The following is a 72,089-nucleotide window of genomic DNA, read 5'->3' on the forward strand; positions in this document are numbered from 1 at the left end:
TAATGATTAAGTTATTTAAGACAAAATCAGTCAGTATTTGTAAAAATAAATGCTTAAAACCTTTTGTTGAATCTCTAAAATTTTTTAAGAATCTTCATTATTTTGTTTTAAGTAGATTATATACGTCATAATTATGAAAATTCATTAAAAAAATATACAGTTTAAACATTAGAGTTTAGTTCAACACTTAGCTTTTGTTTGAATTTCAATACTCGTGTAAGCGTTTCATTTTAAATTTTAATAAAACACGACAATGCACGTCGTTTTAATATAAATCTTCTGGTTATAATGTTTTTACTTAGTGCTTAATTAAATTGAACAATTGTGTTTAGTAATATATATTAAATTTTTACACTATATTAGATATTACACTTATTTTAAAATTTATCACTGAATTTGTTATGTTAAGGGCATAGGGGTAAATCAACTTTTTCACAATTTAGTCTTATTTTATTGAGTTGTAACTAAGCTTTTGACTAACTCATAGTATGAGTTGCTTTTTGTAGATTTTTAAAGCTCAAAATGTTTTTTAAATAAAGATAGTTGAAGTCGGAGACCACAATAGTACTAATTAATACCCCCCCCAATACCTAAAATGACTTCTAAGGGGGATTTTCCTTACTTTAAAAAAATGTCAGGCTAAATTGGTCTCAGTCAGGCTAAATGAAAAAAAATTCGCGCACGAATCCTGAGTTAAAATAACTTATACAAAGACATTTTAAGGCTTAACTTAAATTTGTAAACATTGTTAAAAAGAAACAAAAAGATATAAACTGGACAAAAGCTTGAAATAAAGCTAATATTAATAAAACTATTTAAGAAATTTGTTAAACAAATTATGATTAAGGTGTAGATACTAGTTGAAATAAGAATTTGTTCAAGGTTGTTTAGAATTGAAAGTATAAATAACTTCGAAATTATTACAAATAATGCATTTAAAATTTAATTCAGTAGATAAAATGTTTTGTTTGTGTTCATTAAGGCAATTTAAACCACCTTTTACACAATTAATTATTTTATAGGGTTTTAACTAAGCTACAAGTTGCTTTTTACATTAAAAAAAATCAAAATAATTTTTGAGATATAGCCAGTCACAGGGTTTCCACTTTACCTGGAAAAATTTTGAAAAACCTGGAATTTGACAATTTAGGCAAAAAGAACCTAGAAAAACCTGGAATTTAAGAAAATTTGGAAAAAACCTTGAATTTTGATCAAAAATCACAAAAAAAACCTAGAAAAACCTGGAATCTTTAAAAACTTTAACATATTAAGTTGTAAAATGTTGCAATTTACTCTAAAAATCTATCATATAGACAAAAATTTTTTGTCATCATCAAAAATTGTTTTTATTAAAAACACATTTACAATAACTTTTGAGTATCTTTTTAATGTTTTTATACTATTTAACACAGTTTCTTACCTTAAACTTGATTTTAAACTAAAATAGACCCAAAAATGTGTACATTTGAAAACCTGGAAAAAATTTTGAAAACACAAGTGGCAACTCTGCAGTCAAAGTCAGAGACTATAATAGGTTCTATATGGAATGTCAAACTAAACCAGCTAATAACTAGAAATCACTAAAAATCTAACTCCACCTTCGTTTTTGGAGATAAATAATTAAACTTTCAATAAATGCTCCTTGCAACATTTAGAAAATTCTGTCAAAACAGAATTAAAAAAAAAAGACAAAAAAACAAAAATAACTTATAAAAAATCTTTCCAACAGAATTTTCTAAATATTGCAAGGAACAGTTCCTGAAAGTTTGAGGTATTTATCTCAAAAAAATGAGGAAAAGATATATTTTTAATAAAATAGTCTTTTTTTGTGGTTTCAGTTTGCGCCTCCCAGAAGGAACCTATTGTTGCCTCCGACTTTGACCTGCTATATCTCAATTTTTTTTTGAATTTATGCAAATCTGTAAAAATCTATTTTTTAGTTTAGTTAAAATTCTATAAAATAAGATTTGAAACCTTAACATAATTTGTTAAAAAGTTTTTTGATAAGTTTTATTCATATTCTAAAGCTATTTTTCTGTTTTCATTAGTTTTTTGTTTCAGTTAAATATAATATTAGTTGCAAATTAAAGTTAGCTTTAATGTCTTCATTTCAATGTCTTTATAATTTTGAGATTATTAATATTAATATCTTATTAATATCTTAAATGTAAAACATGGAAGAAATTTTTAAGTAGAACAATAAGATTAAAAACAAATTAAAAGGTGATTGAATAAGATTACCGAACTAAAAAACATTTATCAATGAAATTAAGTATATATAAGTTACTGAAAAAATTTAATATAATTAGTTAAAAATTGTCGACAAAAAATGAATTATAATTTAAAATTTTCTTTTTTTTTGCTTTTTTTTCTGTGCCTTTCATAAGGTTCCTTTTTAACTCACTAACTTAGAATCCTTATATCTCAGTTACTTTTAGTTATGTTAAGTGTAAAAAAGAGAAATCTTTAAAATAAGCCTCTACAAATAAATATGAATTAAAAAAACAAAATAAATACTTTCTTACAGCTTAAATAATGTTCTGAGTTGTTTAAGGATCAAGATAAAATAAATATCTAGTTGTGTTTTCAATTTTTGAAAAACTTATTTTAAATTAATTTTAACATCAAAAAATAGTTTAAGTTTATTTGTAACTGATTTATTTAAAACTATTATTATTAAAGTCAGTTAGTTTTACAAGGTATGTCAAAAGAACCTTGAGAATCTTGAAAAAAACTCTTGTTTACTGCTTAACTTGTCTCAAACTGTTTGCTTTGTTGCATCTTTGCATAAATTCAATTTAAATCCATCTATTTGATTTCAATATGCTTTGCCTACACCATCCTCTTCTTTGGTAACTTTATTTTTAATGTGTTGAGTTTTTTACTCTGTTTTGCTTCATATGGGATTTAATATTATTTTTTTTGTATCTTGTATTGATATTTTCAAAAAATGTCTTATTTTTGGTTCAATTAAAGGTGATTCAACCAATATTAAGCCTAATTAAGAATTTAATTTGTACTAACAAATAAAAATTTCACAGTTTATTAGCAGCAAACAGATAATTAAAAGATCAAATATCAGCTTTTAAGACAAGTAATTTAAGTAATATTTTGTTGTAAAGACAAATCACATTTGTTACAAAGTATCGGGTAGCTTGAGAAACTTGCAAATACTTTGCATAAACATGCAGATCATATTTGCTGAGTCATCAAAAAAAAAAGTTATTTATAATGTTATATTTAATTTAATTATTTAAATTAAACTTTATTTTTTGATTATTTGTTTGAGTAAGGTGGGTTAGGGATAATGATGTACCGGACCCACAATTTTGGGTCTGGCCGGACTCAGATCCAAATTTTTTTTTTCAAATTAGGATCCGGCCGGAACCAATTTCGGATCTTTTTTCATATCAAGATTTGGCCGGATCCAAATATCAGATAAAAATGGCAATATCTGGACCCGGATCCGGACCTTAAAACTAACCAGAATTTTTATAAAAAACTAAACTAGCCTGAGGCAGCCTAAATTTTTCAAAAATTCCTAAAAAATTTCAAACTAGCAGGGTTGCCACTGTTAAGTCAAAAAAAAACTAGCTAGAGTGAGTATAAACTAGCCTGAGTCAGAATGAGAAAAACTGAAAAACTGAAAAAAAACAAACTTTAATCTAATAGTCAGTAGAACAGCTAGCCATAAGGTTGACAATTTGGTAGTAAAGTTTTTAATTTTACAACTTAGGTAAAGAGTTGCATTTCCGAAATGTTTATTTCATAGTTTAAATGTAAACAAATGTAAATTAGTCACGTGTACAAAATGAGCCAATCATGGTAGATTTTTAATTTTAACTGACAAAAATGACTCTTTTTAATTTACACAGGGTTTGTTTTTAAAAAAACATTTTTCTTTATGCTCTTTTTTACTAACTAGATCTGAATTGGCCGGATCTCTGTTAGGATCTGGACGGAACCAGTCCAAACCTTTTTTTAAAATCAAGATCCGGCCGGATCCGGATACCAGACAAAAATGGCAATATCCGGCCGAATCCGGACCCGGATAGTGAGTTTGGTTCATCACTAGTTAGGGATAAGGGTAAAAATTTAAAAAAATTCTAAGCCTTAAAAATTTTTTACTTACTCATTATATATGCAAATTATTTGCAAGTTTTTCAAGCTACAGAAAAAAAGTAGTGGAAATCTGAAGCTACCCCAAAGTATGTCATAATAAATTGATTTATAATCTTTGTAACGAGTAATCTTTTTGAAGTTGATTAGTTATATTTATTTTGAAATTCATTTCAAATTTATATTTTGTTAGTAATAATAATAGTATAAGTAGTAATTCTGTAAAAAGGTTATTGGTTTATTAAAGAGAATATTTTAAAAACAAATATTCTCTTTAAGTAATAAAGCAATTGTTTTTAAAACTTCCTAGTCTAATCTTTATCAAGTACAACTCTAATTAAAGAATAACATTTTCAGCATTTGTAAATAAATATTATGAAAAATGTTTTTTTTTAAACTTGAGTTTTTTTTATCAGTTTTTTTGATTTCCACTACTTTTCAGCAGAATTCCCTTAAAATATTTAGGTCTAAACTTGAGAAGCATAAGGTTAACAATATTTGTTGTGATCCTTATAAAAAACTTTAAAAAAATTGAGTTCTATAAATTTGTATCTTAAATGTTTTAATAACTGCTTTTTTAATTTTTTTTTGATATAGTTTTTATATTTTATAACCAGTGATTTACAATTCACACTTGAAGCTTTCATTTATGAATTACTTGAGTTTAAAAAAAGAAGACTTTCCACCATTACCTTTTTTGATCAAAATTAACTTGGTTTTCTAGTTGTATAAATGCTTGCAAAATCATTAGCTATGAAAAACTCAGTAATTATGCCTCAAATAAATAAATAATTTCTAAATAAATTAGAGGATTGCAAGTTCTATACCCATTTTGATTAAGGCCATAGGGGGGGGGGGGTAGGCCATGTTTTTTACAAGTTGATCTTATTTTATAGAGTTTTTACTAAGCTTCAAGTTGCTTTTTACCGTTTTTAAAAATTCGAATTAGTTTTTGAGATATGACCGGCCAAAGTCGGGCCGCATAACAGGTTCCTTATGGGGAAGGAAAAACTAAAACGGCGAAAAAAGACTAATGCATTCAAAATCTATCTCCTCCTTCATTTTTTAAGCAATCTTCTTCAAACTTTCACAGTCTATTCTTTATACAATAACAAAAACACGTTATTTGTGACTTTAAAAAATTTCAAGTAAAAATACCTTTTTTTTGAAAAAAAAAAAAATTTTTGATAAAAAATCACTTTTTTATTTTTATTTTTGTCATAAAATTTTTGTTTTTTAAAATTATTAAAATTCACAAATAACGTTTTTTTCTCATAATGTAAGGAACATTTCCTGAAAATTTGAAGAAGATTGCTTGAAAAATGAAGGAGAAGATAGATTTTAAAGCCCGTTTTTAAAAACTCGAGAAAAACGGCTTTAAAGTTACCCTTTATATACCTTTTATTATGACAACCCTTTATATAACTGGTCATAAAAAAAAAGTTACTTAATATTTTTTAAATCTAAAAAAAGCATCTGAAAGATTTTGAAATTTACTATAATATAAGTCTATATGTTATTTTTGGTCAAAAAATGGCTTCTACCCCCCCTATGGCCTTAACAAATACTTATTAAGTTGCTTGAAAATTTTTTGTCTTCAACTATACAAAATAGACAAGTTTTTGATAAATCAATTACGATTTTATTTTAAATCTGTTGTTAAGTTGAGCTGTTTTATGGTTTTTAAACTTGTTTTCTGCACATAATTTATGAGTCTAACTTTTAGGTTGTTACACATTTAGTCCATGATTTAATTAGTCTAGTTTATATCTCTTGCAAAAAACTACTTAATTAGTATGCACAAATCAGCAAGTTATAATAAAGCAAGAAGTAGTTTGATAAGTAGTTTAAGGCTTTTTAGTCTATACATAACAAAACGCTTATAAATTCAATTTATCATTTATAAACTTATTAAACTTGTTATGAGTATTTAACTAATATAAATATCAATAGTTCATTTTTTTAGAACAGATTTGCAACCTAACAGGCTAGTTTTTTAGATTTTCAGAAAAAAACTAACCAAAATTGTCAAATTTAAGTTTAGTAAAGGGCATAGGATGGTCAGGTAAATCATTTTTTACATCTTAATCTAAATTTGTAGAGTTTCAAGTTAGCTAAAGTTTCATTTTACAGCTTTTAAGTATTCAAAATAATCTTTTGAGATATAGTTGGTAAAAGTAAAGGTACAATAGGTTCCTTATTAAGTCAAAAAATAAATATTACAAAAATGTATCTCCTACTTTTTGGAAGCATTTTATTTTGAACTCTCAGGAAATGTTCTGGTTAGTATTACAAACAACTTGTAGAAAGCAGATTTTTAAAAAGTATACATTAAAAAAAAAAGTGTTTAGTTATTTTTTTTAAAATTGTTTTTACAAAATGTGTTTTCTACAAGTTATTTATAATTTATTTATAGTATATTAGTGAAGTTTTAGACCAATTGCTCAAAAACTGAAGAAAGTAGAATTTTAGTGAATTAGTCTTTTTTTGCTCTTTTAGTTAGGGCCTTTCATAAAATATCTATTGAACCTTGAAATTCTGATTGTTTATATCTCAAAAGTTACCATAAGTTTTAACTTCAGTAAAAAATTATTAGTAGTTATATGAAAATGAGACAAAATGTTTAAACCTCCCCTTTCCTATGCCATTGAATTTTTTCTTGTGAAAAATCAGTAGTTTTGTTTTGAACATGGTTTTGTATCTAGATCTAGTATTTGATGTTATGATTTTGTTTTTCATCTCACACGTAATTTCGTTTACCTTCAGTTCTACCTACAATTAGTGTTAAATTCAGTTCTTAGTATAACTATTTTGCAATATTTTTATAGTTTGTTAGAACTCTTTTATTTTTAATTTAGTTATTGTTTAAACTTTTAAAACTTAAATGTATCATCATGTAGATATCAGAATTTCTCTAATATACACTTAGTGATCCATGATAGAGAATAAGACTATTTTTGTTTACAAATTAACTTTAAAAATTTACACATTTTGTATTTGGCGAAATATAGTTTTATAAATTAATTAGCCAGGTTTGTAAAAGCTGTTCAACTCAAACTAAGTTATGTACAAATCTGGTTGAGTTAAGAATATACTGTCCTGCATAAAGTATAAATAAGTTAAGTTCTTATTAAATATGGGCATTGTGGTCAAACTATTTCTGTATAATTATTTTAAAAGTTTTACCTTCGAATTACAACAGCTTGTCTTTTATTGTTGAAAAAGTGACATCCTTGAACAGTTAGGAAAGTTAATTGTATTTCCCTTCCGTTTTTGCTTAGTCCGTTTAATATTTATAAATGCAGTTGTTAATATGGTAATATATATATTGTTTATAGTATATTACGAATATTCGAATTTAAAAATTATTAAACTATTTAAAAGCCCTTCAAGTTGGCTCTGTGGAAGGTGATTTAGTTTATCTAATCATAACATTTTTTATATATTTTAAATATGTATATTTTAAGTATGCTAGTATTGATATTTTAGTATAAGATAAAAATCTTTAGAGTTTTAAATCGAAATTAATTTAAGGAGATAGCATAAAAATTTAAAAACAATTTAATATACACCTAAGTTGAATAAAAAAAGGGTTCATCATTCTGAATTAAGCTAGCTGGCAATTCTTTTTAGCCAAGTTGTATTAGCTTTTAAATAATTAGCTATAACAAACTTTTTTTTGTTCATTTTTTGTATAAAATATATTTTTAATAATTTTTTCCAACAGAGTTTTCTAAATATATCAAGGAACACTTCCTGAAATTTTAAGGTAGTTATCTCAAAAAACTTAGGAGAAGATAGATTTTTAGTGAAATAGTCTATTTTTTGCCGTTTTAGTTTGCGCCTCCCATAAGGATCCTATTGCTGCCTCCCGACTTTAACCAGCTATATCTCAAAAATTGTTTTGAATTTTTATAATCTGTAAATAGCATCTTTTAGCTTAGTAAAAACGATATAAAACAAGATCAAATTTCAAAAAAAAAAGTGTGATTTACCCCCTCCCCCACCCCTATGCCCTTAATTATTGTTAGAATTTAAAAAAAATTTTACAAAAAATTTTGATAATTAGTTTTATAAAGTAATGTGCAATTAAAAACAATATTTCATTTATCTAAAAATTATTTACTATTTAAATTGTTTTAATTAACATTATGTTTTAGTTACTTGATGTCAGCTACAAAGGATAGCACTAGCTTTGGTTTTGAGTGGTAAAATATACGATTAAGCATTTTAAAAGCATTCAGATGTCTTATTATGTAAAAACTGCTTCTGCCTTTTAGTTTAACACTGACTAGCAAGTGATTTTTATTATGACATTATAGATATCAAAACCTTTATAAAATAAAAGAAAAATTGACAGCAATTTTTATTCATTAAAGCAGGTTTAAACTATATGATAAAGAAATAACAAAAAAAAATTAATTGTTAAACTGCTAGTGAAAGATAAAGATGAAAAGTAGGTTTTGTCATGTTCTATAACATTAAAAATCTGCACTTATTATAACAATATTTTTGAAAGGTAATTATAAAAAGTTAAATAACATTGAAATCTGTCAACAAAAGTAGGTAAAATAAATTTATGTTTAAACTATGTTCAAATGAAATCTGGTTCCTAGGAAATATTTTTTTATTTTTAAATTTACCCTAGATTTTTTTATGCTTACCTCAGAACTTTTTATGTTGAATTTTTATTAAGAGCCCAGTAGTTATTACCAATAAATTTAAATATTTGGTTTTTGATTCAGTGATTAAAATGTTAGTTATTACCAAGTTTTAGTCAGGGAAAAAATAAAGTTTTATACTGGAATATTTTCATAATTAAGTTAAGGTTTTAAATTTGGTAAAATTTGTCAAAGCGGTGCATCTGTTATGAAATATTCCACAAACTGTGCTTGATGTTAAAAAAAAAAGGATTTTGAACTATATTATAAAGTTAATTTTAAGTAAGTCTTAGAATAAAATAATTTGTATGAAAAAGTTGGTAAAATGATAAAAAATCAAATAATTTTAAACTATTGAATTATAATAAAAATTAATAAAAAAATTACCTGAAATTTAAATTTAAATCAAGTTGGTTGTGCTTTTAGATTATTATAAGCTTTTTTTGTTTGTTACAAAAAATTTATATTATTTTCAACAACTTATGTAATAAAAAAACCAAGACAGATAGAAAAAAAGTTAATGTTTGTTTGTTAAATTATTAAAAATGATTTATAGATTTTATCTTTAAATAAAAGTGTTCACACAAGTTAAATTTTAAAATGAATATTTTATTAATGCTTATAATTTTCAATGAAATATAGTTATGTTATAAAAATTAAAAACATGTTTCTTTATGGTATATTCAAAAAAAAATAATTTATTGTTTTTATCTTTGTCAGGTATCAGTTACTTTTTATGAGAAGCAGGTTTAAATTACTCATGTTTTTTTGCTGGCCTTGTTAAAAAGGAAAACCCTTCAAGGGCCATAAAATTTTTGAACTGACCACTTTTACCAAATCAGTTATACAGTTTATGTACCATTTACCAACTATTATACTCATAGTCATTTAATTGCATTTTTATTTTGGCTGAGCACATCAAACAGCAGGTTAATTCTAAATTTTGTTTTAAAACAGCTCCTAGAACTTTTTACGTTTTGTTTGAAAAAAAGTCCCTGTTATTTTGTTTATTCACTATAATCAATTGAGTATTCTAAAAAATAATTGTCTTATGTATATGTAATTGTGTATGTTATAGCTGGTCAATTTATCCACAAAATTCACTATAATTTTGTTTTGAAATACCTAAATTCGCAACTTATTTAAAAATAAAAGTTAATTTTTAAAGGATTTTGTGGTAATACTTTTATGTTGAATGGATTAAATAGTACAAAGTTTAGATTAGTATTTTTTTATTTGAGATATATTTTTTCAAATTAAAAAAAATTATTTAAAGCTACTTATTTAATTGCAATGTAGTTGAATCATTTTATTTAGTTTAGTTAATGGAGAAACTTATGTATATTAAATAGTAACTCCAAGTTTAACTTCTCTACCTTTACATTTTTTATGTTGTTAACTTAAGTTTAAACTGTATATTTTTTATAGTACATTTTTGATATATTTAGTAAAAAACTAAATTTTGGTCAAGTTTTTTAATGGTAAAAGATGACTAGTTGTACAAAAATTTGTTACTTGTAATGTTTAACAGAATAAGAAAATATTTTTTGTAAAGTTTTGTAGTTTCTGAAATAAATCTAGATTATCTTATCAACAGATTTGTATCTTAAATTTTACTAAATTCAAAACAATCAATTATCTTAAACAAGTGCTTAATATTTATGCAGTTTCTGTATTTAATATTTTATGTAATATACTTTTAAACTATAAAATATTTTTATATTATATATATTAAAAATATTAAAGCTGTATACTCGGCGACAAAGAGTTCAACTTCTGTAATAATTCCATATTATTTTTAATATATTAAACATATTTTCCATATATTTAATCTATAAATAATTCCAGCAGAAGTAAATAGGTAATATGACAGACACCCAAAGCGTTTGTGAAAGTTTGAACTCTTCACCAGTGAAGGATGTCCCCAAGAGAACCAAAAAGACAGTGGACTTGTACGTCAGGGGTTTCCCCTCTGATGTGACTGAAGAAGACATAAAGTCTTTGTTTTCAAAGCAGGGGGAAGTGACAAGGGTCAGCCTGCTGCCAGTTAAGAACCCCAGCTGGCCGCGAGCCGGTTTTGTCAACTTTGTCAAGCAGGAAGACGCTCAGAGCGCGTTGGACAAGCTCAACCAGTACCAGTACAACGAGGATTTCAAGTTGACCGTTTCTTTTGCCACTGGTAAAGGTGATAAGAAGAAAAGTACAGACGGAAAGTTTAGTTCCAAGTCTAGAGACCACAAGAGAAGCTCAACGGAGAGCTACCATAACAAAAACCGCAGCAGAAGGTCATCCGAGTTAAAATCTGGTTTGTCTGGAGTTGTAGTTAACACTGATAGTGGTAGAATGAAATCAGCTGAGTTGAACGAAACAAGCCTATTTGATGGTAGTTCTAAGGCAAAAAATACTTGGAACAAGTCACATTTTGACAAACTAGATAATTCGCTTCCTCATTCATTTGTTTCTGTCAATGAAGTGGTTGAAGCAGTTGTGGTCAAGTTTAATCTTAAATCACAAAATTTTATTGGAAGGTTTAATACAAAAGACTTCTCCAGTAAAATTTCAGATATGGAAAAGAACTATTCTGTAATGTACTCAGACACTGAAAAGTACTTTTTGAAATATGTTAATGTTGGTGATTTGTGCATGTCTCTGAGTTTTCATCAGGGCAAACCTTCTTGGCGAAGAGCAGTTATTGAGAGTAAAGTGAAGGAAAATGTATTCAACGTGTTTTATTTTGATTATGGTGTAGTTGAAAAATGTCCATTGTCCAGGCTCTGTAAAATAGACAGCAAGTTGAAGAAAGAGCCTTGTCTAGGATTCAAGTGCACTTTGAGTTTGTTTTCTGGGCAGTCATCAATAGAATGGAATGATGACGTAATCGCGTTTGTCCAAGATTGGTTGATATCAAATAACAATGAAGTGAAAATTAAAGTTGTCAGTGGAAATAGCTTCAACCTACAGGTTGACATGCTGGCAAACGACGGGTTTTCATTGGAAAAAGTTCTGAAGTTGAAATTCGGAAAAGCAGAGCAGCAAAGCTCCAGTGTTGACGCTTTCAAGTACGAGTATTCCAAAATGCCAGCGGAAGATTTCGAATGCGTCCTCAGTCACGTGATTGATCCTTCTCACCTGTTCATGCAGGAAATCGGCCTCACTTTCATGAAGCACTGGGAACAAACGACCAAGCTGCAGAAGGCCTATTCCAGTGAAAACCTGGAAAAAATCCCCAAGCTTGAAACTTTGTCTGTTGGAACCGCCTGCGTCGCCAGATCGCCCGTTGATGACAAGATGATGAGAGCTGAGGTGGTTGCAGCCACAGGCGAGCAGGCGAAAGTGCGTTTCGTTGATTGCGGAAACGAGGCAACGTTGGCTGCGAATTCTCTCTACAAGCTTCACCCAAACTTCCGCCAGCTGCCAGCCCAAGCTTTCAGGGTCGCATTGAGCGGCTGCCACGAACCTGCTGGCGGATGGAGCGAGGAAGCGGTCGATTATATGAACGGTTTGGTCGCAAACAAGTTCATGGCCACGCGCACAGATAGTAGTAGCTTGTTGGTTGAGCTTTCGGACGAAGACGACAATCTGTTGAATGAAATAATGATGTCTCGTAATTGGGCAGTGAAAACCCCCTCTTGCAAAAAACAAACTTCTAAATACATACCTTCAACTGAAAAGCCGGAATCTCCTGTTAAACTTGCCGAGAAAGAGGAAATATTGCCTTTTGTGCTGACCACAAAATCGAAAGTTTGCAGCTTGACCTCAACAAAAGCAGAAAATGTCAAGCTGGCTGGCAGCCTGGCAGAAGTTCAGCTTCCTTCAGGCGACCTGAGCGTCTGCATCTGCCACGTGGAAAACCCAAGCGAGATCTACGTTCAGCTGATAGCTCCCGACCTGCAGCGCTTGTCGGAGCAGCAGGACCAGATGAGCGCCGAATTTGACGAAATGATCAAAAACAAAGTGGTCGAGTTGGCCAGCCCGCTGCAGGTTGGCTCAGTGTGCGCCACCAAGTTCAGCGAGGACGAGCAGTGGTACAGGGCGGTGATAGTTGCGATACAGGAAGACGTCAGGATACAGTTTGTGGACAACGGCAACTACGACCAGGTCGCTTCCAACGAGTTGTACGACCTGCCCGACAAGTACCAAGCCCTTCCCAGGCAAGCCATAAGATGCTCCCTTGCAAAATGCTACTCTGAAGAGTGGTCGTTGCAGGCGAACGCTGTGGTGGAAAGGTTCCAGTCGATGCCTCTCACGGCCAAAGTTGTTAATACAAAGAACACAGACATTGGGAGGGTTCTCGAGATCGACATAGAAGTGGAAGGCGACTGCACGCTGAGCGAGCTACTCGTCAAAAACGGGCTGGCGACTGATTCCAAACCAGTTAAAGTTGAACCGAAACCCGATGTGGTTGTTCCAGTCAAGGAAGACTTGGACATGTCAAACAGCCTCGCAAACGACGCGGTCACATTTCACACCGTCAAAAACCAACAGCTGCCCGAAGGCGAGTTCAAGGTTCTGATCACCCACGTGGAAAACCCCCACTCTGTTTTCTGCCAGGTCGCCACCAAGGAGCTCATGTACCTGGAAACGCAGCAGAAGGAGATCGCCAGCAAGTTTCAGGACAGAAAGCAGCTGCAAATGAAAAGCTTCGAGCAAGACATCAGCCAGGTTTCGCCGGGAGTTTATTGCGTGGCGCTGTTCAAAGACGACCTGATGTGGTACCGGGCCAAGGTTCTAAAGTCCTCTCAAACTAGGAAGGTGGCGAAAGTGTTGTTCGTGGATTACGGCAACACAGAGGTGGTGCCCTTCAGCGACATCTACGCGCTGCCCGAGGAGTTTTCACAGTACCCCGCACAGGCCGTTGAAGCGAAAATATTCGGCTGCGGTCCGATTTCGAGCCAGTGGTCGCCAAAAGCCACGGAGATTGTGAGCGAGTACAAGGACAGCTTGCTGCAGGCGGTCAAGGAAAAAGACGGCAGCGTTAAGATAACGGTGGAAGGCTCGAAGCACATCGGACAGTTGCTGGTTGAGTCGGGCGAAGCTTGCTTGGAACCGATCAGCACGTTGAGAAAGGACGTAGACGACATGAGCAGGACGTTTTCCGACTTCAGCCTGAACAGAGGGGCGGACTGCGAGACTATGGTTCTGAGCAGCAGGCGATCGAGCGACAGTTCCGTGAAGGCGCAGCGCAAGCCGATGACTAACAAAGCGGTCAGAACGAAGCCCGTCGAGCCGGTGAAGTTTGAAAAGGCGCAAGTTGATCTCAACGTCAAAGTGCGGGTGACAGTGAGCCGGGCGAACGGGAAATTAGTGTGCCACCTCGTCAAACAGGAAGGCGAGATGGCAGACATGATCGAAGAGATCAACGCGGAGCTGAAAGCGGGAAGGGAGGAACTCGACGACTACCAGCTGATGTCGGGCTGCGCGGCTCTGCACCTTAAGTCTAACAAGTGGCAGAGGGCGGTGATCCTGAAGGAGATGGAGCAGCAATTGAGGGTTTGTTTCGTCGACCTGGGAACCTTTGACTGCGTCGACAAAACGAACGCGTGTTGGATCCCGAGAAAGTTCTGCGAGCTGCCACCTTTCGCTGTAAGCTGTCAGATCGCCGACGTGAGGCCTCTGATTGGATGCGAGGAGTCTTTCGAGGAAATTGTCGCAGGGTTCGGTTTGAAGGCGATGGATGGGGTTTTTGTGGGGAAAGTACCTAACAAAAGCATTTACATAGTGAAGCTGCCTCTTGTGGCCAACAAGGTCATTGCGAGTAAAGTCGGTGAGTATTTTATTGATGTCTGAAGTTGTTTAAACTTAAACTTTACCTTCGTTAATGACGTCTCAGTAAATGTAAATTACTTGTTTGCATTTTAACTTCGTTTCAGTTTGATTGACGTCTGAAGTATTTTAATTTCATATTCAACTTCATTTTTGAAAGTTAATAAATCAATTATGTTGTAGCTTTTAACCTGGTTGCGAAATAAAATTTGAATTTGAAATTTTTAAGCAGAGTGTTTTTAAAATAGTTTTTTAGCATTCACATGTTCGTTAACCTTTTTAACAGTTTAGGTGGTTTTTTCGTTTCATTTAATTTTAATAAAGCATCACAAAATGAAAAGAGCAGATTGTATTTGTATTCTAATTAACTTAAACATAGAGTGTCTAGATTTTCTAACAAACAGTTTATAAATTTTGTAAAATCATATAAATTAGTATGTTGTTAATGTTTACAGTTATATAAGTTTAATGGAGGTGTCTAACAGGGTTGCCACTTTACCTGGAACAACCTGAAATTTGAGATATTTTGAAAAAAACCTGGAATTTTGATGAATAAACCTGGAATTTTAAATAGTTCTAACATTTTCAGTAGCAAAATTTCGATTTGACACAAAAAATCTATCATATAAATAATTTTTTTTTGTCATCATCAATTTTTTTTTTATTAAAAAACACATTTAAAGTTACTTTACAGTATCTTTTCAATGTTTTTTTTTATACTATTAAACACAGTTTCTTATATAGAAATTAGCTTTAAACTAAAAATAGACCCAAATATGTGTACTTTTAAAAACCTGGAAGAAATTTGAAAAACCTGGAAAAAGTTTAAAAAAACGAGTGGCAACCTTGTATAAAGTCAAACAAGGGATTAATTAAAAACAAGTGTACTATGATTAGTAGCTAATTTTTTGTTAATAATAAAAGTAGATACCCTGAATATTTTTTTGCTTATTTAAAAAAAATTAACTTCATAAGTATATCAATATTGTTTTAGTTGTAGATTTAAATTATTCAGCACATTTTAATACTTAAGAAAATTCATGTGGTACAAAATGCTAGGTGACATTAAAAACTTTGATATCCTTGAAAGTTAATCAATAAAAATGTTTTGTTTTTAATCAATACTCAGAAATTAAATTTTGAAGGGACCCTTGACTTAAGTTCTTCAAAATTACAGTTTTTTTCAGACTTAAAATTTCATTGCTTAACAAAATTTAAATGATAAAAATTAGAACATTTATCTCAATAAGAAAAGGCTTAGTTAATTCCGTAAATATTAAATGTTTTCATACTTAGTTTTTAATTCAAAGTTTGAAGAAGTGTTTTTACGTGATATTTTATTTTCATTTAAGTAGGTAAGCCTACTTTTATAAGAAACAGTTTATATAGTATAATTTAAAGCTAAACAAAAAAAAAATTGTAATTACCGGGGTCGTCGCTTGTGGTGAAACATTGAATTTTTATCTAAGATTTATTAAAATTATCTTTTTCAAAATAAACCTTTGGTTACAAACGTTTTGTTTTAATTGTAGTGTTTTATTTAAGTAAGTTAAAAAGAAGTGTTAAATATAATGATTTTTTAATACTTGTTTTTCCGCACCCCTTAGCAAAAATACCACGCGTCGCCACTGGTAAATACTTATTACTTTTTGTATCAATCTGTTGTAGATGTATTGACTGAAAAAGAGTTTAAAAAATACTTTCGTCGTTAATTTAACATTCGTTTCTCTCTACTTGATGATTTTTCAGCCGATAAAACTTAACAATTTTTTTTTTTTTAGAAAATAACAAAACCTAAATTTTCAATTAAAGGTATTTTGCGTTTTAATATTTTAAATACCATAACCACATTTTCAATTTATATAAAGTTTTTATTACTCTTAGGATTAAAAGTTATTTAAGTCTTTACCTACGTATTTTACGAGTAGTATTCAGATAAATTTTAAACCTTGATTTCTTAATTTAATCAATGAAATTTAAATCTTACTTACAGGCAAAGTTATTTTCACTGTTATGCTTAATGTTTTAGTTAATTAGTAGTAGTTCACTTATTCAGAATATGTAATAATTAAGAAAACTCATGTGATAAAACATGTAAGGTCATATTTCAAATTTTACTGCACTAAAAATTAATTTATATAAACATTTCGTTTCCGAATAATATTATTTATGTTTTGACGGACCTTTAGAATTTAGTTTATACAAAATATAATGTTTTTTTTTCAGATATTTTAAGTTTGTTGTATAACAAAATAATATGATAAATATGAGAATGTTTATCGCAAAGCAAATATTTAGTTTATTATTCCAAAAAAAATATTTGTTGTACAAAAAAATGTTTTAACATTTTTAGAAGTATTTTGTATGTGACATGTTGCTTTCAGATGAATAATTATAGTCTGTTATTTGAACAAAGTATATATCAGTTGTTTACCGTTTGTGTATCAATTTTTTAAAGGGTTTTAATTGAAAATTAGAAGAGTGTCTCATTTGTTTAGCAGATTTTTATTGATTATTTGAAAGTATACAAAAAATAAAATTTCTTTATTATAAAAATAAGCTAAAATTACGTTTTGATACAAACCAATAAAATACAAACTAGGAAACACGTACCACCAAATATTTCAGTTAATCTTCGAAAATTTATAAGTAGTTTAGAAAACTGCTGTTCATTAAATATTATTATATTAGCAGTATTTAAGAAATATATGTAAAAAAAACTTTACACGTGAATATAAAAATTTAATATAAGATTATTCAAACAAATATAGTTTGAAGCTGTTAAAAAGAATGAAATCAAAATATAAACTGAAGAAACAAATTTTATTTAGACTAAATATGTTTGTATAAAATCTAAGTTTACAAACAAGTTTACACTTTTTTGGTTGAAAAACTCTGGTATATAAACAGTTTTAGATGATAAAATAAAACAGAAACAGTTTTAACATACTTTCTAAGGAAATAATCATTTTTTTTTACTTTAGTTTATCTTCTTGTAAGATAATCAGTAGGCACTGAAACTTCTTGAGTGTTTTTAACTTCTTCATTTGCAAGAGTATTTACAAATATTTCAGTTGTTGCTTCAGTTAAAAATTCAGCAGCTATTGTTCTATTTCTGTAGTTTTCAACATCAAAACTATTATAAATAGTTAAGCTCAATAAAGAAGAAACAAAACCACCACCGATAATTTTGATATAGTAGACTGAAATATCAACAGGCTTCATTGAAACTGCATGTCATATTGCAGTATGATGTAAAAACCAATTAAGTAAACCATTAGTGAAAGTAGGTAGCCTAAATGGTACTGTCTGTGCATAACTGAAATGAAAGTGATTTTTTGATCATGTCAAATCGTTCAGTGTAATTTGAAGTAAACAGTCCTGTCATGTCCAAAAGGGGCAGTGATATAAAATACATTTTCTGTAATGTATCTAAAACATAATAAAGCTGTAAAAAGTTAAAAAGGTTAATGCTGAGTGAATTCCAACAGATTAATAAAAACACTTTTAAAATGACGTTTATCTTTTTAAAACGTATTATGTTTTATATAGCATAAAAAAGTGACATAAATGGATTAATTATACAGTTAAAGTATTTAGTTTACCTGTGTTTATTATTTAAACAACTTAATAACCTGTGCATAAAATATAAAACTTTATTTTTTTCCTACACTAGTAATTATATTTTAACACTTAATTTTGTATATTGGTACGTTAAGACTTGGTTATGATCTGGATTGGATTTCTAGTTAATACTAATATTAGAAAAGTTTTAGAGCCTTTCGTCAAAATAGTTATATTAAAAAAACACCTTACGTTTTACTATTATCTTTTAGTCATCAGTTTTTTGAGCTGTCAGTAATTGTTAAAATTTTTTCAGCTTCGTGCTCTGAAGTTAGTAAGAAAAAAAATACAGACACAAAAACTAAAATTAAGTGAACAAAAGAGCTCAATTGTTTAAAATTGATTCTTCAAATGTCGAAAACATCTGTATTAGTAAAAAGGTTAACAGTAAACGATCAAAACACAGTTTTATTAAGTTTAGGTGTTCTAGAATTTTACATAGAAAACCTTGCCTCGTAGTATGTTTTACCAATTATGCCCGTTTAATTAGAAAAAATCAAAATTACAGAGTCTTATTGCAAAACTTATAATCAAGAACAATCTTTATTTCTTTTATCCACGATTATCGTCAATTTCATGTAACTTGCCCGTAAAACTAATGGAATACGTATATTGTTGCAATAAAAAAACAAGATAAAAACGTTTTTAAAGATTGAAAATGTTTTCTTAGACGTTAATTTTTTGAAAGTCTAAAAAGTTTTAATCTATTCAAAAAATTACTATTCAAGTTCCTTAACGTATAAAATTGTTTTTCTATTTTAAGTAACTGTTTTCGTTACTTTTAGGACTACAAGTTAGTTCAACACTAGCTTGATATTCCTATACGCAATTTACTTGATATAAAAAAAATAGCAGCATTCCAGTAAATATTGCTTATTGTAATTTTATTGTAAATGATGAGCACAAATTGTTACTCGCTTATTTTACTTGTTTTAAAATAAAAATTGTGAAAAAGATTAAAATAGAAAATAGGCATTGATAGAACTTACTATATTTTGTTGTAGTTAAATCATTTAACAAGCTATTGAAATAAACAGTTTTATAAAGTGTTACGTTCGAACTTTGATCTGTACAGATTTATGCACAATCTTGAACGCAATGGTTACGTCACAAAACTCGTCATTGATTTTACGGCGGACTTGCACAGCAGCCGTCTTTTAAGAAAGATCTCGGTAAAGGGCTTACTCGGTCGATTACCAAAAAGTGAAAATGTTCGAACCTTCAATATTTGCCCAAAGCATGTGGGAGGGTTTCCGATGAGTATTCCGATCTAGTCAAGGTAATTTTATTTATTTTTTGAAGATGAACAAGTTATCAAGGTGATTTCGAGCAAGCTGACTGAAGGCTCAATGTTGCTGAAAGATTGGCAACTTTGTTCTTCGAAGCTGACAAATTTAGTCTTACACATTGAGAGTTTAAACACTTGGAACATACAGTGATGAAAAGTAAAGATGATAGAATTTTGTTTTTTTGATATGCAATTAGATTTGTTTGATTTTGTTTGGCGTGTACTTATTGTAAATTTATTCTTATATTATATTTAAACTATAGTGCTGTGAAAATGTTGTTTTTCTTTAGTGTTGAAAAAAAAAACACAAACTTACTCATGTACGTTTTATATCAGCTAATAGTACTGTTTATAAACAAACATATTTGAAGAAACGTTAATAACTAGATGTTAGTTGCTGAAAAATCAAGTCGCATCTTTTATAGTAATATTAGAAAGTGTTTTTTAGGCGTAACAAGATCTTTAGTATACAATATTAAAAAAGAAAAACTAAGTTAATAAGTTTGTGTTAGTATAATTTCGGTTTTAACAAATAATCCAAAGTACATACACCCTTTCCTCTTAATAAACTATGTAAGTACTTATAAGTGATAATAGTATGTAGGTAGATCAATATAATATAAAATAAATGTAATTATTCTACTATACTGGAATTTACAATTGACTAGGTTTCGAATTAAAACCTTTTCGGAACTTTTTTTATAGTGTTTTTTATAATGTGCTTCCTGTGTATACGAAGCTTATCTATTAAATTATTTAGCATTTTAGCCAACAACAGGGATTATCTTACTAGTTATTATCTGATGAGTATAAGTCTTTATTAAACTGATTGCTTGTTAAGTACAATCATCTCTCTATAAGTATATAATTTGCACTTTTTAAGAGGTGTTGTTCAATTAAACGTAAACCTTTACAACGTTATTTATTTAGCTACAAAGTTATTCTTTAAAATAAACTATTCCCAAAGCTATTTTTAGGGTAGGTCTTTTTATGGATAGTATTTTATGGGCACTATTTTATGTGTAGAATTGCTGCAATCAATTCTGCCTTTAATTTGATGTGATGTCATTAACATTATGTGTAGTATTTAAATTTTGCTGCAATTAAGTTGCTGCAATTAAATGAAAAATAAAATACTGTCCAGGCCTTTTATAAATATTATGGATAGATTTTGTAGTTTTAAATTTAGAAACAAACAAATAAAAAATAACTTGAATACACATAAACCAATAGTTTGATTTATTTGTACATCTATTTAAATTATATTTTCTAAACTAACAGAAGTATAGGCTAGACTTATTAAAAGATTAAGGATAGTTTTTTTCATTTAAGATTTAATAAAGAAAAATAACTTGAATACACTTAAACCAATTGTTAATAACACATAACACATAATGTTAATAACATCACATCAAATAATAGGCAGAATTGATTGCAGCAATTCTACACATAAAATAGTGCCCATAAAATAGTACACATAAAAAGTCCTACCGCTATTTTTATACGTTTTGCATATATTTTTAAAACGTCATATCACGTGCAGGCTTCGTGCTAAATGCCACTTTTGTGCATTAATTATTCATACACATTTTTGCCACCAACTAACTAAACCAGGGGTCGGCAATCTGCAGCTCGCGGGCCAAATGCGGTTTTCAAAAAAAAAAATCTTAAGCCCGCATGCACCTTGAAACTAAAAAACGCATTAAAAAAATGTGTTAAAACTTTACAAACAGGCTATGAATTTATTAAAATGTTGACTTTTTTATTGCTTGATTTTTTTACATTTTCGGTTTAGTTATTGTTTCCATATAACTTACTATAGCCAGTTTAAAACAACTGCAGCCCGCAAAATATTTTTTCTTAAGAGTGCGGCCCGCGACTTATAAAAGACTGCCGACCCCTGGATCGAAAAGTATACAAATTTTTATGAAATTTATCTATGTCTAAATTGTTTAAAAAAAAGGTTGTTAAGCTACGTATCAAGTGTCACAATTGTTTATCAGCAAAACTTATTAATGAAATGGAAAATTTTATTTAAATTTATGTAAAATAAAAAAGTGTAGTTTTATTATTTGTTTGTTGTTTGTATTGACTTTGTAAATAAATAAAAATAAAAACATGGTACACAGAAGCTTTAGAAGAGAATTGAAAAATATTACGGAAGATCAGAACTCAGGTTTGTTGATAACTAGTATAATTAAAATTCATTAAATTATAACTAACTTGTTAAGTACAAAACTGAAATGATTTAAATATACAACAAGCATTTATTTTGTATTTCAAGATCTTTGAAACACTTAAAAAAATATTTTTGCATCTGTTTTTGTGAAAAAGTATCTATTTCGCGCCTTCAAAGGTAAAAAGTCTCCGAGCAGTTCCGTCAGAAGTTTGCCTTCAAACAGCAGCTACAAAAAAACTCCGACAAGTAAGTTCCTTGAAAAAAACCCGACAAACGTTAGCTCGCGAGAAAGCATCAAAGCGCCGTCGGAAAGCGCACCTTCGGAAAGGTCGCAGGAAACACCGGAGGTAGCGTACAGGGGGAGGGAGAGTGAACCGAGCAAATGGAGGAAAGTGAAGAAGCACGTTCACATTGCGCACAACCACCACAGTCTGTTTGAATTTTACGCTTTCACATGTGTTAAAATATGCACATAACAATCATAACTACTTTTATCAATAACTTCATTTAAACACAATCGCCACAGTTTGTAAAGTTGCTGCTGGCAAGTTTTCGTGCTTGTTGGAGTTTTATTAAAGTATATTTGTTCTTTTATATAGTTAAGTAAAGTTGAATATTGACAAATGTTCGCTAGACCAAGATCATTAGAATAAGCAAAAACGACAAACTTGATACTTTGAATTAATTCAATAAGTTCTATTAATGGTTTAAAAATACATAAAAAAATGTTATGCCGGTTTATTAAAAAAACAAGTAATCAATAAACAACTTGGGTTTAGTTTTATACTAAATAGAAAATTTCAGGAGAACATGAAATAAATCTGGAAAACCCGACGACGTGGCTCGAAAAGCAAATCATGAAAAAAAATCCCCCAAAAAGCAACCACCGGCCCCTTCCGCAGCCAGGTTAATATTATCAATTATATTTAGTGTAGCTGTACTAGTGGTTAGTTCTATACTAAAAATCTTTTTATGCAAAACTGCAATAAAGTTAATGGCATGAAATAAACGTAACCATATAATATCTATTATCGTATGTAATTTTTAATTTTGGAAAATTATTTTTTTTTACCCGGTTTTTGACTGTATTGGTAAATCAAAATAAAGTTGTAAGCAAGATATTGTAAATGAACATTTTTAAAATTGAACTTATAGTATAGCGACCAGTCAGTTAAAAGAAGAAAAAAACCCTTAGCTGTTATTTGCATTTAGGAATATCTACATTATAATTATTTTTCATACCTCGTTATATTTTCTATTTTACTACCAAAGCATACATCAGCAAGACATGCTTTCTTAATGTTATTTGTCATTTCTGTTTAACAGAAATTTAAAACAGTTCACTAAACATAACCTAAAACTTTTTATTTAGGCTTTTTCAAAGTCTAATTTAAACAAGTAAGTTATTTAGTTTTGTTTTAATTTTAAGACTTATGGAGTTTTAAATCTCATCATAAAAAAGAAAAGAAAATTTTCAAAGCAGTTTTTTCAAGCAGAATAATTCATTTAAATTACTTAAAGTACTTATTACTCTTAAGTTTTGAAAATATATCTCTTATTTAACGATCTTTAACTAAGCTAGTAGACAAAAAAGTTTGAATGCTTCTAGTTTTTTCTATCAGTAAGTACACAATAAATACGTTTTTATTGAACACTTTTTTTTCTCAAAAAGACAAACGAAGGTTAATTTATTTGATAGACTAAATTTATTTCTTTTACTAAAATAAGTTTAAAGACAGTAACTGTTAACAAAATATTAATCACTCATCACTCTTTTGTTTTTATAGATTGCATTGATCTTTTTATATATTTTTTTTCAGTTTAGAATGATTGTAAATAGTTATCGAAGTTGAGTTTATCTTAAACTGAAAAATTCAAGGTAATTTTTGTTGCAAATTCTAAAATAAACGAATAAATTAAGTGATTTAACGTCTAGTAATGGACAAGTAGTTAAAAGGTATCTGTGGTGTGCGACTTGATAACCGAAAGGTTTTTTCGTGCACCAGGTCCTAAATTTAAATACTTTAAGCAGATTTTTTGTCGTTCAATAAACTAAATATATTGTTTATTAAACGAAAAAAAAAAGCTCAAAAATTTTGACCAAGGACCTGGTGTACGATAAAACTTTTCGGTTATCGAGTCATTACACTAGGATACAGTTTAATGTCATGTCCAGGACAAGTAACTATAAGTAAATTTAAAAGAACTAGTGTATAGATTAGGAGGTATGAAAACTTTATTTACCGAGTAAACTGTGAGCTATAGCTAGATAGACAAAAGGCCACAAAAACAAGTAAATTTCTTTTATACTGACAAAAAGAGAAATACTTTTACCTCGTCTATCCCGATTTTGTGCACGATAAGGAGTACATATATAAACTATATTACTACTACAAGAAGTATACTCTAATATATTTAAGGTTTCTTATATTAGTTCTTTTTAACTTCAAAGCAGATTAAAGTAGACGCTTGTTTAACATTTCATTTAATATTTGAAACTGCTAAAATTGGCGTATCTACTAACAAATAAAATCAATTAAATAAAAAGTTTTCTAAACCACCAAAATAATCAGAACCTCACCGATACCCCGTTCGAGCGATGCGCGAGTTCAAGAAACAGTGGGACCACGGCACTAAAGCCATTCCTAAAAGGTACGCCGACAAGTTCGTTTATCCGAACATGAGACCCAACAACTATTATCCGCACACTCAGCAGTACAAAGTGTATCAGGTAGACCGGCCCATCAGAAGATACAAAGATGTAAGTTTTTTAATTGTATTGTTTGTGAAAAAATAACAACAGTAACTATTTTGTTGCCTCATAAATTAGTTCTAATACTCCATTGAAACAATATTCATTTGTGTGTTTTTGATGAGTAATTAGATTAGGACTTTTTGGAATATTTTTTTCTAAATAATATATTTTAATGTTTTCAGCCTATTGAGTGGAACAAGTGGTAGAGGAAAGTATCCAAAGTTCAAATTAAAGATAAAAGTTGAAGAACAAATCATGTCATGTTATTAAGAAAAAATAAACTGAAAAAATTGTTATGAAACTATACTATACAACTTAAAAACAGTTTTTAAAAAATACGATTTTACAAAGGCTTTATGAAAAAAGCACTTGTAATTAAAGAATAAAGTAAAAAGAGAACGAAACTACGTGTAAAAATCTAAGCAGTTTAAGATTGTCTTCTTTTTTTATAATTAAACAGCCACTTACTAAGCAAAACTAAGCTTTTTAGGATTTTCTTTTTTATTAACTAAACAGCCCACTCACTAAGAAAAACTAATTCACTAGTATGATTAAATATTAATTATTATTATGTTAGTGTTTTAAAAAAAACCTTCATTAAAAGGCTTATATTAAGTCTAAGTAACAATTTACAAGTATAACTAATATTATACATAATAATATAAGTTGTTTAAAAAAAGTTTACAGTATATAGTTCTTATCAACAGCAAAACATAGTTTCGAAACACTAAAATGTATTCTGTACTTAATTGATAGTTTGTTTATTTTTTAATTAACACAACATAACAAAAACAACTGTAAGCACTGATTTTGAAATGCAGTTATCAAAATTCGTGTAAATGCACAAACCGCTTTACCAGTTGTTTGTACTTTAAGCTGAAAAGTTTAACATGAGTTTAAGCTGAAGGTAAAATGCTTGTTTAATTTAAGATATTTTAAAACAAACTCAAAATGTAAAATAACTACTTCTTAATGATTTTTTTGATAATACGCAAAAAAAAAGGATATAATGTAATGAATTCAGTTCGTTATCAATAAAGTATTAACGTAATTACAACATTTAAACATTAGCCTCAGTTCTTTAAATAAAGACAAATTTGGCAAAAGGTTCAATTGAAACCCCTAAATAAACTTTTTTACTTATCAACCACTTAAAAAAAAAAAAAAATAGCACGAGTTTTTTCATTAAAGCTTTAGCTAATTTTTATGTTTAAGCTATTTTGCTGATGAATTAATATGTTTCTTAGTATTGGTGTGAGTCTCAGAATACTCGCTAATAATTAGTGCCCTTAAAGTAACACTTTATAAAAAGTGTATAATGAAAATTAAGATGTTAACAACACTGTAAACTAAAACTTTTAGTTTGATTGAAAATGCAATTATTATTTAAGAACATTAGTATATAAAAATTGAATAGCGTAGAACTTTTTAAATAGTAGTTTAAAATACTTGTTTTGAAAAATATGTTTAAATCTAAACAATTAAAAAAAAAGAAACTTTGAATTGGTTTTTAACTTAAATGTATACTTTAAAAAACAACTACTTTAGAGACACATCAACTTTTTATTATATCAAGAAATAAGTCATAAAAAAAAAATCAATAGTTACATTTTTTTACGTTATTACGAATCTAGCAAATAAGTATTATCTTGTAAGTGTCGTTTAGCTTATCAATAGAGCTGGATATTATTTACTTCAACAAATATGTATAGTTTTTATTATTTTATATGCCTAAAAAATTTATTAAATAGTATAGAGTACATATTTCTAAAACAAACATATGAAAAAATATTTTTCGCCACTTACTATATTTAGTAATAATAAAAATAAGAGTAATAAAAATATTGAAACAATCAAAAAGTATGAACACTTTGAAATCAACTAAAACAGAAAACGATGATTCCTAACATTTTTTTCAATCTAAATTACTATAAAAGTCTATATTTTAGAACGTAGCTAAACTTTAATTAGAAAAAAAAGTAATAATTTTAAGCTTTTTCAAGACAACTGGTTATATTTTCTTTAACAAACTTACGAAATGAGCATGAAAATTTTTTAAAACTTTGAAGAAAATCATATTTAAATTTTTAACCTATAACACTTTGGAAAAATGTTGATCAGAACTACCGGAAAGAATTATTTTTAATTCCTTCTGTAATTTTCTCCTAGTTTAGCCTTGGGTGTTGCCAAACTTGAAACTTTCGATAAAAATGATATAAAACACAAAACAAATGATAATAATTTAATAAGCAGACTAATGCAATTTAATTTTTGGCAAGTATGTTAAAAACTTATTTTCATAACAAATAAACAGCTTATTTTTTAAATTACACATACCCATGATAAAATAACAAAACAGTGAAAAAATAAAGATACTGAAAGGACATAAAATAAAACAAACACTTAATCTCTGATCAAACTATTTATGACATCATAGTATAAATTGAATGCACCTAACAAAAGTTTAGTCATTGCAGACAGAAGACAAATCTAACTAACGTTTTACTCGGATAAAAGCTGAAAAAAATAGCATTAAAGCGAGGTCTTGTTAAACAAATAATCAACTCAGCAGACCAAAAAGTATTTTGACACAACTCGAAAAAAATGTACTCACATAGTTGATCCATATGTATACCGGTGTAATTAATAAAAAGTTGTCACGTACTAAGTTACGCCTACACTAGCAAAACTAAAACAATGCTGTTTTTATATAACATACATGTTAAAAGATTTAATTATAAGTAAAAAACGTTGAAAAAATCTTTAGTTAAGCATTCATATAATAAAAAATATATAAAATAAAATAATATCTCTGATCAAACTACTTATGACATGACAGTATAAATGGAATGCACCTAACAAAAGTTTTGAAATTTTAAAAGAATACAAATCTCATTAATTTAAGTAAATAATCAATTCAGCAGAGTGAAAAGTATTTTGACACAACTCGAAAAAAAATGTACTCACATAGTTGATCCGTATGTATACCGGTGTAACTAATAAAAGTTGTCTGTACTAAGTTACACCTACACTAGCAAACCTAAAAAATGCTGTTTTAATATAAATATAAATTGGTGAAAATTAAAAAAAAAAATTAAAAGCTTTAAAAATAAGGTAAAAACGTTGAAAAAAAATCTTTAAATAAGCATTCTAATGCAGTTAATAAGTTTTTAAGTTTTGAATACAAAAAAAGTTGATATTTTTAATATTAATTTGTATATTAACGCAATGAAATATTCAATAAATATGATTTTAGTAGAACTTATTTAAGTATTACCTATTTTAAACTAAAAGCACAATAAATAAAAAAGGTTAAGAGAAACATAGTTTAACTTAAAATGAGCCAAATTAAAACATTTAATGTACTTTTAAATAAATAATTGAATTAGAAAACACATAAATATTATAAATTAAAAACCGTGAATGTATAAAAAAAAAACGTCCGTTTAGAATAAATAAACATTTTTTTATCTTTAGCAAAAACAAAAAGCTAATTTTGCAGTGTACTTGTAAAAACATATTTAAATTTAAAAAAATAAAAACAAATTGTCATTAATAAAAAAATTTTAAGCGGGACTTTTACCCTCCCCTATACTTTGCACGCAACTTTTACTATCATTCAATTCCTCATACGTCACACTATTGAAAGGCTGGGTTTCACCGCTAGCAAACAAAATGTACACAAAAGCTCCCGCAGTGTATATAACTGCCGCTATGACGAATATCAACTGCCACTGTTCCCTGGTGCTCTGTATGAAAAATACTATACTAAATAAATGATTTTATTAACAACGAACGTTTATAAGTGGTACAGCTTGTATTTTCAGTATTTTGGTGTTTATCATTGCAGCTGTTAGTTTCTATGTTTATTTATTATAGCTGTATATATCGTATCTTTAACTACTAATGTGCCTACAGTGTCCCGTGTCATAAACTTACACAAAATTTTCTTTTTATAACATTTAAATCTAATTCAGTTGTAAAACTTGTATATGGCTAGGTTGTTAACAAATGTGAGTTTAGTGCAATTATTATTTCATGTTCTGTATACAAGTAAATTGTTTTAAATAACCACTAACACATAATTATTGTTTAGAACTTTTCCCAATGTGGGCCATTACAGAAATTTAGGGGCCATAAGCAGCAAGGGGGTGGTAATGAGCAGTAAAGGGGTAACGGGGACATAATTTGATACTCACACTATATATTCTGGTGTTCATGATGAAGTAAACAAATGTCTTAAGCGTTTTTAATGGTAGTTTTTTGAGAAATACTGTTGGAGGGAGCCACATCTTTTTAAATTTCTTTAAAGGGGGATTATAAAAGTTGGAAAACTTTGGTTTAGAGTATAAAAAACAACATATGTAGTTGAGACTGTTATAAGCATTTTTATTATGATTACAAAACTTAAACTTTATTTAAAACTAACTCACTTTATAAAAACTTACATATATAAAGTTAAATAAACAAATTAAAAAAATATTCTAACATTTTCTTCAGTCAAAACGCCAGCAACTATTGGAGATAAAATACCAGAAACTGTTCCAAAGCTACTCGATATCCCCATCAGTATTCCTGAATATCTGACAAAAATTTTAGAGTTTTAAGAGTTTAAATGTTGTTAAAAAGTTATCAACACGATCAAATTTAATTAAGTTTTCAGGAAATTTATGGCTTAGATAGCAAAACTAATTTGGTCTATTATTTGGTTTGATAGTTTTTTATTAAACTAAAGTTTATTAATGACAGGCACGTTAAAAGCCGAATTAAGCTATGCGTGTTGTGCTCAAAAAATACAACAAAATACACTACATAGAAAACGAAGACAAACACAACAGACATATGTAAGCACTGAAAAACTAAATTGCTAGGATTTAAAACCATATTTGTCAAACTAAAAAACAAAACAAAACGTGTTTACAATGTACTTATTCGGCTACCAAGATATTTTACTAAGATATTGAATTGAAAGCTTTACTATTTAACACCACCAGTTAAAGAGTTACATGTCTATTAAGTACTGCTAAGAAAAGAAAACCTTGCAATTTGTTTTTTAATATATTGCGCTTCTTGAGCCTAATTTTGGAAAACAAAAACTAATTGACAACAACAGAGACTATTTTCAAACAAATAATCGTTTAGATTCGGGATAAGGCTGGTAGGTTTCACTGGGTAGCATAAAAAACTTGCAAATAATTTCAGGGTTGCCACTCATTTTTTCAATTTTTTTCCAGGTTTTCCAAATTTCTTCAAGGGTTTTAAAAGTACACATTTTTGGGTCTATTTTTAGTTTTAAGTTAATTTCTATTGAAGAAACTGTGTTAAATAGAATAAAAGCATTGAAAAGATACTGTAAAGTTACTTTAAATGCGTTTTTTAATAAAAAAAAATTTTGATGATGACAAAAAATCTTAATTATAATATATGATAGATTTTTTGTGTCTAATCAAAATTTTAAAACTGAAAATGTTAAAGTTATTAAAAGTTCCAGGTTTTTCCAGGTTTTTTGATCAAATATCCAGGTTTTTTTCGAAGTATCTCAAATTCTAGGTTTTTCCAGGTTATTTTAGCCTAAATTGTCAAATTCCAGGTTTTTCCAGGTAAAGTGGCAACCCTGTAGTTTGCATATATCAAACTGAGAACTATATGTTTTAGTTTATGTTTGTGTTATGTTTGAATTTATCTATTAATTTGTTTTTTGATTTATTGGTTATATGTTTGGGTAAAGTGGGTTAGGGTTTAAACTAAAAAACTATAAAACATAAACAATGTTTTAATATATGCAAATTATTTGCAGGTTTTTGAACCTGCCCCGCTTCTCTTATCCCCTGTAAGTTTTATACTTTTTTTCATAAAATTAAACCAACAGCACCAACGAACCGTGACGAAAGATCCATGTGGTTGCTATGGAAGCCACCGAAAATGCAACCGTCGAATCCGACAGCCAGGCACAGTAATGCAACTGCTAGTATTTTATTGCAACCCACGAACGAAACTAATACTAGAAAGAACCCGCAACCAAAGAATCCTGTTAAATTGAATTGATTTTGTTGTAATCATTCATAGTCACACTTCAAACATGTTTTAGAAAAAGTTAATTTATTTATACATAAACAAAAAGTTTTAGATTTTGAAAAAATATTTATCATTTTTTATACTTTTATTTAAATAAATGAATTATTTTTGATAAACAACTATTATTTCTTCATTATTTAACAACCCGCAACCTAAAAATTAAGATAAAATTTAAGAAATAATTTGTTTCAAAAAATGGTTTTTGTTGTAAGCTAAGAGTGGCTAACTTTTCGGTCGGTAGGCTAGAATTGTATTATAAAAAAATTCGCCGGACTTGATAAAAATTATAGAAAAAAAGAACATATTAAAAAATGTTATATTTAGATAATCATTAGTTTTTGTTGTAAATGTTCAATTTAAAGTTACAACAAAAGGTTAAATATATTTCATTTTATATTATCATAAAAAATAACAGATTTTGAAACCTGAAAAAAATGTTTGGCAAATTTTCTCCAGATTTCTTAAAGTACACATTTTTGGGTCTATTTTTAGTTTAAAGTTAAGTTCAGGGTAAAGACTGTGTTAAATGGTATAAAAAAACTGAAAACTACTGTATTAAATAAAAAAATGTGTTTTTTAACAAAAAAAATGTTAGATGTTTACACAAGCATTTGATCTATATGATACATTTTTTGTGTCAAATCGAAATTTAACTACTTAACATGTAAAAATTTTTAAAAATTCCAGGTTTTTTCACGTTTCGAGGTTTTTTTGGCAACCCTGTGTTTTAAAATAAGTAGTTATTTTGAAAAAAAAAAAGTTAAAGTTTATTCGTTATTTACTTAAAACTAATAAAATTTGTGGTTAAATCAAAATTTTGTTAAACTAGTGAATTGTACTGGAGTTTTTGCAAAAAAAAAAAACTGACATTTTATTTTGAAAAAAGATTTCTTAAACAAACCACATAACTTAAAACTAAATGCTCATAACTTAAACATTAATTAAATTATATTTTTTGTAAATTTTACTAAAGATAAAAACAAAAAATAGATCTTAGAAATGTTTTTATAAACATTTTAGCAAAATATATAGCTTTTAACACAGTAACTGTACTAACCAACTGAATTAAACACTTTTCTGGTGTTAGTAGTAGTGAGATAATAGTTTCCTCTTATATAATCAGCAGTGTACCCAGATATATTGACGCTAACCCACATAACTAGGTATGGCAGCGCTGCTACAAATCCGACCTGTTTGATAAAATTCATACTTATGAGAAGGCTTTGATGGTATAGCGTGTTGCAGTGAAGTAGTTTATAAAAAATGTTGTTATAGTTCACAAGTACCGTGTTTTACTATTTTAAATCTAAATCATATAAAGTGTAAAATAAAAAGTCTTTAAAACAGACAAGTTTATACAGCGTTTTAAAGTAATTCAACTTTAACAGTTTTTCAACTGTTTAAGATCATAGGGAGTTAAAGACATTATTTAAAGAAAAACTAACACTGGAATCTATATAAAACCAAAAAGTATTGACTTCAAGATTATTCTTTTAGAATAAAATAACTTTTAAGATATATTTCCGTCTGTAAAAAGTTTCTTTTGTACAAACATCTGGACCACAGTATTTCATTTTATTTCTTATGTTTTTGAGCTAGAAATATCAAATTTTTATAAATCTTTTGGAAATAATTATAATTTAAAATTATTTATACTGTTAAAAAGTATTAGATAAAATATTTTAAAAAGGGTGGTTCTAAAGGATACTGGTTGCAGTCAAAACATAAGGGCTTAAAGTATAATTTACAACAATGTCTAATTGTAACTTTGAAAAATTATACTAAAAGAGTTATAAAAACCCTTTTAAAGAGTAATTGCAATTAAATTGTAACTAAATAAGCAATACGTTTTATTAAAAATCAAGTTTAGATTACATTTTAAAATAACTGATACAACAAAGCTACATTTTGTTAAAAAATTTTTTTTTTCTAAAACTAAAAAACGTCATGGACCAGGTGTTTCTATTGGTGTACGTTGCTCATTCCTACACTAAATATTGTGTCCAATATTGAATGTAGTAGACTTTAATGCTAATTTGCGTTAATTTGTGAATACTTAACAGTTTCTGTGTAATCTAATAAAAATAAAGGAGTTTGCAAGGAAATTAAAATAATTAGTTTATTTACAACAGGCATAAATAAATTTTTAAATAAAACTACTACATGCAATAACAACACAATAACAAAATGGATTACGCTTAAAATAAAAAAAGAGCTTTTATTACAAAAAACGAGACATTTTATTGGGGTTTTCGCGGTTTTATACACAATAATAAGTCATATTCGATACTGCTGAACAGCAGACAACTTTACAGTTAAAACTTCTTTAGATAAAAAAAAAAGTTAATATAACAATTTAAAATCAACTAAAAGACTTATATTTAAAAAATAAATATAGGCGATTAATAGTTGAAAAAATTATGTTTATAAAAACAATTTTTTTGGATTTTTGTTGTAAAAGTCCAGGCAGACGCCTCATGACTTTTTTCATTCAAGCTCTTTGAAAATAAATTTTATTGTTTTATACCAACACATAAAAAATAATCGTAATCAAATTACAAACTGACTTTAGACATATCAAACTGAAGCATGTCTTTCAGATACTTGGGAAGGAACGTTATCAGCGTGAACCATCCCCAGCTGTCGCACATCTGAGCGAATGATAAGGCCCACACCGGTGCTGACGTGAGAATTTCTTTCCACGGGGTGGCGGTGTTCGTGCTTACCTGTAAATATAGTGTATAAATCAGGGTTTCCCAAAGTGGGCGATATCGCTCTCCTTGGGGGTAATAACTAGTAAAGGGGCGAAGGTGGGTAGGTGGTTTAAAACTTTGAAAATAACACTAGATATTTTTGAGTTGCAGATGAAGATCGAAAAAAAGGTCTTAGGTGTTTTTGAATGGTAGTTTTTTGAGTAGTCTTGTTGGAGGGGGCAATAGCCTTTTTTATTTCTTTAAAGGAGGCCATTTGAAAAAAAGTTTTGGAAACTCTGATATAAATGCATGAGGTTTAAAATAAGTAATTTAAATGATTGTGGTAGCCTAGCTGTTGACATGACTATTATTTACATTTTCATATTTTTGAGAGTTTTCTTTTTGAAAAATAATGTAAACAAACAAAAAGAAAATATCAAAACGTTCTATTTTCATATTGTTATAACAAACTAAAATGATTACATGATGGTATTTATTGTATTTGAACGATAATAAGCATTAAAAACTTCAAAAAACTTATTTTTAAACTGAGACCTAAAAACATTACAGTTACCAAACAGCATATTTCTTTAGAAACAAAATTAATTTAAACAAGCTTTTTACTTTTCGATGAACCAACTCACCGGCGGAACATTTGATGTTATGTATTTGAGTTCCTCCCTGCTGATAGTCGGATGGCTTTCAGGCGAGCTGAAGGCAAATTTGAACCATAAAAACGACCAGAACGCACCCGAGATTCCTGTATTTACATGCAGTTTTTGATGGTTTTGAAAAACTGAACAAGTCAAAAATACTAGTTCAGTGTTAAACTTTGAGTTTGAACTACTAAAACTCATCATATCTAAAAGTTTAACCAGTAAAATAATCGTATAATTTAAATACAGAACATTAAAATTTTTGTTCTGACATAAAAAATTCTTAAAAAAAAATAAATAACAAAATCCCTTAGTATGATATTATACATAAACTAAGGGTTTTAAAGATTGACTCATGTAGAAATGTTATATTTACAAAAATAAGTCTACACTTATTCTTACACAGTATGTTTAATTTTTCTATTATTTGATTTACTTTAGTCACTTGACACTTAGTATCACTACTGATGGGTTTAGAAACTTCTAAAAACAATAAACTACTTTCAAGTGATTTTTTCTATATAATATTAAAGCATTTATATTTCAACTACACACAAAAAATTCCAACCATTCAAACACGTAGATCACTGATGCATGGAAATTTTCGTACTAGTTGATCTACTTTAGTTACCTGATATTCAGTACATATACCAAGTAATGGATTCTAGTTGTAAATTAAAACATTATTTTAAAACAATCAAACACATAGATCACTGATGTATGGAACTTTTGTACTAGTTTATCTACTTTAGTTACTCGATATTCAGTACATATACCAAGTAATGACTTGTAGTTGTAAATTAAAACAACAATATTTTTTAAACCAACCAAAAACGTAGAACACTGAAGGCCACCCCCCAAGCAAATCAGACTCGCACAGCAAACCCGAAATAGGCTGGCTCAGTATGGTCCCAAAGTGGCTACCTGCACACGTAAGTGATACAAGGAACGATCTCTCGATGGGAGGGGCCCATCTGCCCCACAAAGCCAGAACGGCGGGAAATTTGACCCCCTGTTACAGGGAATTACCTAAATTAAGATTTTATACCAGGAGTTTTATTGAAAGATGAAAGCTAGCTTTTGGATAATTTTGTGTAATAATTTAGATTTAAAACTTATTTAAGTACTTTTGTGTTCATTACAATGTTTTTTTAAGTGGAAATCTAGAAAAGTAAGCTCTAAATGATAACATGTTGAAATTAATAGTTTAAATTAAAACAATTTTATTTAAAAATAAGTTTAAGAACAACAATTTACCAATGTGTTGTATAAGCAATTTTATCAGTACATGTTTTAAAACAGTAAAAAAAAATTCTTTAATAAAGCAACCACTATTAAAACGTTTAGTTTTTATTTATCATGATAACAAACCTCTAAGAAACCCTGGACTACTCTGAGAGCGATGAGCAGCTTATAAGAAGATCTTGCTGCAATTGGGATAAGTAGGGTCAGCAGTGATGGAATTAATACACCCAATCCAATTAGGTACTTACTGCCGTATCTGTTTAAGTCAGCATTTTTAATTACCACCAAACTTTTAACTTAATTTTTATAATATAGCATTTAGTTTTTGTTTAATTAAAATAAATTAACTCTTAAATTAAAATCAACTTGACTTCCAGTTAAAAAAATTAACTACTAAACTAAAATTAAAAAAAAATAAAAATGTTTGACTATGAATAAACATAGTACATCAAAGTATATGCATGAAACTGTTTTTTATTAATTTATAAAATTCATTAAAAAAGTTATAAACAATGTTTTAAATTTAATAAAACTTTATTGGTTAGGTCAAAAATTAATTATTAGAGTAGCTGATACGCCTTCATAACTAGAAGCTATGAAAATATTGTGTACAAAATTTTGGCAAGAAACTTAGAATTGGCACTCAATTTAAATGCAATGAAAGTTAAAAGCTCTTAAAAAAGTTATACAGAAAATATTAAAGTTTGGTTAAATGAAAACAATTAGTTCAGTTAATAAATTTCTTACTTTTAGATAAACAACTATTAAAGTAGAAATTTGAAGCACACGTACTTTGCTATTTTCAACACCTACACACATGAACACTCAAGCATATCCTGTTTGAGTTAACAGACCACAACAAAAACTGTTACTTAAACTTTTAACAAGTAAAAAAATGCTAAAAATTGAACAAAAATCTTACAAAACCTTCCAGCGAGGTAGCCACCAGGAAGTTTGGTGCAGAGGTTTCCGTAGAAGAAAGCCGACAAAACTAATCCTTGCTGGCTCTCGTCCCAATTTAACTCTCCGTCCTGAAAAATATAACCTTTTTATGGTGATTCTAATTTTTTAAAAGCTTTGTTTCATACAAAAATTAAGGAGACTAAAAATTCAAACTAAAAATGTTTCAATTCATTGGTAGAGCAAAATTAATAAAAAAAAAAAAATAAGCTTTTAACAGCTTGCAAATAAAAATGACTGAAGTTTTAAGCTTGTAAAAGGATTCAACAAACAAAAAAATATAATTTGTTGTATACACAACTTACAAATCAAACTATCAGAAGTATATAATATTGCAGTGCATCTCCTTATTTAGTTAGTCAGTTACAATACTTCAAATTAAAATTGAGCTTTATTTGAATAAGATGTATGTACTACAAATGACTATGCTAATAAGAAGAACATGTAAGAAAAAGTGTATATAATTTAACTTATTATTGTTTAAATTTATACTTTTTTCCTTGATAAAAGATAAAGTTAAATGACTAATTGTTTTAATTAATATAAAATATATAGAAATGTACACAACTTCATACTTTACTTTTATTTTATAAATGATAAAATATTTTTAACTATAATATTAACAAAAATTATGTAATACAAAAATTAAATAACAACACAAATTTTAAATTATGGTTTATACTGAAATGATAATTTGTGTGTTTAATACATATATTAATTTTTGCTTAATTGAAAAAACCTAAGTCTTAAATTAAAAAAATATCTAGTAAAAAAAACAGTGTAAAAAAACGAAGTTTTAATCTAATTACAGATTTAACAAAAAACAGTACAAAATGTATAATACAAAACGTCACTAACAAAAAAAACAATATCAATCAACCTGACTTTTAAATCATTCGCAGTACTTGTAATTAAACAGCACAAATTAAAGCAATACTACTTAAAACGAAAACAAACAGCAATCTTTGTGTCTGGCTGCAAACTCTGGTTGCAGCTCGACTGATGAGTAGCAACTGATAACGCATTAGATGCTGATTGTTGGTAAGTCGTGTTGACCATTGACAGTATCGCCACACTCAAGCTGACTCTCAACGCGTACACGTTCACAAACCCAAAGAATGCTAAATACGCGAGGCAGTACCTTGTTGACAACCACTTGCCGGCTGCAAAGTAAAAAACGGTGTTGTAAATTTGACTGGTTTACAATTTTGAATAATGACTTACATTTACACGTTACTATAAATAATGTTTCGTAGTTTAATAGACTGGTTTGGTTACAGAATTAAGAATATTAGGCATCATGGTATCAAACTGCTATAAATAGCTTTTAGGATGATTTTTAATAAGTTGTAAAACTAGTCCAAGTGTTTTGAGTTGTTGTTCGTTTTGTGATATAAGTAACTAATTTAAAGCATAAAACAAAAAAAGTTTTAAATTATTCTTTTTTATTTTATTTTAAACATTTATTAATGTTTACTTTAAAAGGGTAGTTAAATAATATTAATTTCATAAAGTTGATTTAATACTCCTTTACTAAACTGTTAGTGAATAACTATCAACAAATAATTTATTAAATATTTAACCATTCCTGTTAATTTTATTTATTTTAGCTAATAACCTTCTTTTGGTGGCTTTACAAACTCTTCTTTGTTAGTTTCCATATTTATACTTCAGTTTTTACTAAAAAAATTTAAAACAAGAGTTGTTTAATATGTTAGACAAAAAACTAACCAAACTATTCATTATGATCAGTTTATTTTAATGTCTAATGATACTTTAAGTCTGCAAACAACAATTTTCTTACTTTTAACACCAACGATAGAATTTAAAGAACAAAAGTACTTAAATGTCAAATTAACCATTATGATACCTAAACAGTATATATTCAAACAGTAGTAGAAATTTTGAATAATTCAAATTATTATATTTATACAGGTTTGCCACACTTTGAAGCAAAAAAAGCTTGCTGAGTTACAAAAAAAGTTTTTGCAATGTGAAACTAAAAAACAAAAGCTATCTACAAGAAAAAAAGTAGGTTTAAAGGCATAAAACATAGCCGGAGATTTATAAAAAACATTTGAACTAGCCTGAGTTTCATAAAAAAAAAAGTAAAATTGATCTGATTAGCCCATACTTTCTAAATAGCTTGTCACTACTAATAAAAAATTAGAATCTAGCTTTTGTTGACCTTATTGACCGAGCCTGTAAATCTATATTTATCAAACTAATATGCAAACACAGTTTAAGTGAGTAGAGGTGTTAAGATCCTTAACTCTAGAACAAGGCCCTCTAAGCTCTTTTTCATAACCGCCCCTTTTTCACAAAAAAAGGCCCTCATTTATTAAAAACTCCAGAATGTTTAATAGAAGTTTTGAATCTTCTTTAGAATATATCTAAGACCTCTTTTTTTTACTTTTAATCAAAGACCCCAGAACATCTAGTATAAGTTAAGTGTTGCGGCCATACTGTTTTTTTTCCCAAGAGTTTGTATTGTCTTATTCCATTTTCCTTACTCTTCATTTCAAACCCTAGAATAGTGGTATTTACAGTTATTGAAATATGTGAACTAGAAAAAAACCTGTGCACCCAATCTCAAAATCGTCCCTTTATTTGCTCTTCAATTAAAACCCCATTCAATAAAAATATGTGTTGCTAAAGTAATGGAGTCAGTAGCAGTACTCAAAAATTTCAATGGTGCGAATAGAGTAGAAATATTATGAGTCTACTTCCTGACCAAAATGGACTGTATAGCAGCAAAGCAAAAACCTGGGGATCTCACACAGAGATGTAACAAGTTATTTTAAGCTTTTAACAAAAAAAGTATATTAAGTTAAAAAATGTTTAAATAATGTTTTTCTTGTTTCTCTAAAGGAATTTCGGCTATCAATGGGGCAATAAGTAGGAAATGGGCAATGTATTTAAAAAAAGGGTAGTTATTTTCAAAACCTCTTATAAGTGAACCATTATAAAAATGATTTTAAAAACACTGGTATAGAGCCTTTGCTTTAAAATCAGGACTTTATTTGCAACTTTCTAGCCCAAAAAACCTGTAGCAGGTATACAGAACTGGTTTGTTCTGATAAATCAAATTTCAAATTAAGGCTAACTTTTTAAAGTCATGAAACCTTTTAGAGATGTTCTTAGTCCAAAAATTACATTCATGTGGACATATAATTTAAATCAAGTATTTAATAAACATTTAACAAATCATTAACCACAAGATGTGGTGTCAAATTTTTTGATCTTGGAATACTGAATTGTCTCAGATCAGATTTGTAAGAGGAAGGCTTCGGGCTACTTTTTTATGCAGAAACACTTATCTGTAAATAAACATTTGTAGTAAAACAACTGAAATCATATATGCATGTCAGATGCAAGATAGTTTTTTGTTTTTAACAAGTAAGACAAGATTTTAATTTAGCAGTATGACCCAAATGGAGGAAAGTGTGGAAACCAAAAGATTAGTAAAAATGTTGTTAAATTTATCCTAAACTGTTTCAATTAAATTTTTAGCAGCTATTTAAACATGTTTGCAAGTGTTAAAGACATTTTAGGTTAAAGCAATAGTATTAATAATATGTTATGATACATAGTTTAGTTTTGTACTATAACATTATCAGTAACTTTTTTTTTGTTGGTAGCTGTGTTAAGTTCTGTTTACCTTTATAGTTATTTCAAAACAACTTAAAATTTTAAATTGAAGCTTATAAATAAGCAAAATTTCAAACCTTGATTAATTGTTACATAAAATAGTTCAATCAGTATGATTTAAATCTCATATTTTCTTATGTTTTTGACCATTAGTATTACTACTATTATTGCTTACTGTCTAAGTTTGACCTTAGCATCAAAACATAAGTAATTACCAAGGATGATGTTGCATTAATATTAAGCTGAAATTATTTTATATTCAATGTCTATTTTTACAACAATTTTAGGTTAAAAACCAATGTTTAGTTTAAAAATATATTTTGCTTTTAACCAGCTATATAAATACATAGTAAGAATTAAACTTAATTATTCTAAACTAAAATATTTAATCAATTTCATTTTACAATATCGAATTAGATACAGGGTTGCCACTTTTTGGGTCAAAAAATCATCCCTTAGTGACTAGAAACTTCTCTGAGTAACCTTAAACTTCCCTGAGTTTTATTCAAATCCTTAAATTTTTTTTTTCTATTTAAAAATACAATGTTAGATCTAAGAATATTGAAGAACTAGCCGCAAGGCTTAAATTTGTAAATAAGCACTTAAAAATAAATGAAATTAACTGTTTTGAACAAAATTTTGAAACTGGATTAACTAAATCTTAATCTAGATCTAAAAAAAAAATTCCCTCAGATTTTTAAAAAATCTTAAAAATTACCTTAAATTTTTAGAAAAAATCAAAAATGACCTCAGTTTCCCTGAGTTAAAAAAAAAGAATTAAAATTCACTGAGTTTCCCTGAGATTTTCTACAACTTGAAACTTCCCTAAGTTTTTCAGAGTGTGTGGCAACACTGTATATATAAATTATTGTATTGATATAATCACTTTATACTTTATAATAAAAGTGACTAACTATTATCATTTCAACTAAATATTGGTGCAACATCATCCTAGGTAATTATCAAAATATACAAAGATAAAACTTTCAAAAAATTTTTCAAAGAGTAATGCAAGCTCGTAAAAAAGGTAATAAAATTATTTATGGGATGGCCAAATTATTATTTTTAAATTTTTATGGTTTTTAAATTCTAATCAAGGTTTTCTGAGCTTCATCAAGGTTTCTTGACCAATTTAAGCATAAATCATTCCAGTTTGAATTTATACTTACTTTAAAACATCTAGTTTAAATAAATTAAAACTACAAAGAATATATGATTCGCAAATTTGCAATTTTTTTTCACCCAATACTGAATTATTACAAACTTTATAAGGGCCTTGTTTCTCAGCATTCTAAAGCAGGAGTTGGTAGACTTTTATACATCACAGTTTATTTTTTAATTAAAAAATTGTTTTGTGGGCCACCATGTATTTGTAAATTTTTATCAAATAGTAGAAAAACAGCAAAATAAAAAAAAAATTAAACTAGAATTATATCTTAACCAAAACTAACAAAAACAAATGTTTTAAAATTTTATTCAAACCTTAAATTATTTTTGGAAATTCATTTTTAAGTATATAAAAACAGAAAATATAATTTTAATGATAAGTCACTAAACAAAGTTGCAGCAATAAGAGTAACATGTGAAAACTAAAGGACTATTAGACTTACTAAACTTAAAAATATTTTAATGTATACTTAACTGATTTAACCTCTTTTAAACTTCCTAGAAAATCTTTATCATTGCAAAGGGTAGAGTCTAAGACTGATGTTTATTCACCACTAAAAAAAACTTGCTTTTTTAGACAAATTATCATTTAGTGAGAATTTGAATTGGAAAACAAATGCTTGTGTCTTAATGCAGGGTACTTACCACAGTTAAGAAAAAATAATATTTTTTTTGCTAGACCAGGGTAACGAAAATTTAGAAACAACGTAGAGTAAAATTCAAAATAAACTTTAACTTTTTTTATGTACTAAAATTTTGATGCTTTTGGTTTTTTTCTATCTTTACTTCCTACATACTTTCTTAGTAGTAATCAAAATAGTAGTAATAGTAATCAAAATTAAATCTAAGTCTTAAGTTCTTTTTGTTAAAATATTTTACTTTCTATATAGTGGACAGCTAATTCGTTTGAAGAACTTTATTTTAACTAGTTTGTATTAATTGAAATTTAAGTATTTGTATTTTTTTTAGCTTAGTTTGTTTTAAAAATATATAAAAGTAAACTGTTATCTTTGACTTGAAAAACTAGTAATAATTTATTTACAAATAATAGTGAAGGAAACAAAATGTTATGTTGCTTAATTTTCTTTAGTGGCATCATCAGATTCGTGCACCGACTATAATAATTTAGTTACTGTAGCTGTTTGATCATGTTTTTGTTTGTTTGTATGTTAACTTAGAATATTTCTCCCAAAACTAGTCAGAAGTAGATTACCAGAATGCATCAAAAAAATTTTGGCAATATTGATAAGATTTAAATAAAGTTCAACAATACCTATTATTGCAAGTATTTTAAGAAAAACACACATTATTAAAAAGGATTTAACTACAGGATAAAGCTTTAAACTTTTTTAAATCTTATCACATATTAATTTACGTTTGTAATTACTAAACTGTACTATAAAAAGATAATTTATATGAAAAAAAAAATACATTTGCTTTTTAAAGTTCATTCGTTGTCCTAGACATATTTAATTTATTAAACAATTGAAGAAAAATAATTACAAAATGGTCATGCATTCTACTTTTATTTGTTCTTAAAATGCATACAGAGTTTTTTTTGTAATGTTGTACGTTGATAATTCTTTAAAATTTTTCAAGCCTAACAATAAGGCTAATAAATGTTTGAATTAAATCTTTGTGATAAAATTGAATATTAACCATCAATTATACGAATAGAGCTAGACCAAATAAACTTACAAGGCAGGTTAAGTAGGACTGAGTAAAAAATCCTATAACTAAATTGTTTGAAACAAACTAGACTGTTTGTTTATGAGTTTATTAAAAAAAAAACAGCCAAAATGAGCAAGATAATCATAAACTATAACATATAATTTATAGCATCAAAAAATAAAAAATAAAACACACCAGAAAGAAAAGGCAAAAAGACTACACAAACTATACAACGAATTTTTACTGCTGATATGTTTCATCATCTTTTTCTGGTTCTGTTTACTTTCCAACTGATTTTGTTCCTTTTCTTCAACCGCATGGTCACTATAGACACCAGTCCCTGCAACAACACGAGTCCCTGCACTCGGTTCAAGAACTTCACTTGCTGAATTTTGACCTTCGCTAACAGTAGTTTTATATTGTTTATCTTGCATGTTATTTGGGTCGTTTGAACTTAATATATAGGTATCATTTCCATTATTTTCCCTCGTATCTGGCCTCTCATAATTAGTTTTTATCACATAAATATCATAACAATCAACAGGTACGATTATTCTTTTAACATTTTAATTCGTTTCTGTTTTTAAAATTTCTGCAATCCACCTCTTAAAACCTGCAAATTTCTCCCGAAAGAAGTTAAGAGACCATCCATTATTACAGGATTGATCTAAGATGAAAGTGCCAGCAACTGCAAACCTGCCAACAAAAATAATTTACTCACTTTTACGTTTGACATTTTAAAACTCAACAGTCATTAAACAATACTTTTAAAGGTAAATTATTTCAGATGTTTTATTTTTAAAATTATACGAATTAATCACTATTGAAATCGATATTTATAGATGTAAATTATCAAATTTTTGCTGTTTTACTTTTAGTTTAATATATTAACTATTATGTAACAGTATATTTATGTACAATAATTCGTTTCAAAATATCACACTTAATATACTTAACTTTAAAAATTTAGCCTAAAGTATTCAAAAGCATGTTGATTGATAAAAGTTACTTTTAATTATAATATGAAAATTCTAAAATAATACAAAACACATTTTTAGATCTATGTTTTTCTTTTTAAGTTAGTAAATTAGTGAAACTGGACAGACAAACTATTTATACTAAAAGTTTAATAACAGTTATGTTGACTTTATTCAAGTTTTGACTTTAGTAAAAAAAATAACTACAATTATAAAGAATTTAATCATGTATATCAAAGCTATTAATAAATACCTGTTTGATTGTTCTCTGAATTACCTTTTAAAGAGCTGCCATAAATATTAAACCATTAAATCTATAAGTTTAGTTCAGACACTTATTTCAAATTTGAAGATTTATGCTAGAAATATAAGGATTTAATTTAAATCTAATATATTTTTCAAATTCTAGATAAAAAAAAAGCGTATGGTTGCTATAATCTATTAACCTTTCTAAATATCCAACATTTGTTATATGATTTCATAAATTAATATTTTCTTTGATTGATTTATTGTTCAACTTAAATTTTTTCTTAACATTTATATTTCAAATTTTACAAAGGGTTAAATTAAAAATGACTACATATTTAGTTATTTTGACTTTTACAATACTAAAACAGTTTCCTAGCTAATTTAATTCAAAGATAGTTTAAAACGAAAGTATAGTTAATTGAGATAATCTAAAGTTGGGAAAAAAAACTTTTTATAATACATTTTTGTAATCTAAAAGCTTTAAAATAATTTTTACTAGTAACTTTAATCTTTCACATGCCTTTTATGAAGTAAAAACGTAAAAATTGTAACAAACGTGAAAAAAAAATTAAGTACAATTATTGTTTTTAAAGCCTACATTAAAAGGAAAGGCTGTACAACGTTTTTTTTTTAGTTTGTATATGTACTTCAATACTTTTAAACTATTAAAACCAATTGACTCAAGATTATAAGAAAAATTAACTTGATGTAACATCAATTCCTTACATATACCTACGTTAGTCCCCAGTGACAAATTTTTGGTCATTGGTTGTATAAATTATTATTATTTTTAATATGAAATAGTGGAAATTTATATGACTAATTAAGTTTTTTTCTTGTAAGGTAGTTCTTTCAGTCTCTGATTTCAAAATCATCAAACAATCAAAAATGTGTACAAGTTATCGGTTTAGAATTATAATAATACTTTATTACATCATCACTGTACTATATACTACTAAAAATATTTAAGACAAATTTCTTTTATGAATTTATTGCTGTATCAAACAAATGGAATACGAAATGAACATAAACTAGAACACAATAAGTTTATAACATCAACGAAATGTACATATCACAGCAGCAGTAAACAAAACAAATAATTCACATATTATACAACACAATATCACTACTGGTTTCAAGCTTCGTCACTTTTTGTACGGGTACTGGAGTCAACATCAGAATTCGGTTGATTGCCTGTACCATCCAAATTCGGTTCATTGCCTTTAACATCTGGAACCGCTTGATTGCCTGTACCATCCAGATTCGCTTGATTGCCTACAACATCCGGATTCGCTTGATTGCCTGTACCATCCGGATTCGGTTCATTGCCTTCGACATCAGGATTAGCTTGATTGCCTGTACCATCCGAATTCGGTTGATTGCCTACAACATCCGGATTCGCTTGATTGCCTACAACATCCGGATTTGGTTCATTGCCTTCAACATCAGGATTCGCTTGATTGCCTGTGCCATCCGAATTCGGTTCATTGCCTTTAACATCCGGATTCGCTTGATTGCCTGCACCATCCGGATTCGGTTCGTTGCCCTCAACATATGTTATCGCTTTAAATTCTTCCTTCCTATCATCGCCTGTAACCCACCTTTTAAATGTTACAAATTTCTCCTTGAAGAAGTTGAGAGATCTTCCACCATCGCAGGATTGATCTAAGATGAAAGCACCAGCAAGTGCAAACCCGCCAAAAGCAAGAACTTTACTCATTTTAAGACCCATTTAACCTAAAAGAGAATTACCTACATAAATAAACAATTTCAGATGATTTATTGATAATTATAAGAACTAATAATAATATAACATTTATTAATGGATTGAATTTATTTAAGTTTTACTGTTTTACTTTAATACTGTTTCGTAACACTAGATTTATGTTTAATATTATATTTGATATAAGTGAATATATTTAAATTAATAGTTAAGAATACTGGCAAGTATTTAATAGAAATTTATAATAAAACAAATCACATGGCATTTTAATAAAAATTTTAGTTTAATCAACATTTAAATTTAGTAAATATATGGAACTTGGAAGACTAAGTACTTATACTAAAAAACTGATAATTGTTTCGTTGATTCTAATCAATTTTTGACTTGATAATTTACTTTTAATTAAGAAAATTATGAATAATGTATATCAAAGCTATTTAATAAATATCAGTTTGATTATTCTCTGAGATATCTTTTAAAGCAGAGCTGTCATAAATATTAAACCAGCAGTTCTATAAGTTTTTATCAAACTTTAAGTTTTAAGCTAGAAACATAACAGTTTAATTTTTATCTAATATATCTTTCGATTTATAGATATAAAATCCATATGATTGCTATAATAAATATACCTTTCTAATTATCCAACAATTGTTTAAAATTTCATAAATTAATAGTTTCTTTGATTGTTTTATTGAAACTTAAACCCAAAAAGTTTTTATACTTTTTAAAAATTTAATTTTACCAAGGATCAATTTAAAAATACTTAAATTTTTATCAATTTTAGACTTTTACACTAAAAAATGAGTAACGTAGCTTACATAACTCAGAAATGCTTTTAATAATTAATTATTTAAGTAATTTGATTATTTATAAATAATAATTTTAATAAAATATAGTATGAAAATAAAGTTTATTAAAATAACTTAAAGAATTAAATTACAAAGAGACTTTTTACATTATTATTTTTTATTGTCTTTGCTTGATATAATTTATATTATTTCTAAATATAATATTTTTTACTAATACCTTAAATCACTCACTTGCCTTTTAAAAAGTCCTGCAGACGAACGTAAAAACAAAAAAAAAGTATAATTGTTGTTTTCAAAGCCTTTAAATTGTACATTACAAGGCTGGCCTAAATTTTTTTTTGTATGTATTTGTATTTCAATATTTTAAAACTTTTAAAACTAATTGACTCAAAGTTATAAAAAAAAATATTTTGATAAAATATTTTAATCAGGCATCTGTAAAAAAATGTTGTGTATTTTTAAAATTTAAGGGCTCTCTTATACAATTAATTTAATTGTCAGATGAAGTTTTTTTGCACAAGAATAAACGTATTTTTATCCATTTGAAATAATCTTTTTGTGCTGACTTTATAATTATCTCAGCTTACTTTGGTTTAAATGAATGACATCGCATTGTTTCTGATAACTATTTATCTTAAAAAATTCTTTAACCATAAAATATTGAACTCATTTAATAAAACTTATCACAGTTAGCGTTTATCTTAAATATCAATTCATGATTTATAAATAAAATTTGCAATTTCTCTTATTTCAAGTTTTAAGAAGATCAATTAAGTTAGTTAAGAAGTTATCCTTAAAATAAGTGTTAAATTTGAAGAGTAGATTAGTTTTTTCGTTCCTTTTTTGTTAGTATCAAATGTTCACGTTTTTTATTCTTGACGAAGTTGTTCACTTAAAAAATCCATGCTAACAAGATAGTTTAAGTTTAAAAAATCTTCAGTTATTGTCATAGAGCATTGGTTGTTCATGACATTGAACATATTAGGTTTCATATTTTAACAGAATTTTGAATATAAATCAAATATGTCATTGTAAAGTTGTATCAATAGACTCGAGCGTAAAAAGAAACGAGTGACTTTTAATTGTACTTAGAATGTAAACATTGACCCTTCAATAACATTGCATGTCTAAAGTATAATTATTATACTTCGGAAGTATGTTGAACCAGCAATATTTTATAAACTCCTAGGCTACGTAGTTTTAGCATTAATTACCAAAGTTAATATTTCAAGCCAAATTTATCAGGTTTGATTTTAATCTTTACTTTAAATTGAGATATTTTTTGACAACAACCGTGTAGGTGATACAAAAAAAAGTCATTGTTAATTAGAAGTAAATCAGACCAATGTGTTATTAAAGGTATGTTACCAACAAGGCGAATAAATAGTTATTAGTTAGAAATATTTTAAAGACAATTTTTTGTTATGAATTTATTGCCACATCGACTAAATAAAGTACGAAATGAACACAAACTAGAACTTGAAATAAATATACTATCAACAAATTACACAAAACATAGCATCAAGAAAAAGATAACAAAAATAATTTACATCATACAACACAATATCACTGCTGATTTCATTTTTCATCACTTTAGTACGGTGTCTGGGTGAAATTAACGATCTAGAAACCAATGCATTTCAAAACCATTATTCATTTTCAGTTCATTTACGACATCATCCGGATTCGCTTGATTGCCTGCACCACCAGGATTCGGTTTATTGACTTCAACATTTGGAACCACTTGATTGCCTGCACCATCTTTAAATTCTTCCTTACTGTCATCGCCTGTAACCCACCTTCTAAATCTTACCAATCTCTCCCTGAAGAAGTTGAGAGTTCTTCCACCATCGCAGGATTGATCTAAGATGAAAGCACCAGCAAGTGCAAACCCGCCAAAAGCAAGAATTTTACTCATTTTAAGACCCATTTAACCTAATAAGTTATTACCTACATAAATAAACAATTTCAGATGATTTTTTTGATAACTGTAAGAACTATTAATTATAAAACATTTATTTATGGATTTAAATTATTTAATTTTTACTGTTTTACTTTAATACTGTTATGTAACACTAGATTTATGATTAATATTATATTTGTTATAAGTATATATATTTAATATAATATTGTTTAAAAGCATGTTGATAGTTAATTTTAAGTCTTAATTTTTCTATGAAAATTTTAAATAAAACAAATCACACAGCATTTAGGTAAAAATTCTAATTAGATCAATGTATTTATTCTAATTCCATAATTTAAGAAAATGGGAAGACTAAGTGTTTATACTAAAAAACTGATAATTGTTTCGTTGACTCTAATCAATTTTTGACTTAAAAAAACTTACCTTTAATTAAGAAAATTGTGAGTAATGTATATCAAAGCTATTAATAAATATCAGTTTGATTGTTCTCTGAGATATCTTTTATAGCAGAGCTGCCACAACTATTAAACCATCAGCTCCATAACTTCAAACACTTTTATCAAACTTGAAGACTTATGTTTAAAACATAACAATTTAATTTAATCTAATATATCTTTCAAATTCTAGATAAAAAATAGCATATGGTTGCTTTAGTCTATATACCTTTCTAAATATCCAACATTTGTTTTAAAAATTCATAAATTAATAGCTTGTTTGATTGTTTTATAGAAACTTTAACCTAAAAACTTTTTATACGTTTAAAAACTTTAATTTTACAATGGATAGGTTTGAAAATACTTAAATTTTTATCAATTTTAAACTTTTACATTTAAAAAAAGATTAACGTATATAACATAACTCAGAAATAGTTTTAATAGTAATGTTAATAAAATATAAAATGAAAACAATAAATATTAAAATAACTTAAAGTTTTAAATAAAAAAGAAACTTACTATATTAATATTTTCAACGTATTTGCTTGATATAATTTATATTGTTTTTAAATAAAACATTTTTTTATTAGTACCTTAAATCACTCACTTGCCTTTTAAGAAGTACGAACATAAAAACTATAACGAACAAAAAAAATATAACTGTTATTATACTTAAACAAATTTTAACTCAAAATATATTTACGCTGACCGAATTATCTTGAGTCTATTTTGGTCTAGCAGATCTACATAACTGTGTTTCTGATAACTATTTATTTTTATAACGTTTTAAGCATGAATTATTGTACTCAATTGACATTATAATTGTGGTTTACTTTACCGTAGAAATGAAGGTTAAATTAATAATTAAAGTTCTAATTAAAATATTTCAGCTTTAAAAAAGTTATCCTCGTAAAATTGTTTAATTTCAGTGCTAAACAGGACTGATTAACCTTTTGAAATATTGTTTAATACTTAACTTAGATTAATGTCTTCTAAGTAGAATATTAACTATTGTTAAATTAAGAGTTTTACTTGTTATGTTTTTTACGAATTCGTACAGATTTCATACAAGTTTTACTAGTTTATATGCTAGTACTGATAAGAAATTAATTAGAAGTATAGATTGCTCATATTAACATTCATTGAAAATATAGTAAGTTTTATAACTAACAAAAAATTTAAATTTTTAAAAAGTTTAACACAATCAAGTCATGGCTAGAATAAACTTTAGGAAGTAACTGATAATGAACAACAATTGAATTAATAAAGCTAGTACACGCGAAGTTAATAGGAAAACAATGGTTTTTAGTTAAATTTGTTCCTAAATATTTAAAAAAATTCCTTCATGAATTTATTGCTGAATTAAACAAATGTAGTAAGAAATGAACAAAAACTAGAACACAATAAGTTTATAATATTAACGAAATGTAAATAGTACAGCAGCAGTAAACAACACAAATAACTCGCATATTATACAACACAATATCACTGATACATTCAAACTTCATCACTTTTTGATGAAACCAATGGCCAATCTTCCCATTTCAGTTTATTTACGACATCATCAGGACTCGCTTCATTGTTTTCAAATCCGGATTCAAATTTCTGTCTTCGCCTGTAACCCACCTTTTAAATGTTACAAATTTCTCCTTGAAGAAGTTGAGAGTTCTTTCACCATCACAGGATTGATCTAAGATGAAAGCACCAGCAAGTGCAAACCCGCCAAAAGCAAGAAATTTACTCATTTTAACATATGACGTTTTAATACTCATGCTATAAGTAATATTGGATAACTGTCTTGATTTTAATAGGTATTCATAAACATTTCTAGGTTTTAAGTTAAATTGTTTTAATCTTACCAAACATATGTTAATAAGTTATTTCTAGTTTTAATTATTAAAATGTTAAATTTAATTGATTTAACTTGTTGAACAATAACTTCTTAACATTAAATCTACAAATTTTACAAAATATAACTTCTTTCAAATGGTTTTTTAATAATATTAAGCAGTCTTAATAGAAAAAATATACTTTTTGCTGTTAGTATTTTATTGTTTAATGTATCAAATATAGTTCAATACTAAATTATATTAGTAGTTTAGTTTAACAATGTAGTATTTAAAGGTTACTTTTAATTTAATCTACTCAACCTTCAAAGCAATTATCTAAGTATTCAAAAGCATGTTAATTGTAACAAAATAACTGGAAAGAATGGTCTGAAAACGATTAGAAGTAAAAAGTATTCAAATAATTTTTAGTAGATCTTAGAACTTTAACTTCTGCCACTACTATAAGCCAGTGAATGATTTGAGAAGAACTGATTAACTATTTATCGAAAAATTCTATTTAAAGATTACCTGAATAGTTTTTAATCAATCTAAAACTAAAAAACAACTTGAAGACAATTTCAAAAGTTTTAGCTTTATAGCTAAAGAACCTCTCCATTAAAAAATTAGTTTAAGGTTGGTGTAATAACGTATTTACTTTTATAATTATCGAAGCTTCGTATTGAAATATTAATAATCAAAATAATAGAAGGATGTCAAAAGATATAGCTAAACAATTTTGTTTTTGTGCTTACTTGAACTATTTTGTTTTACTTTTATGATTTTTATCAAAAAAAGTAAATAGCTTATACAATTCGATAACAGTTTGAATGCTAATGTTATCAAAAAAAAGAAGTTTTTAAACAAATTTTTAAGATTCAAACTATATAGAAACTTTTAAGATACATTATATTATTAGTTCTTCTTAAACAGTCCACAATAAGCTTTGTGTTACTATAAAATAAAGTAAACTACGGTTTTAAATAAGACTTATGTAAATTGACATTCGATTCTTTAAATCGTTAAAACTAATTTAATTTAAGAAGCTTTAATAAGGTTAAAGAGCTTTTTTCTAGTTTAATAGAAGGCATTTAGTTCAAAAAATATACCTAGAATAAAAAAAAACTTTAAAAAACTACCGACAATTCTCATATGCCTACGTAAACTTATTATATATATAATTATATAATAGTATTCTATCAATAAAAGAAAGGTTTTGTAATATAAAAAAGTAAATGTTTGTTGAAGCTGAAATCAAAGCATTGGTTGAGTCCTCCAAAATTGGAAAACAGCTTAAAGAAAAACTTATTGCCATTGGAAATAAGAAGGACAATGAATTTAGTCATTTTCAAGCTGAGATGCTTAAATTGAAGGAAGATTATAATGAAAAAAGTAAAATCATTGAAAATAACATTGATCAGATTCAAAAAGATGAATTCAGCAGTAAGAGAATAGACAATATAGAAAATAGAATTACAGAATTACAAAAAAGTTTCTCAGAATTTAAGTCTGATTTTTCTTCTAAATTTAACAAGTTTGAAACTAAATTCTCAAAATATGCTGATGCTATGCAGAAAAGTGAACTAACAGAAGTTATCACATCATTAGTACCAAATTAAATTTAGTAGCAGAAAAAATAGAGGCTGAAAATGAACAAAAACTGAAAGAAAAAGGCTTTAAATGTAATAATATTTAACTTTCCAGAAAGTAAAAATCCAACTTATAGTGCACTAGAAAATTGCAAAAATGATCTAAAAATTATTCAACAAGTATTAGGAGAAAATACAAATAAAATTGATTTATTTCTTTTGACTGAAACATGGTTGACTAATAAGGTAAACGATGCCACAGTGTGTCCTTTTAACTATAACATTTACCGAAGTGATAGGTCTAGTAGGGGTGGAGGTGTTGCTATCCTTTTCAAAAATTCGCTTAAAGTTATTAAAATTAAAAACAATTCTATCTCTACTAGCAACATCAATTTTGAATACCTATGTGTAGATGTAATTTTAAAAAAGATAAAATTAAGATTTTGTTGTGTCTACCTTCCTCCACTGTCTGCGAGATGCGCACTGACTGTTCAAAATGTAATTAAAATGATTAAAATGGTTTTTCCAAAAGTGTGTTCTTTTTATGTTCTTGGTGATCTTAATATGCCAAACATAGATTGGAGAATTCCTAGCACAGATTTCAATAAACCCCATGAGTGTTTTCTTAATTGTTGTACAGACAATTTTTTAACCCAAGTAATTTAAAATCCAACCCATAAGAATGGTAACATTCTCGATCTCATAATTTGCAATCATTTTGGTCTAGATAGAATCATATCACACTCAACTAATTTTCCATTAACAAACACTTGTGACCATAACTTGCTTTTACTAAAAATTAAAATTGAAAATAAAATAGTACTTATTGCTAAAAAAGTCTCATATGACTATAAAAAAGCAGATTTTGAAAGCATCAATGATTTCCTGTCAAAAAGTAATTGGACCTCTTTATTTAAAAATTCAAAAAACCTACAGCATTTCTACGATCAATTCATTACCTTAATCCAAATCTCAATCAAACGTTGTGTTCCAATTTATTCTAAAAATAACAAAAGTAAAGAATATCCATCTCATATTAAAAAGTTATTAAAAGAAAAAGCGAATCTATACAAAAAAAGTAAGACAAATAAATCACTTTTGATAAAATACAAAAACAAGTCTAAAGAATATCAATTAGCTGTTAAAAAATACAACTTTGAATATGAAAAAAATTTCTGCAAGAACCCAAATTTAAAAAAGTTTTATAGCTACGTGAAATCTAAACTTTAGTTAAATAATTCCATACATCTCTTATATGATAATGATAAAAACAAAACAGTAACCTCAGATTTTGAAATAGCCACACTTTTTAACATAAATTTTCAAAAAGTTTTTTAAAAAGACGAGAGTTACCAGTTTTTTAAGCTACCCCAACAGAATTGTAGTAAAATGCAAAATTTTTTTCATAACCTATGAAGACATTATAAGTTCAATTAACCACTTAAAAGATAAAATTATAAGAACGCCAGAAAACATTCCACCCTATTATATCAAGCATGTTATCCAATCAATAATTTTTCCACTATCATTAATATCTAATTGCTCTCTAGAACTATCTGATGTTCCTAAACAATGGAAAATATCTTTTATTTTTCCTGTGCACAAGAAAGGTAATATACACGATGCCTTAAATTACAGACCAATATCTCTAACAAGTGGCTTTTCAAGAATTTATGAACAAATTGTATCTGTAAAAATTCTCAATCACCTCTTTGATAACAAATTATTAACTAACAAACAGTTTGGTTTTGTCCCAAACCGCTCATCAACCATTCAACTGTTAACATGCTTACATTCTTGGTTAGTTCCTTATCTCAAAAATTAATTTACTAAAGTAGTTTATACGGATATTCAAAAAGCCTTTGACTCAGTATCACACAAAAGATTATTAAAAATTTTAAATCAGTATGGGCTACATGAAAGCTTAATTGATTGGTTTGATAACTTTTTAAATAATAGATCACAAAGAGTACTCATCAATAATACGCTTTCTGACTCTTTAACAATCTACAGTGGAGTACCACAATGTGGTGTAGTTGGTCCCCTTCTCTTTTTAATTTATATTAATGATATTTGTTCAAACATTGATATTAAAAGTGAGTTAAGCTTAATTGCAGATGATGCCAAAATCTTTAGTCAGTCAAATACTTCATTACAATTATTATTAGATAATATTTATATATGGTTAAAAACAAGAAAACTAAACTTAAATCCTAGCACATGTAAAATTCTAACCATTAACAGAAAAAAAAACTTCTCCAATTGACCTCTTAATCAATAACATCAACTTACCAGAAAATAAAGTTTTTAAAGATTTGGGAATTTATATTTCCAAAGATTTAAAATGGAATGAACATATCAACTATTTATATAAGATTGCAAAAACTACATGTTATCAAATATTAAAAAGTTTTAAAACTAATTCTGCTTCATTTCTGACAAAACTATTTAAAACATACGTTCGCCCTAAACTTGAGTTTAGTACCCAAATTTGGTCACCCCATTTAAAAAAGGATATTTATAAAATTGAATATGTGCAAAGGAGTTTTACCCGTTATATTTGTAGTCGTTGCAACATATCTTACACATCATATAATGATAGAATGATTAAATTTAGCTAAAGATAAATAGAAGATGCGAATTTTATCTATTAACTCTTTACAAAATTATCAATGGCAAATATAAAAGTTTTTTTAACCAGTTTTTTAATTTTCTCAAAATAAATATCAACTAAGAGGAAATAATTTAAAAATAAAATGTTAACATGATTTTCAAAACAGTCAGTGGCAAGGCTCATTTTTTCACAGAGCAAAAGCTATGTGGAACAGACTACCTCAGGCTATAGTATCTTGTGAGGGGTAGAACAATTTCGTTTAAAGCTAAAAAGATTTGATTTAAATACAATAAATACCAGTAAAATTCTATAATTTTCCACTATAAACATAAGAAAAAATATTCGTTTCCCTACGCCTCCCCCCTACAAACTATTAGTTTACTTATTTATTTTGTAATTATGATTTTTGTTTTATAAGCGATGATTTTAGACAAACTTCTTTACTGTGTGTACTAAGTAATATATAAGTTTGAATTGTTTGAATTGAATTTTTAATTTAGTTCATTTGTATATCATATGTGTTTAACTTTGTGTTTTCATTTAAATTATGTTTATATATATATATAATTTATCTAAAAGTTTTGAATATAAGTTTATTTTCTTTTTCTCTTTTTGTGTGTCCTGTTTAAGTGGCTCAGGCTTTGATGCCTGAGTCCAACATTGCACAATAAACAATATAATAATAATAACATTAAAAATATTACAATAAAAAAACAAAAAAAGTTTTTTAAACATTTTTTAAACAATACTAGTCGACTCCGTTAGACCAATTTAATTCTTTAAAAACTCATTGTGATACTCCTAGTTTCATCAATATGTTTACTTCCCTGACTCTTTTAGATTCAGTCTATCAAGTAAATCGTAACTATGTCTTATTCTTTGTCCGCTGCAATCAAGTGTGATGACAACTAGTGGTGACGCAGGTTGTTTTTGTTAGGATTTGGATGATTTACACGTACTAAAAAACCATTTATTTGACTCTTTTTACAACTAATTTAGAATTAAAATACAAAAGCCAAAAAGCTCTTTATGCGCTTAACAAAATAATGAAAATTTTACTTTAATTATCTCAGACCTGACAAAGTTTATTAAAGACTATATACGTTAAATTTTTAATATAGTGAATAATACTTTTAAAAACTTAATTAAAGATTTTAAATATAATCCTTAAAAACATTTCACACACTGCACAATTTTGTGAGGTGGATCTACAACGTTATTATGGTTTACTACGTATTTAAAAAAATGATTTAATTCGATGCTTTATTTTATTTAGTAAAACTGCGTTTACAGTTTTGGAAAAACTTTTCCGTAATTGTTTTTAAAACTCAAAATTATAAAAATTAAAAAAATAAAAAGTTTTAAAATTTCAAAAAAAAAACTGAAATTTAAAGCACATGTTCAAAGCTGATCGCAATATAATAACTGTAGTGCTGAACAATACTTCAAGTCAGAATCGTTTAACAAATAATCATGATTTGCTGTTAAAATTCCTAAGCGTGCGCCATTGATGAACGTTAACGCTCTGGAGCATCCGAAAGCAGCAAAATGTACAGTTTATAATACAGATGAGAAGGTAAAAAGAACTCGGAAACATCAAAGGTCGTTCGAAAAGCGCCCGTGATGTACAAAAAGTAACATTGAAGCCGGATAAGGAGGAACTCTAAACACTCCAATACAAAAATGGTTCGGGATTTAAAAATGAATCCAATCGCCTGAGCTCAACCTATTTAATTCCAGTGTAAATTTTTTGTTAAATTTGGTCAATGTTAAAAAGTAATGCCAATCGACAATAATAAATATATGAACAGTCTTTGGATATAATACCACTCAAGAAGTTGAATGCGGCTGTTGAAAGTTTCCGGTGAATAATTATAATTGCTATGGAGGAGTAGTTGCTTTAAAATGGTTTGTGTTATTGCTGTGTTATTGTTATTTTGTATGAAGTTTTAAAATAAACATAGAGCATGTAACTTAAAGTTTTTTTATATGTTTAAAAGTGCTAGCATACTTAGAGGTCAGAAAAATCTGAAAAAAGCTGAGTCAGAATAAAAAGTTTTTTTTTTTTTTTTTTAATTCAAATTATTTAAACTTTACTTTTTGACTAATTTTCAATATATTTGTGTGAGGTGGGTTAGTGATAAGGGTAAAAATAAAATGTAAAAAAATTAGCTGGCTCAGCTTTTTTTCAACTCAGACTGAAATTTAATAATATTTTCCGTTTAAAAGGATGGCAGTTGACACCCTATATATTGATGTCATAATTTATAAATTAAAACATTTTTCATACATACTAAAGCTATTTTATCTAGACTTAACTTTCAAAAATTTAATATTACTTCTATATAAATATTATAAAAGATTATGTACAACCTTATGTATCAAAATAAAATTTAAACAAAAAAGATAAAAAAGCTATAGCTTTAGTAACGACTGATTGATCTTCTTTAAAAAGTAAAAGTAAAAAATAAAACTGAAACGCTACAAAAAAAATAGTTTATTTTTCTAAATTTTACTCAAATATGTTTAAAATCAAATAATATAATATAAGTACAGTCGTCTCTGCATGCTGGACACAAAAAAATCGACTGTGTTCTTTCGTTCGGAGTTTAAAATTCTCTCATTGCAGACAGCATAAGTGATTGCACGTTTAACGACAGACTTCTTGATATGTTTCGTATTCTTCTAAGTAAACCAGACATGATTTTTCACCCTCAAATTCTTCGATAAATTTTGAAAATCTAAAAAACATCTCGTTTATATTTTCAAAAGAGACTTTTAAACTGCAAAAATCGCTAACTCTTTGATTAATGTAAGCCGATAATGTTTATTAGTTTGAGCATTTGATGTTAAACTTGTTCTTATCAAACAAAATACTGCTTTTAATAAACTGCTTTATATCTTCAGTTCTTAAGACCAGTTTTCCCAGTTTCAGTTTTACAGCTTTGAAGATATTTTTTGCACTCTCCTTATAACTCAAAACTAGGTCTGCTTCTTCATCGACGCTATCTAGTACATCTCTCTGTCTTAAAACATTACTGATCTTCAAAAGTTATTCGCCCCTGTCTAAAATAATGTCCTTTCTACACAAAACTTGATCGTCTTTCAATTCAAATCTGCTGTCCTCAAGTCGGTAAAGAATTTTATGCGAAATTTAAAAGACTAAAAATTCCCTTCTTACCGCCGAAAATTTTCTGAGTCATTGTTTTCCGGCTGTTTCAGCCTAATATCTATTGTTTAATCAACGATCATTTATGTAAAGTATAAATCTTGTGTAATGGTAAATTACTTTGTGAAACGCATCGGCTGCAATTTTCAATTTTTTTTGAACATTCATTTCAGTCAAATTCAGTGTTGAGGCTTCTGTTGAAATTGCAGAATCTGTAAAATAAGCATTGTCTAAGTTAATCTTTACTGTATGTTCACAGTTCTCATCCGCGCACAATTCCTACCCGATTTATAATACTATTTATTTTATTGTTATTATTTTTAAGTATTTTATTTAATTTTTTTCTAACACTATCACCCCAACCCTTACCCTTGGTTAATTAGCGGTTTTCAGATTGATCGGGTAGGAATTGTGCGCGGGTTAGACTGAGCGTGTTCTTATCTTTACAAACTTGTACATATGGCTTAAAGTAAAGCTTAGAAACTTTGTTTATAATTTTGAAAAGCAACCATATATAAACTGTTTAATACTTTTCTATGTATTTGAAATTAAATAACCTCTTATAGTATATCCATCTTCACTTGAGTCAACTTCAGGTTTTTATGTTTTTTAGCTTCAGGTTGATTATCTGTTGTGTTGTACAAGTATAAAAAATGTTAATCGTTCGATACATTTTTGAAAAAAAGCTTTTATCGGCAGGGATTTTACATTTATAACACCTTACAAAGTTTAGATGTATATATTTCAAATTATACTTAAAGCATAACAAAAAAAATTCTTTCGATGTACAAAAAACTAAATACACATTTTTTAACGTGCATTAAACGTGTTTAAAACCATTTTAAGAATAATAATTTGGTTAATTTTACCCAACTTTAAAACTATTACTTTGTAAAAGTTTTTGTAAATTGAGTTTTTATGACGTTTTCTTTAAATATTGAGGTTAATTTGCAATATTCAAGTTTTCTATTTTGTCAAACAATTAATGTTTAAGAGTATGTTTAAAGCAGGGTTTCCCAAACTCATTTACTAAATCGCCCCCTTTTCAGAAATTTGAAAAATAATCGCCCCCCACGATTTTAAAAAGTAGTTTTTCTCTTGAGTACAAACTTTTGAGCCAAAAAAATTGTGTTCGAAATGTAATTTAGTCTGGTATTTCTTATACACGCATTTTTGGGCTGTGTTCAAAGTAGTTTACAGGGCTTGAAAAAATAAGTTACTTTTGTTTTCTGATAAGCCCAGTAAAGTGTATTAAAATAGTTGAATATTAAAAAGCCTTGTGTAATCAGTAATCAATCCTGTTTAAATATGAATTGTTTTAAAACAAATGAAACTTTTAGGGTAGTGGTGGACAACTTTTGTAGTCAGCAATTAATATTTACTAAAAAATCTTTCTTGTTTCAACTCGTTAAAAAATGTAATTGCGGGCTGCATAATTTAAAAAAATAACATATAGAAAACTAAAAAACTCGAGCATTATTGTAATAAATTTTGTTTATTTTGCACAAGTAGTTTCAAGTTACTTGGCAGGTCGAAATTTGATTGGATCTGGACCGTAAGTTACCCATCTGAAATCTTAACTGAAACCTGACATTATAACTATCTCTCATTTAACGAATTTCTGACATTTAGAGTGAATACTAAGTAACTCATTTAAGCCGCACAAAATACTTAAATTATTTTATAAATAGGCATATTCTAAAATTAAATACCAGAGATTAAAAAACTATAAAAGAATGAACCGATTTTTTTAAAAATAATGAAATAGATATTAAAACATTATTGTTGATCTAGTTTTAGGAAGTTTGACCGACTGGTTGATTATCTCACATGAAAAGTAGGTTTATCAATAGCTTTTGTTAATGCAGTAAATTATTAATTTCAATGCTGATATATATTATAAGCAAGTAAGTATAAAATTAGAAATTTAATTCTAAACTTTTTAAACTATATGTTTTGTAATAGAATACCATTAAATAGTATTTGACTTAAAATAACCTTTAGGAAACTAAACCTTAATATTAACTTTTTTTTTCTTCATTTAAATTCAAAAACAATCAAATGTTTTACAGTTAATTCTGTGAACAGAAAGTAATCATTTAAAAAATTCTTTTAATTGTTTTAAAACTTTCTTTTGTAACTGTAGCAGTCTTTTTGATTGCTTATTTAATACTGTTTAATTTTATTTTTTCTCTAGTTATTAGCCTATAATAATTTACCAGAAGAAAATAGTGAAAAACTAAAAACTAGTGTTGAACTATTAAAATAAACAACATATTCTAATTGCTAATATATCAAAAAATAAGGTAAAACAAAAAACATTTGTATTAATAGTTTAAAATTTTTTAATATGTAGATTTTCTAACAGTAATAAATCAAGTTAGAAAAAAAATTGAGTTTAATAATCTTTTAAATGAAAAATTTGAAGTCATTTTAAATAGAGACATTAAATCTATACTCTTTTAAAACCAAAAATATGTTTTGAAATAAAAACTTTAATGGTTATCAAGGTTGTTTTATTTATACAGATTAAACAAGTAATAACAAAAATATGTCAAATAAATTTCTTTCAAACAAATACTTTAACCACTATGCTATAAAAACTTTTAGTGTAATGTAAATCGACAAATATAAACTACAAAATTAACCAGGTCAAAACAAAGCTATTAACATATTTAAAACATAAAACATTTTATAAATACAGTAGACTTCCTCTTCAATTCGCACTTTGAACAAAATAAAAAAGTTTAAACTCAAATACTACTACCATTTTTTACAAAATGATAAATTTAAATATGTTGTATGCAATAACGTTATTAATAAACATGAAATCAACTAGAACATAAAACAAACATTCATAAAAAAAAAAATTCATAACAATATCTATATAAGCTATTAAATATTGTGTATTTTATTTTTGTTTTATTAATACGTAGTTAGTAATAGACTTAACTAAGTTAAATTTAAGAAAGTATAAGTTTGCACTTTTTTGGGTAAAAAGTGCGAGCTCAAGAGGGAGTCTACCATAATTAATTTTTATTAGGCATTATGCAAACCTGTTATAGAATAAGTAACTTAATTGAATTTTTAATATAAAAAGACTACTTAAATACAATACAAACCAGGTTAAACAAGAAGTATTTTAAAAGATCAAAAAAATAAATAAAACTTTCATAAAATAATGTCTGCTACTGAATTCTAATATAATGCGAAGGATGAGGTTCATGAATGCTTGCTGGTTTTTATAATTTGATTCTAAATCAGTTAAATTAAGCCTCAAGTCACCTCCTTTACAAATATCTAGATTAGATATTTTGCTCAAGATGTTGATAACTAAACTGAAAGCTTTCTCAACAACATAGCTAGAAGGAAAAACTATACACAACAATCTAAATTCCTCTCAAATGATTGGATACTTTTGCCTTAGTTTTTGTTGAGTCCAAAAGCTTTCATTTCGTTCTTTGGAAAAAAACTACTTTAAGTTCAAGGTCAGTTTGTAAGTCGGAGAAGGTTTCCTGTGAGTCGTTTATTTCAAAAAGATCAGCCACGAAGAGATCCATATTTTAATCTATATGATAGCTTTTTTGTGTCGAATCGAAATTTAATACTTAATATTTTGAAATTGTTAAAAATTCCAGATTAATTTTTTTTTTCCCTAAACTGTCAAATTCCAGGTTTTTCTAGGTAAATTCGCAACCCTGTACAGTTTTATTTCTTAGTCTAACTTAATGACTTTTCAAAAAACAATTGAAAATATCATGAGGTGATAGTTAATATAGAAAACATAGATTTTTACAAACCATTTATGATCCTAAATAACATATATGAAAGGTTAAAAAATAGTGAAAAGAATTCCGATCGTCTATGATCTATGTAAGTGTTAAATAAGAAAATTTATAATTGAAAATATGTAATTAACTTGAAAGTAGGAGTCATAAGTACTTTATTTTTTCTCTATATTTTACATAAACACAATAAATTTTTTTGTTTAAGTTTTACCACAGGGTCAAATACTTACTAGCAAGCTAAAAATAGTTAAATATCAAAAAAAAAGTAAAAATTTTATGACAACCCAAAATTTTTAAATCGCCCCCTTTTCGCCCCCTTACTAGTTATCGCCCACCCTTTCGCCCCCTTACTAATTATCGCCCCCCGAAATACTAAAATCGCCCCCAGGGGGGCGATATCGCCCACTTTGGGAAACCCTGGTTTAAAGTGTAGAACTTGTATAAATCTAAAATATCAGTCTTATTTTGTTGTTTTTTTTTACTTATCTAAAAAACTGTATAATAAAAATTAAAGTTTTGAGTTTATAGTTTTTATAAAAACTACATTTTAAAATGTATTTAAGCAAACAAATACTAGCATGGATATTGATATCCTAAATAAACAGAATCGAAAAAACAACTTTTTTACACAAAACTAAAATAATCAGTATTAACTAAAACTCATACATTATTTTGATTTTTAAACCAACATACAGTTTATAGTAATTTTACTTGTCCACCTCTAACGCTGGTCTTTGAATACAAACTATTCTGAAAACAAATAATAACCACATTCGTATGGTTGGGTAAATTTAACAAAACTTTCTTGAGATCTGTTTTTTTGAAGTTCCTCTATTCATTTGTCGATTTTCTTACTCCAGTCTTTTAAGTTCTTTATAGCACCTTCGTCGGTTTGGTTTAATACAAGTACAAATTTTTTGATCAAAATTACTGCTAATCACAATGAAAACACAATTTTCAATTTCTTAAGAGTACAAAAATCTTTTAATTGTTAATAAGCAGTTTTTTGTGATGTCGCAAACTTTTTCTTTTATTTTTGAAGCGTTTATAACGTTATTTAGTGAGCCGTTCACAACGGTCTCGAACTTACATGCGAAATATGCAAAAATATCTCAATCAGCAAGCTTCAAAGATCGATATTGTTAGTTATAAACTGTTTAAGCCGACCTTTCAATGTTAAACTAGTAGTGTGTACTTTATAAGAAGATTTTAAGTTCTTAAAGCGATTTGGATTAAGTTTTCTTCATAAATAATAAAATTCAGCCTTAGGTATGAATTGAACTGATAAAAAAAGTTATTTTTTTATTGGAACACGTGCTAAGTTTTGACTACTTAAAAACATGTGTTGTTGATCATTTATGTTTTGAGAAAGTTACAAGTTTTTACTAGTTTAGCTAAAAGTTTTAATTTAATTTCTAACGTGCAAACCTGATTGTGAAGTATTAGAACATTCGACTTTAGGTTTTGATATCTGCTCAACTTTTGTCGCAAAAACTTGTTTATGATGTTTGGTGTTTGATACAAATGTTTTTACTGTTATTTTGTTTATTACTTTGTTTGTTGTGTCAGAAATAAAATAACTCAAAGAAATAAATGTGTTAAAAAACTAGAATAACTTTCCTTTCAACTCTTCTCTTTTTTATTTTGGAGTAGACTTTACGTTTTTTTGGCTTGGCTTACAGTTTTAATTTCATTTTTATTGCACAAATCTGACTGGGAACCATTATTTAAATTAAATTTTAAGAAGTTTCAGTTTCAGGTTTTGATATCTGCTTAACTTTAGTTTCTTAAAATTCTTTTTTGGTATATAGTAATCGATACTGCTGCTTTCTAAGGACAACTTACTTATCGCTTTGTTTCTTGTGATTGGTGGTTTAGAAATGTTTTGCTTTTTCTAAGTTCTAATTTTTAATTTCAGGTAAAAATTCCTAATAATTATGTTCTGTGACACCTTTATCCTTTCCTAAGATCGATGATGTTTTCCTTCTGTTTTCCACATGAGCTTGTGTTTTACCTTTTTTAGTTTCTGTAGCAGGTGATCATTTATCCTTGAATATATACTAACTAATTCCGTAATGTGTGCTGAAGCAAACTAATAATTCTATCATTATTTATTTGCTACTTCTAAAGAACCTCAAAATGATAAAGAGCTTTGCTCAGTACTGTTTTGTCGAGATTTATAAACTTGTTTTGTTTCGGTCAATGGACAAATATGACAACCTGATTGTATATGTGTATTTGTACTTAAAAGAATAAAACTGTCTGTATATAAGTTTACCTTGTTTGTATTCTTTTTAAATAAGAAACTTTTTAAATGTTTTTAACTAACTTCATATTATTCCCATGATTTTTAGACACTGAAAAGGTAGCGCAAATTTAAATAAATCTTTGCATTAAAAACTGTATAATACTCAATAATAATATATAAATTAAATTAACTTTAGATAAAACAAGTACTACTTTACAAATGATCAAACGTGGTACTTTTGAAAACTGCAAATCAGCATATGTTTTGTCAAAAATAAACTTTGCTTTACATATGAAGTATATCAAGTTTTGATCATACTACTTAGGTCATCAGACACAAGCTCTCGGTAGACTGAGACTAACGAAAGCTTGTGTGTATACGTCGAAAAAGAGGCTATGGCTGATAAAAACATAGTTGTTTGATAATTAAAAACTTAAAGATTCTCTATTATATTTACTCTAGCCAAAGAAGAAAATAAAGGGAGGTCTCCTTTAGTTTTTCGTGCGATATGACTTTTATTCAACGTTTGTACAAGAGTTCAAAGTATAAGAGTGGTCTAAGCTTGACATGCAAGTATTCGATGAGACAACTTTATATCTGATATGTTGAACTTCGTTAGAACCAATTCTTACGAACAACTTTAATACAACGGATGTAAAGTAATATATTGGTGTCGGTATGAAACTAAGTTATGCTGAAAACTAGATGAAAAATAATGTTAAGTTTGTTTTTAACCCTGAAAATTAATTATGTTTACTATTTTCAGTTTAATCAATTTTTTTTTTTAGAATAAGGTTGAAGAACGTACGGCCTGTTGGTAAAATCCTGCTTGCGACAACACATTTCAAAGTTAACATTTTAAGTTTAACAAACATATGAAAAAAAATTGTAACAGTTCAACTTTTTGTGATTTAATTAAAAACTAATATTGGCGTAAAAATTCTTAATACTAATAGATAAAACTAACTAAAAACTAGTCAAATGAATAAAAACCAAAATCGAAACACCTTTAAAATTAATAACACAGGACTGCCAAATTTAAAGTTTTTAGCTGTTTAGCCAATACAAACTTTTAACACTATTAATTTACTTGAACAAACAATTTTAAATTTCAGAGCCTATAATCTCTACAAATTTCCGAAACTATCTAATAAATCTTTAATTTTGTTAAGATAAACAGCCAAATAATTCATTTTAAGAAGTTCAAACATAGTAGTTTATATTGCTATTCAATAAACTCATTCAACATATCAAAAATACTTATTGACAGTATTGAAGTTACTTAATGAACGTGATTATTTTTTATTTCACTTGTATGTCTATGAACTTTTCTGTAAAATTCTAAGACTTTTGGTTAACTATCATGTTTTAATTTTGGATTTTATAACTTTTAAAACTTTTTCAACACTATAGTAGAAGATAAATTATTGCCAAGCATAAAACTAAAGTTCTGTTCAGTAACTATCAATAATAATTGCATTGATTTTGGATTTTAACTAGTGATATGCCAGGTCCGAATCGAAAAAGGCATTCTCCGGCCAGATCCAGCTCCGGATACTGCATCCGGTAGATATTTAGTCTCAATACTTAACTAACTATATGGTCTGATGCTTGATAGATTAAAAATTAAGACAGTTTTAGTTTTTTTTTTTTTGAATTTTTGTTTATTTAAGTCATTAGCTTAAAATGAATATCATGAATATTCTGTTTACTCTTTAATACTTATATATTATGTTTTGCAGTTTAGTTTTGCAGTAAAGTAGTATACTCATTTTGTGTGCTAGTGTTTAAACATTAGCCTTATATCATATTTTAATTTGTATCGAAACAAAAATTACTAAAGATTTGGTTATTTTCATACATCAAGCAAGTTTTCAATACTAGCTACCTCAATTGGTTAAGTAATCTCAATACTAAACATTTTGTATGGTCTGATGCTTGATACAGTAAAAAAAGGACTGACGTAAAAGTGACACTCGTTTGAAATCGCAAACAGATTAAAAATGACACTGAGCAATTATAATCCGTTCCCATTACACTTAGAGTAAAAGTAAAATAATGGTTAAAGTAACGAGTCTTAAATAACTTTTAAATATTCAATGTATGACATACAATGCATTGTCTAAAAATTAGTTATAAAAAATGACGAAATAAAAATAAATACTTCAAACAACTTTCATAAAATTTTGTTTTAAAATGTTGTCTTATATAGGTAGGTGTCAAAAATGCACGAAGGGATATTTTCGGACTAAGACACTTTTGCACATGTTGAATTTTATTTTATCAATTTTTTATTCTTATTTTTTTTTCTTTATTATTATTGCTGTTAACCCTAACCCATACCCTTGGTTGGTAACTTTTTTTTCTTTGTTTTATTATTATACATATATGCTTCCATTTTTTTACTATCATTGTTACTCCTAACTCTTAACTTTAGTTGGTTATTTATTTTTATTGTTATTTGTTTTATTCGTGCAAAATTGACACTCGTGCAAAAGTGTCTTTGAGCATATTCGACTCGTCCCCCTCTAATATACTTTATAGCTAAAACAAATAATTTAAAAAGTACAAACTTTGAAAATACTGTTTGTTTAGCTGTTCTGTAGAAGACTTTACGACCAAGTAAATAAAATTTACGAGAAAAAAAGTAATTTACGCAAAGTTAAAGAATAAAGTTTGCTTGTTATAAAGTTTAATTTTTTAAAAGTACTTAAAACTTACTCATTTATATTTATTTCATAAATGTGTAAAAAAATATGATTCTTTGCAAAAAGTATGTACGTACAAACATATTTAAATAAAAAAAAGCTGTTTTTTTATTACTAAATTATACTACTCATTTTAATAAGTAAAAAAAAACTATAATTTTTGTTTCTTTAGTATAGCTCTATTTATTCATAAATATATTTTATACAAAGTTATAAAACAAATTAATAATCGAAATAGTTTTTTAGTATGTTTTAAAAAGAAAACCACAAAAACTATGTTGTAGAAATTCTTTGATGTTTTTAATACCTTATTTAAACTTTCATAGTTTTGTCTAAATTAATATCGTAAAACCCCAAACTTTTTTGTCAAAATTGTTTTAAAACTTAAAAATTCAAATTTGTGTATAACATATAAGGTTTTGAATAAAAAATAGATTATACTCTTTATCATAAGATTTTTAAACTTTTCAAATATAAACTACAGCTGGCGAAAAGCTATTAAAGTTCAAAATGTTAAGCAGGTTGTTGGTATATGTTAAATGACTTTCTGTTTCCTTTACTTTCCATTGCGTTGCAATCTGTAAATAGTTTAAGTATTAACAAACAGTGTTTCAGAAAATAAAAAGTAAGATAAAATAAGAGTAAAAATAAGCAAGTGCTTTATTTTTATACACTAACGTTTCTCTACTGTCGCTGTTTCAACGTCGTAATAATAAAGCCCATATGGTCTTTCATTGTTTGTATTTTTGTTCTGCGAGGTGTTATTGGCGTCTAAAAAGACATTAAAGTTGTTTTTATATTGAAAAGTGTTTTTGTTTTAAATAGCAGGTTGTCTATTAACAAAGTCATGAATTTAAATCTAAATACCAACTAAAAGTAGTATATAACTTAAATCTTTATTTCTTAAGAACTTTTTGTTTTATAGCTAATGTCGACAAGCTACGATTTGTGGTCTAAAACTGACGTTTTCTTTAAAAAAAAAGGTAAACTAATACTTATTAGTTCAAACTATATAGATATGCTTTTGACTGAAATGTGAGTAAAGTCAGTGCTAGTTAACTTATGTTTCATAGCACTCTGTTATTTAACAACCATTTTTTTCATTTAAAAATAAATTTGAAACAGCAAAGTGCCAGCAAAATACTTTGTTTGTTATTAAGTTATTATTTATTACTATTATTTTTTTATTACTTGTAAAACATTGCTGGCTGTTCATAATTAAAAAAAAATTAGACACGTAATATAATAGTAAATATACCTACAACTAGAACAAAAAAAAAACTGTGCAATTCAAGTTTAATATTTTACAAACTAACTACTTGAATTTACATACATTTTTCTAATGTTTAAAATTTCACATTGATTACGCAAATTTTAAAGTAGTGTTTTGTAAAAAAATTCTTTAAAACAGGAAAATTTTATTCAATAACTTTTGATCTATAAATTACTTGTTTTGTTTTAAACACATACTCAATGCAATTCAACAATTAAAACTTCACATGTGACATTTCATTGTTTTCTGTATTAAGCAGTTGTGATTAAACTTTATCAATATATCATATTTTTATTTTTACTTACTAACTTTCTTGAGCAGTGTTGTCAGATTGGCAAAGTTTATCTGGTTTTAGACCTATAAAACGTTAAATTTTGTACTTAACTAGTTACAAAACTTTTAAAAAGTTTTTGTTAAACAATCAAAGCCTTTAAGAACTTAGTTAGAAAAATATAATTTGAAGTAGTTTATTAATGCAAGACAGTTCAAAAAAATATTGATTAAGGTAAAGTCATGCTTGATTAAAAGTTACATAAGAAAATAAAAGAGTTAAATTATTAAATTTAAAGGAACTTATCAAAATCCATCAATTACTTAACGTAAGAAAATTATGTTAACTTAATAGCCTACTTTTTAGATTACAATAAACTGTTTTTTTAGAAACACTTTAGAAATATTAAAATAAAAGCTATCATGTTAAAACCGTATTAATAAAATTTACAAATAGCTATGTTAAACTTCATTTGACCATAAAAATGTCTTATGTCAAAAAATAAAATGCAGAAAGTTTCAATATTTTCTCTAAAAACTAACAGTTTATTATTTTTCTTCTATAAATATAAGACACAATAACAATCGCCACCAAAACTAATCCGGCTAACGTACAGCATAAAATTATTACTAAGTTTGAATTTTTATCTTCTTCATTTGATTCCTCTTTTGCATTTATAAAAGTTGGAAGACTATTCTGATCACACATAATGTTTTTAAACAACTATGAGCCCATTACAAAAATATGTAGTTTTGTGTAAGAGACCTTTACACTTAACTAAAATTGTTAAACCTAAAAAAATTCTATTTAAATATTATTTAGCTTTGTATATCACTTTTATTTCAACTTAAAAATTAATAAAATAAGGAATGTTCAATTATATTTTTGCTATGAGTTCTTTAAAAATTGTAGAAGTAAAATTAATGAAACACCTATTGATTCTATGTTTAAAGTTGCATTTAAAATTAATCTTTTAAAATGTAGGACTAAAAATATACAACTAAAAACAACTGAAACATAATCTAAGGTGCTAAAAAAACAAAACCATTAGACTTAACCAAATATAATTTAATTCATAAATGAAAATTTAAAAAGAATGTTTATAACAAAAACGCGCTGACAAACAACTTCTCGAACTATTAACTACAAAACTTTAAAAAACAAATACATAAATCATGTTTAAACTGGCTTGAAGATAGAGTATTAAATTTTATTTTAAATGTAATAAATTTTATGATGTCAAATACTTTTTGTTTGCTATCGCTTTGTAAGGACTGCTATAAAATAAATGGGTTGAATGATTAAACTTTAGGTTTTTTAAATTTTTATTACGTATTTTTAACAAACAACTGTAAAACTTTTGTTTCTAATATTTAACTTAAAACATTTTCAATGTAAAAAGACTAACTAAGAATAAAGTTAAAAAAAAATAAAATTAAAACATTTAAAATTAAAAAAAAAACTTTAAATAGTTTTTTTTAAATTTCAGATTGTATTGCAGTCACTTTACTTCATATTATTGCAGTTACTTACTAAGTTAACATAAATAAGTTCATTTAGTAGAAATAAAATTATGTTTGACTTCTTTTAAACTGATAACTTTTAGTAACAAAGAAACTCTGTAGTTTTACTATTATATCTTTAACAACTTAAAAGACAAAACACTGCTTTAAGTTGAATTATTTTGTTATATAAAAGAAGAGACAGAAAGTTTTATGTCTTTCGACATTGAATACAAAGATAACGACATCTGTTTAACAGGCCTTGTTGTTTTATGAAAAACGATAATTTGATTTAGTAAGTTTATCAAACTTTAAAATTGTAAGCTATCACATTATGTTGACTTTGTTAAGAAATAACATATTGGTTATCTGTATTTGCTTTTAAGGAAACGGAAAATAAAATCACAAAAAACTCTGATTAAGTTATACCAAAAAGAACCTTGTAAGTAATGAAAATTTAAACTATTTGATTTCTAGCATTTACAATGAAACATCACTTTTAGATATTTAAAGTTAGATTAGTTTGAGTATTTTTTCTTGTTCCAATGGAACATTTTTGTTTTAAATAGAATTTTCTGCACCTTGAAAAGCATGAAATTAATAATGCAACCTGACAAAATTTCCCTACAGAAATATCCTTGTCTCAAATTTTATCCGAAGTCGTTTTATCTGATTTTGCGTATAACCTTGTTAGGTTTTAAAAAATATGGTATTTCTAACTTTTTTCTATAAAAAAAGCTTTAAGTTCTAAACAACATTTGTCAACATAAATTTATTTAAAATTATATTTATCATTTAAGTCAGCCCAACTTTCGTAATTGAAAAAAATGATTTAAAAGTTTTTTTTATATTTTTTTCTGATAAATATTTATTTATATTTTTATATAACTTTGTTAATAAGTAAATTTAATTAAAATATTTATCGAACTAAAAAAAGACTTATTTTGTTCAATACATAAATAAATTATGTGATTATCAAAATTGAGTTACTGACAAAAAATACTAGTGTTTTCATATTTTTAAAAAATCTACTTTATATAACTTGAAAAGTAGTAATAACTGTTATAAATAGTTGTAAAAAAATTGATAAGTAAAAAATTACAACTAATCAAGTATTGTATAATAAAAAAAAAAATTAAACATTAACTTTACAAAGTTTTATACAAATGAGTATAGGTATTTTGTTAATCTAAAACTTAGAGCTTGTTCTATTTATGTTTTAACATTTTAGAAATTTCAAATGCTATTAAAAAATAGATGAAACCAAAATAGACTAACGGAAAATTAATACTATTTTTTCAAATAAAACTTTACGGCATTTAAAAATTTTTTGTAAGTAAATAATATGTAAGCTTCTTTAATACACAAATAGGTAATTGAAAAAAAGCTTTGTGAAACTTTGTTGTAAGGGCCATGACGTTTTACATCTTTAAACATTTTTTATAACTAAGTGACTATAATAATAAAACTTACCTCCCTTAAATTTCTGTAAAAATTTATAAAATTCAACTTTATTAGGTACAAAAATAACACTAAGTTGAATTAAGTCTAAGAATATACAGAAATTCTAACTGTGAACCACCGATCATAATATAAGTCTGTAATAAAAACAATCAGTTTTTCTATATGACTAGTTTTCACTAGAATACTTCTATTCTAAGTTTATTAGTTGTCAGATGTTTTTATAAAGTTTTTGTACAAATTAAAAACATTAGTAATGACATAAACTGTATTACATGTTTAAAAGCAAAAATAAAGATAAAAACATGGTTTTATTTTAATAACAGTATAAACTAATTAAAGTGCTTTTTAACTTTTGGCTTTGAATTTTACAATTAGTTTTAATCATTTACAAAATAATTTACATTATATCCTATCAAAGTTCATCGATTAATCACTTTTTTTTTGTTATAGTTGTTTAGAGCTATACTTAAAAATTTAAGTATGTTAGTAAAAGTAATAGTTTGACATATAAGATAAAATCACACGCGTTTGATTTCTTTAAAGATCAAACAAGACGTTTTTATATGACAATGTGATTTGAAAAATTGCAGTTGATATTATCAATATGATTTTTTAAAGGATTCTTACATAATAACTTTAGTTGTAAATGTCACTTTAAAAGGCGTTAAATTCGAAAATTTGAAGCAATTGTTCTTCTGTTTCGCGCTATTTATTTCAGTCATACACATTAAAGTTATTGTGAGCATATTTCAACGCCAATAGAGCATATGTCAACTAGAATTTATTTTGAAAGTTTATTATTCAAACTATTTCGTCCAACTACTATTTCTGGATATTTAATTAAAATGTTTTACAGACGATTTGTCAAAACTAAGTTTTTAAACTTGCTACATATGCTTACAAACTCAATAAAAGGTTTTGGAAAAAAACATCTACCTAATAGTTTTTTCTTTGCATAAAGAAACTTCTACGCAAAAAAACTACTTGTGTGAATATGTTAGAAACGTATTATAA

The 72,089-nt window shown here is 27.1% G+C and overlaps 1 protein-coding gene across 1 annotated transcript; it reads right to left on the minus strand.

Annotated features, from left to right (window-relative positions):
• Positions 1–27,955: 27,955 nt before the first annotated feature.
• On the minus strand, positions 27,956–37,679 carry LOC145832448 (sialin-like). Its single transcript, XM_082939763.1, has 11 exons — positions 37,637–37,679; positions 37,002–37,181; positions 35,986–36,103; positions 35,185–35,314; positions 34,642–34,825; positions 33,794–33,917; positions 33,032–33,185; positions 31,522–31,654; positions 30,270–30,417; positions 28,879–28,972; positions 27,956–28,138 (listed from the first exon to the last, which is right to left on the minus strand). The coding sequence occupies exons 1-11, from the start codon at positions 37,677–37,679 to the stop codon at positions 27,956–27,958; spliced, it is 1,491 nt and encodes a 496-aa protein (XP_082795889.1).
• Positions 37,680–72,089: the final 34,410 nt, after the last annotated feature.

Source organism: Thalia democratica, chromosome 3, assembly GCF_965202585.1.
Source record: "Thalia democratica chromosome 3, ktThaDemo2.hap1.1, whole genome shotgun sequence".
In the NCBI taxonomy this organism is placed as follows: Eukaryota; Metazoa; Chordata; class Thaliacea; order Salpida; family Salpidae; genus Thalia; species Thalia democratica.

What these genes read in the sequence shown, in the direction of transcription:
- LOC145832448 (XM_082939763.1), bottom strand. Translation starts at nt 37,679, where the DNA reads ATGGAAACTAACAAAGAAGAGTTTGTAAAGCCACCAAAAGAAG. An exon ending in AAAAGTGTTTAATTCAGTTG is followed by an intron (nt 30,418 to 31,521) that starts GTTAGTACAGTT and finishes TCAATTTAACAG; the next exon opens with GATTCTTTGGTTGCGGGTTC. An exon ending in CACATGGATCTTTCGTCACG is followed by an intron (nt 28,973 to 30,269) that starts GTTCGTTGGTGC and finishes AATTTTTGTCAG; the next exon opens with ATATTCAGGAATACTGATGG.